Source organism: Nicotiana tabacum, chromosome 1 (genome assembly GCF_000715075.1).
Source record: "Nicotiana tabacum cultivar K326 chromosome 1, ASM71507v2, whole genome shotgun sequence".
Classification (NCBI taxonomy): Eukaryota; Viridiplantae; Streptophyta; class Magnoliopsida; order Solanales; family Solanaceae; genus Nicotiana; species Nicotiana tabacum.
In genome coordinates this window covers 122,423,984-122,496,072 of record NC_134080.1, presented here as the reverse complement: position 1 = coordinate 122,496,072, position 72,089 = coordinate 122,423,984, and the positions used below count along the sequence as shown (strand labels likewise).

At 40.0% G+C, this 72,089-nt stretch overlaps 1 protein-coding gene and 1 long non-coding RNA gene across 3 annotated transcripts; both read left to right on the top strand.

Annotated features, from left to right (window-relative positions):
• The first annotated feature begins 28,027 nt into the window (after window positions 1-28,027).
• Window positions 28,028-43,296, top strand: LOC107801549 (protein ACTIVITY OF BC1 COMPLEX KINASE 1, chloroplastic). Of its 2 annotated transcripts, XM_075253184.1 has the most exons (14): window positions 28,028-28,564; window positions 29,281-29,487; window positions 35,250-35,339; window positions 35,438-35,584; window positions 36,048-36,212; window positions 36,335-36,475; window positions 36,558-36,737; window positions 37,001-37,196; window positions 40,668-40,795; window positions 41,340-41,411; window positions 42,317-42,429; window positions 42,513-42,660; window positions 42,735-42,804; window positions 42,898-43,296. In XM_075253184.1, the coding sequence occupies exons 1-14, from the start codon at window positions 28,322-28,324 to the stop codon at window positions 42,960-42,962; spliced, it is 1,965 nt and encodes a 654-aa protein (XP_075109285.1). In that variant the 5' UTR covers window positions 28,028-28,321; the 3' UTR covers window positions 42,963-43,296. The 2 variants fall into 2 exon arrangements, with proteins under 2 accessions (XP_075109285.1, XP_075109288.1); XM_075253187.1 differs by lacking the exons at window positions 28,028-28,564; window positions 29,281-29,487 and adding an exon at window positions 30,254-31,036.
• Window positions 43,297-52,306: 9,010 nt separating this feature from the next.
• LOC142181888 (uncharacterized) lies at window positions 52,307-54,210 on the top strand. Its single transcript, XR_012710795.1, has 2 exons — window positions 52,307-52,584; window positions 53,928-54,210. It is a non-coding gene; the product is annotated as an uncharacterized LOC142181888 (long non-coding RNA).
• Window positions 54,211-72,089: the final 17,879 nt, after the last annotated feature.

Genomic DNA, 72,089 nt, shown 5'->3' with positions numbered 1-72,089 from the left:
AAATATGGGACTTGGGCGTATGTCCGGAATCGAATTCCGAGATCCCAAGCTCGAGAAATAAATTTTTTAAAGAAAATTATTTTCTGAAAAATATAAAGGCTTTTAGAAGTGAATTGATGTAAATTCTTGATGTTATCGGGCTTGTATCTTGATTCCGGAGCCTGGTACAAGTTTGAAATAATAATTAAGTTGAATCTGTGAAGTTTGGTAAGAATCGGGGTTCGTTTAGTATAAGTCGGACCTTTATTTGAGATATTGGAAATTTTGACATTCTTGAGTGATTTCATGAATTTGAGGTTTAATTCATATTTATTGATATTATTTTGATGATTTGATCGCACGAGCAAGTCCGTATGATATTTTTAGACTTGCGTGCATGTTTGGTTTGGAGCCCCAGAGCTCGGGTGTGTTTTGAATAGGCCACGGAGTGAAATTTGACTTAGGAAAACTGCTGTTGTGTTGCAGGTCTGCAGCTCGCATTTGTGAAGAAACATCGCAATTGCGATGATGGACTGGGGCCTCTTGTGATGACCTTTTCATCACTCGTTTTGGAAGAAAATTCTGTGTTTCGAGGCCTTAAAAACCTCCTTTTATCTCACCTCGATTTGCGTGTGCAGTCCGGGCGCATTTCCAAAAAGCTTTTATGTGAAAACTAAGTAAAATAAGGAAATTGACTTTTAAAATTAAATAAAGTTGACTTTGGTCAATATTCTTGGTAAACGGACCCAGACCCGTGATCTGACGGTCTCGTAGGGTCCGTAGTAAAATATGGGACTTGGGCGTATGTCCGGAATCGAATTCCAAGATCCCAAGCCCGAGAAATAAATTTTTTAAAGAAAATTGTTTTCTGAAAAATATAAAGGCTTTTATTAATGTAAATTCTTGATGTTATCGGGCTTGTATCTTGATTTCGGAGCCCGGTACAAGTTTGAAATAATAATTAAGTTGAATCTGTGAAGTTTGGTAAGAATCGGAGTTCGTTTAGTATAAATCGGACCTTTATTTGAGAAATTGGAAATTTTGATGTTCTTGAGTGATTTCATGAATTTGAGGTACAACTCATATTTATTGATGTTATTTTGATGATTTGATCGTACGAGCAAGTTCGTATGATATTTTTAGACTTGCGTGCATAGTTGGTTTGCAGCCCCGAGGGCTCGGGTGAGTTTTGGATAGGCCACTGAGTGAAATTTGACTTTGGAAAACTGATGTTGTGTTGCAGGTCTGCAGGCTTCGCAATTGCGAAGCCTGGCTCACAAATGCGAGCTCGCATTTGCGAAGAAACATCGCAATTGCGATGATGGGCTGGGGAAAGGAACCTTCGCATTTGCGAGGCTTATGTCGCAAATGCGACCTTAGCAGGCACCGTAATTGCGAATAGTTGTTCGCATTTGCGAAGAAAGCAGAGGCATGTCTTCCTTCGCAATTGCGAAGGTTTGGACACAATTGCAAGTTCGCATTTGTGAACATGACATCGCAAATGCGATATCTGCGCCTGTGTAAAATCAAACTTAGACGAAAATTCTTCATTTTTCAAAGTCCCTCAAACCCCAAGCTCTCTTGGGCGATTTTCCAAAGAAAAGTTCTTCTCCAAATCGATTGTAAGTCATTTCTAAGTCATTTTCTTTAATCTATAACATATTTTCACATGATTTCAATTCAAAAGCAAGGGTTTTCATGGAGGAAATTGGGTGTTTTGGGTAGAACTTAGAATTTTCAAATTTTGGGAATTTGGACCTCGATTTGAGGTCCGATTTCAAAACAAATTATATATTTGAGTTTGTGGGTGAATGGGTAATCGAGTTTTGGTTCGAACCTCGAATTTTGACCACATGGGCCCGGAGTCGATTTTTGACTTTTTGGGGAAAACATTAGAAAACCTATTTTCATGCATTAGAATTGATTCATTTAGCATTTATTGATATCGTTAAGTAAATTGTGGCTAGATACATGCAAATTGGTGGTGGAAACAAGAGGTAAAATGGTAGTTGAGGCTTGAATTGTGTTCGTGGCTTGAGGTAAGTGTTTGGTCTAACCTTATCTTGAGGGATTAGGAGTTGTGTCTTATTTTCTATATGTTAACTGTTGAGTACGACATATACGTGTGGTGACGAGTATCTATACGTCGGTGTCAAGCATGGCCGTGAGTCTTATACTATGATTAATGCGACTCCATTTCGTATTGTTCATGCTTTATATGATGATTTCTATTGTTGAACAAGGCTTGTGGAAGTATTATTGGTAATTGAACATTGTAGAGCGTTGGCTCAAGTTGATAATTGAGTTAGGAAGTAATTGTGGAAGAGAGAAGAGGTTTATGATATTGTCTCCCTTGCCGAGATGTTATTGCTTTTGATATTATCTCCCTTGCCGGGATGTTATTACTCATGATCTTATTTCTCTTGTCGGGATTTTGTTGTTATGCTATTGTTCCCTTGCCAGGATTTTATTGTGATATTATTGATTCATTTGCCCAAATTGTTTTGTGATTGTTGCTTGAGTGAGGAAGAGTGTAAAGTATGAAGGGTGATGTCGTGCATGATTTTGAGAGTGTTAATGCACTAAGGGTGATGTCGTGCCGATATTGTGAGGTAAAAGCACGAAGGATGATGCCGTGCCGCACGATGTAAAATGTCGTGCCATGATATGAGTGACAATGCACGAAGGATAATTCCGTGTCATGATTATGTAAGGTAAAAACACGAAGGGTGATGCCGTGCACTTGTCTTTGATTTCCTTAATCTTGCTTATAGTTGAATTTTCGTGTTCCTTTCACTTTTTTACTGAGATTTGTTTGTACATGATATTCCCCGCAGCATGTTTCCCCTTCCCATCTTTAACTGCTAGTTTCTATCATTATTACTTGCTGTATATGATATAACTACACATGTTTATTTGGTAGTTTTGTCCTAGCCTTGTCACTAGTTCGCCGAGGTTAGGCTAGGCACTTCCCAGCACATGGGATCGGTTATACTGATACTACGCTCTACACTGTATGCAAATCCCGGTGCTGCAGCTTTTGGACCATAGTGAGGTTGCTGACTTTAGTCCATCAGGCGAACCAAGGTAGTCCTGCAGGCGTCCGCAAGCCTTGGCGTCTCCTTCTATCTTTCCCTTCTTTTTCTTTTATGTATTTCAGAAACAGCTTTGTAATTACCTTTCAGACCCCTATTTGTAGTATTCTTAGATAGTCTGTGAGATTGTGACACCAGTTCTAGGTAGCTCGTGCTCTATGAATTTGTATTGGTATTATTTTAAATTGTTACATTTCATTCTCCCGCTTTATTATTTCCGCTGTTTATAAAATGTTAACTCAAAATTGTTAAGGGAAAAAAATAAAAAGGGTTAAATAATTAGAATAATTGGCTTGCCTAGCTTTCACTAGTAGGCGCCATCACGACTCCCGAGGGTGGGAAATCCGAGTCGTGACAAGTTGGTATTAGAGCTCTAGGTTACTTAGTTCTCATAATTCACGGACAAGCTTAGTAGAGTTTGAGGTATCGGTACAGAAATGTCTGTATTTATTCCCCAGAGGCTACAGAGTTAGAAAAAACTTCACATCTATTCTTTTCTGCCGTGCGACTTGATTTCTCAATGCTAATTGAACTTCCACTCTGTTCTTTTGCAGATGGTGAGAACACGTACCGCTTCATCAGCTGACTAGCAGCCCGAGCCCCCAGTAGTAGCTCCTGCGAGGGGCAGAGGTCGAGGCCGTGCTAGGGCTTGAGGCAGAGGCAGGGCTAAGCCTAGAGTTCAAGCAGCAGCACCAGTGGTGGAGCCTCATGTTGAGTTTGACGATGAGGTTCCAGCCCAGACAGTTCCAGCAGGATCAGCTCAGGTCCCAGAGGGGTTCATCGCCATCCCGGTACTTTAGGATGCTCTAATCCGTCTATGGGCCTTATGGAGAGTGTCACTCAGGCAGACTTGCTTCCTGTAGCACCAGCCGTCTCTCAGGCTCGAGGAGGAGCCCAGACTCCTGCTACTCGCACTCCAGAGACGATGGCTCCCAATTTGAGACTCCAGCAGCTCAGCTAGTTGGGGTAGTTCAGCTTGGTGTTATAGCATAGACCGGTGAGAGGCCAGCTATGTCTGTTGATGCCTTGTGGAGATTGGACAGGTTCACCAAGCTCTTCACTATTACTTTTGGTGGTACATCTTCTGAGGATCCCCAGGTTTATATGGACAACTGTCATGAGGTTCTACGGAACATGGGGATAATGGAGACCAATGGGGTCGACTTTGCTGCTTTTCGTTTGTTTGGATCCGCTAAGACTTGGTAGAGAGATTATTGTTTGGCTAGACCAACTGGGTCACCAACTTTGACTTGGGATTAGTTCTCTCAGCTATTTCTGGAGAAGTTTCTTCCTATCACTCAGAGGGAGACCTATCGGAGGCAGTTTGAGCGTCTCCAGCAGGGTTCTATGACCGTCACTTAGTACGAGACCAGATTCATTGACTTGGCCCGTCATGCTCTTCTTATACTTCCCACTGAGAGATAGGGAGTGTGTGTGAGGAGGTTCATTGAGGGACTCGTTTAGCCTATTTGATTGTAGATGTGTAAGGAGACGGGGAACGAGATTTCTCTTCAGGATGCGACTAATGTGGCTAGGAGAGTTGAGATGGTTCTATCGCAGGGGAGTGGTCAGGGGTCTGACAAGAGGCCTCGTCATCTGGGAAGGTTCAGTGGTGCCTCATCTGGTGGTAGAAATTCTTTCGGTAGGGGCCATCCCCCCAGGCCGTTTCATTCAGCACTTTAGGCTTCTCACGGTGCGCCGGGTGGTCGTGGTTCTCATATGCAGTATTCTGATCAGCTGCCCTACAGTGCACCGCCAGCTCCTATTAGTACACCTTCGCTCCAGAGTTTTTAGAGTGGTTATTCAGGCCGTCCGGGTCAGTAGTCTCAGCAGTCGAGGGCTTGTTACACTTGTGGCAATACGAGGCATATTGCTAGATTTTGTCCTCGAGCACCGAGTAGCTCTCAGCATCAGGGTTACCTTGCCATGGTTTAGGCACCAAGGGTTACCCCGCCCATTCAGCCAGCTAGAGGTGGAGGTAGAGGTGCTATAGGTGGAAGTAGAGGTATTAGAAGTGGAGGTCAGGCCACTAGAGGTGGAGGCCAGCCAGTAGGAGGCCATCCTAGAGACGTAGTTCAGAGTGGTGGGAGCCTCGATGTTATGCTCTTCCAGCCAGGCCTAAGGCTGAGACTTTTGATGCAGTTATCACAGGTACTGTTCTGGTTTGTAGTAGAGATGCTTCAGTTCTATTTGATCCAGGATCTACGTACTCCTATGTGTAATCTTATTTTGCACCGTATCTGGTCATGCCTAGTGATTCTTTGAGTGCTCCTGTATATGTGTATACACCGATGATTGATTCTATTGTGGTAGATCGTGTCCATTGTTCATGTATAGTTGTAATTGGGGGTCTTGAGACTCGGGTAGATTTGTTGCTTTTGGACATGGTTGATTTTAATGTCATATTGGGGATGGACTGGTTATAACCTTACCATGCTATCTTGGACTGTCATGCCAAGACGGTAACCTTAGCCTTGCTGGGTTTACCTCGTTTAGAGTGGAGAGGGACTCCTGGACATTCTACCCGTAGGGTTATCTCATATATGAAGGCTCGGCGTATGGTCAAGAAGGGGTGTTTGGCCTATTTGACATATGTTCGTGATTCTAGTGCTGAGGTTTCTTCTATGGATTCTATGCCTATTGTTCGTGAGTTTCCTGAGGTATTTTCTTCAGACTTGCCGGGTATGCCACCCGACAAGGATATTAACTTCTGCATTGATTTGGCTCCGGACACTCAGCCTATTTCTATTCCGCCGTATCGTATGACCCCGCCTGAGTTGAAAGAATTGAAGGAGCAGTTGCAATACTTGCTTGATAAAGGCTTTATTAGACCTAGTATCTCGCCGTGAGGTGCGTCGGTGTTGTTTGTTAAGAAGAAGGATGGATCGATGAAGATGTGTATAGATTATCGGTAGTTGAACAAGGTGACAATCAAGAATAAGTATCCACTGCCGAGGATTGATGATTTGTTTGATCAGCTTCAGGGTGCTAAAGTATTTTTGAAGATTGACTTGAGGTCGGGCTACCATCAGTTGAGGATTAGGGCATCCGATGTCCCTAAGACAACTTTCTGCACTCGATACGGGCATTATGAGTTCTTGGTGATGTCATTCGAGTTGACAAATGCCCCAACAGCTTTTATGGATTTGATGAACCGAGTGTTCAAGCCTTACTTGGATTTGTTCGTGATAGTCTTCATTGATGATATTTTTATCTATTCCCGCAACCGGGAGGAGCATGAGTAACATCTGAGAGTTGTTCTTTAGACTTTGAGAGATAGTCAGTTGTATGCTAAGTTTTCGAAGTGTGAGTTCTGTTTGAGTTAGGTTGCATTCTTGGGTCACGTTGTATCAGCAGAGGGTATTCACGTGGATCCAAAGAAGATAGAGGCAGTCAAGAACTGGCCTAGACTCGCGTTAGCTACAGAGATCCGGAGTTTCTTGGGTTTGGCAGGATATTACCGTTGGTTTGTGGAGGGGTTTTCATCTATTGCAGCCCCGATGACCAGGTTGACCCAGAAGGGTGCCCAGTTCAGGTGGTCGGACGAGTGTGAGGCGAGCTTTCAGAAGCTCAAGACAGCTTTGACTATGACGATGGTGTTGGTTTTGCCCACAGGTTCAGGGCCATATATAGTTTATTGTGATGCATCTCGTATTGGACTTGGTGCGGTGTTGATGCAGAATGACAAGGTCATTGTGTATGCTTCGCGACAGTTGAAGATTCATGAGAAGAAATATCTAGTTTATGATTTGGTGTCACGACCCAAACTGAAGGGGCCGCGACGGGCACCCGGAGCCTTACTCAACCGAGTACCAATGTAACATATCTTTCTGATCATACTATCATGGATAAATGAGCCAGAAAACCCGTCATGAGATAACAAGAATGAAACATTAGGGAATACTCAACATATGACGACCCAACATGATATGCAAACTTATACATGTGACTTATGGGCCTATAAGGCCGGCATGACCCTTTGTAAACTCAAAACATAAGACGACAAGGCCATACAAGTATCCATACACCTGACATTTGTCTACAAGCCTCTAAGAGTACATAATATCTTAAAGTTCGGGACAGGGCCCCGCCATACCAATCAATACATATCCAAAGCATACTGACCAAATAGGCAACTCCGGAGAAAGTGGAGTGCACCAACACCTTCTGCTGAGCTGATAGCCTACTTGTTGGACTATCCACCTATCAATCGGGACGTGCAGGCATGAAACACAACGTCCCCATGCAAAAGGGATGTTAGTACGAATAAAGTACCTAGTATGTAAGGCAGAAAAACATAAACAAGAACAGTATTGTAAAGAGAGATAGAAAAGATACAACCTGTAACATCTGAGTGCCTCCGGGGGCTACTGGCATGAAATGCATAATACATATATATATATGCAAACTTTTAAAAAGCATACACCTCTGTGGACATCATCATCATCATATCGTACCCGACCTCAAAGAGGACTCGGTAAAAACGTACACGGCCATCATAAGGCTCGGTAGAATCGTACCCGGCCACGTGGAGCTCAGTAATCCCAACTGATCAGTAGTTGCACAATAAGTGTCGTACCCGGCCGACTATAGCGTGGCTCGGTAGAGTAAAATAGATACATATATATAATGCATGTATGACTCATTGGAATCATATTCTGAACCTTTCGGAGTGACGTAAGGTCGATATTCTCCGTACACCTTGATAGGAATAACTCTTCATCAAGAATCTTATAAGAATCAGGAAGTACCAACAACATTGATAACATAAGGATAAGAGAAGCAACCTCAACATCAATTGTTCCACAAGAAGGGAAACAATGTAAGTACTGGTAGCTTCTAAGAGTAGAGTACCTTTGGAAGCTCGTTCATTGCATTATGTACAATCGAAGTCATGCAAAAGAAGGAAAGGGATAGCCTCACATACCTTGTATATGTACTGCCCAACCTCAAGCTATGCAAATGTCACGACTCCTTAGTCTACAGTAAGAGAAATGACACTATCATTATCGTTTAAGCGTCGTAACTATTATGTATCAACCACAACCTATTTTACGATGAAACGGACAACACCTCCCCTATATATATGACTTCACACAAGTCAAAACAATCACCAAAAAGCCCAACATACTATCACTTCATACATAACATGACCACAATAATAGTGTCAAACAATCCGAAAATGTTACGACGAACGACCAACAAACAATCCTGCCATTATGTGGTGTTTATCCACATCCTTCATCCTCTCAACTCCATAAAAATAGTAGCAAAATAGACAACCCAATAGCAATACGAAACAACCCACAAAACAGTCCCACAAGTTCAGCAACTCAAAATTAATTTTTTTCAGTTTACTTAAACGCGTTTCGACTTGTCTTTTCTTTCAAATTGAGAAGCAAAACCAAAAGTACATAATTATACCTCTTATCCAATAAACCAGCCATGAATTCAACTTAAAAATAAGTTCACAACCAGCCAACCATGACATAAGAACAAACAATATACCATTCTTTCAAAACTCGATAAGTCTTTTCTTTACGATCGAATTACAACTCGCAAACGCATAGATAATGGAAGGAGAAGCATAACCTTACCTTGTACTGAGTATAACCCACAAAACCTGGTCCTTCTTCATCAAAAATCAGTTCCTCAATGCGGCTACAAGAAGGAGAAAGAGAAACTAGCATGCTGTCCGGACTTTTCAACACTAGATTCACGTCGTAACACCCGAAATACCCTAGGGTTTGTGTGGGATTTTTGGGGAGGAGTTGCAGGGGTTCAATTAGGTTTTCATGGTCTGAAATATGGGTGAAATAAATGAGTTTATAATCCCTTAAAAGTCCCCTCTTGTCCGACTTTGGGGCTTTTAATTTCATTTTGGCAAGTAGGTGATGCACCTACTTGTCACCTACCAATCTGCGTAGTCTCGCAAAAATGTGAATATCTCTATACTCCAAGATCGTATTGACAAACGGTTTAATGTATTGGAAACTAGACTTATAGATATTCAATTTGATATGTAGATCATCCCTAGATTCCAAGCATATTGGGAGAAAAGTGCAGCTATATTTGACCTAAATTTCAGCACATTATGAATGCAACTTGTGATGACCTTTGCCAACTTTTTGTTCCACAACTCGCTTGATGTAAAAACATAACACACGAATATCATAAGACTAAAATAACTCATAACATAACATCCTCATCATGTTAATCACCTTAATTTCACACCAAAAGTATATGTTATAACATTCCAAACTTGTCAATTTTCGACTAAACTTATTTTCTTCAATTCGTTTAGCGTCTAAGCTTTTCAAGCCTTTTGGTACTTGTTATTCATGATTTTAAAGATTTGTAACCTCCAAGATAAAATGATGAACTTACATTATGTACCTTCAAAAATGATCTCATTTCCGAACTTACATCAATTGGCTTACGACGTATTCTCACGTACGAAAATATGGGATGTAACATCATTCCCTCCTTTGGAACATTCGTCCTTGAATGTTGACTGATGCATTTATCAGTCTCATAACTTGTAGCTTTTATGAATACTTTAATATTGTCCTTGACATCTAGGAAACTATTCTATAAATAAATCCATGGGCATGGGTATTCCCCCTTTTAGGCCTCTTTCTCATACCATGACTTGTGGAAAGAATTCTTCCAATCTCGTAACTGTTGTTACCTTCTGTCATGCATCATGTACAACCATGTACTTGTATGTGTGACTACGCGACTCTTCTCTCCTTTTCCCTCCAGCTTTTAGCCAATCTCTAGGCCTCACTTTGTGAATGTATACAGGACTATGACAAGATGTCCCTCTAGGCATCTATAGGTGTACTAAAGTTTTTCGCTTGGTACTTTTTCGAACTTACGACTATTGATATACCTTGCTTCATAGCCTCAATTATCTATGCTTATGGTTTTACAACATCTAGGTAGTTCATACTATATCCTAACTCTTACTTTAGTTTATTATTACCAAGTTTTGCCACCCAACTCTGGGTTACTCTTTCGATGCTTGTCCTATATGTATAAATCTAAGTCCTTTAATGCTTCCTCATTACTATTCATCTTAATAATGACGGCCCAATCTCATCTCATACTTTACAACTTTTATCCATCCATTAGTGATTCACCTTAATGTTGATCCATAATCTACTATTGATAACTTGAAACCTCTTATGTAATACATTGTCACTATGACTCACGTCTCATCGGGGAACATCTGAAGTGATTTGCCTGCCTTCACAGTTATCCTTAAATGTAACCAATTACTTTTCCTGGTCGTTCTATCACTTGTTGCATGAATACTTGGCTTGTCTTATTGCCCACGAATACTATAATTTCTTGTACTTCGTATGATCTCAAACATCACCTTTGATGACTTTTTTTTCCATTCATTAGCCATGATAGGTGCCACTTTCTTATGCAGTGTAACAATATCGTAGTGAGACTGTTGTTACAAGAACATTTACTCTTTATCTCACTATGCTTAGATGGAAACCTTCTTCCTTATTTCCTCAGTTAGTCTTTCATTGTAGTATTTAGGGAGACCTTCTGGCTTTTGTAAAGTTGCGAGCTTGTTATATCGTACACCCGAAGGAAATTTTCGTTGTTCTTACTCGCCTATAATAATCCTTAGTTACATAACTTCGTGCCCTTGTGCTCGTAGGGTTACTTCTAAGCTCAAATTTTGATTGTCTCCTTAGTGAAACTTTCTCTTATTTTCATAAAACTTAAACGGTACCTTTAACTACCTCAACTCCTATCTAAATTTTTTTTAGATGATTGCGATCTCGTATCTGTGAGACTGAATTCCCTATGCTGCGGTTTACTACATTTATCTTGCATGATCTATTGATTTATCTGTGACCTCTTGTCTAGCCATAACCGCGCTCTTCTTGAATCAACTACTAATTACTCGTTGGTCCATTCTTTATATATATATATATATATATATATATATATATATATATATATATATATATATATATATATATATATATATATATATATTTTGCAACAAATAATAAATCTTTTGGCTTAACTTACCTCTCGGCACTAGCTCCTGATATATCAAGTGTCCATTCACACTTATTTATCAATAACATCCTGGCCGGAAACTTTTACTGCCTCTCCCCGGTGTCGTGCTTGCATAATGTTCTAGAGTCGCAACATATCTGTAGGAACTGAATAAATGCAACATCATCCATTTCTCCTTTTTACCACATTCTTCCTTTACCATTCCATAGTTACCTGAACCGCTTAACTCCGACTTAATACCATATCACACCATATTCCCCCCTTTAGGGGAGTACTAAGATTTAGTACTACAACGATCTACTTATAGATGTTTTACCTCTTCATCTTTGGCGTCTTTTCACATTATCAATGAACCTTAATCGTCTTATGGTAACCTTCTGTACCAGGGATAACTAAATTTCTTAGGCACAAAGGTGACACCTAGTGTAACTGGCACACTTAGTCTCTTAAGATTAACTCTGCTCAGAGTGCTTGCTTTAGGTAAGCGACTTCCTAAATGACCTTTAAAGTTTATTCGTCTGTTGTCTATTATATTATTGTTGGAGCACGATCTCTGTCATTCTCACGATGTCGACCATTATCAAATCCTCCGATCCCTAACTCATGTTCGGTTTTATCTTGTTTACTAGACCATACTAATTTCTATTACTACAGGGAGTCTAACTTAGCCTTCTGGTAATCGCGTTGGACTCACCAACTCATTTCTCAAAATAAGGATATGACCTTTAGCCTATACTCTATTATTGTCTCAAGGCCTGTCACCTCTTGTGTTTTCCTTCACTTGACTATAGACTCTGTCATTCTATCATATTTTGATTTACCATTATCATCTATTTATCACATCTTACTCATAATGCTTCAATTACTCTCTTTACGATCGAGTTACAACTCGCAAACGCATAGATAATGGAAGGAGAAGCATAACCTTACCTTGTACTGAGTATAACCCACGAAACCTGGTCCTTCTTCATCAAAAATCAGTTCCTCAATACGACTACAAGAAGGAGAAAGAGAAACTAGCAAGCTGTCCAGACTTTTCAGCACTAGAATCATGTCGTAACACCCGAAATACCCTAGGGTTTGTTTGCGATTTTTAGGGAGGAGTTGTATGGGTTTAATTAGGTTTTCAAGGTCTGAAAGATGGGTGAAATAAATGAGTTTATAATCCCTTAAAAGTCCCAACTTGGCTGACTTTGGGGCTTTAAATTGAGTCCTCTCATTTTGGCAAGTAGGTGATGCACCTACTTGTCACCTACCAATCTGCGCAGTCTCGCAAAAATGTGAATATGTCTATACTCTAAGATCGTATTGATAAACGGTTTAATGCATTGGAAACTAGACTCATGTATCTTCAATTTGATATATATGTCATCCCTTGATTCTAAGCATATTGGGAGAAAAGTGCAGCTACATTTGACCTAAATTTCAGCACATTATGAATGCAACTTGTGATGACCTTTGCCAACTTTTTGTTCCACAACTCGCTTGACGTAAAAACATAACACACGAATATCATACGAATAAAATAACTCATAACTTAACCTCCTCATCATGTTAATCACCCTAGTTTCACACCAAAAATATACGTTATAACATTCCAAACTTGTCGACTTTCGACGAAACTTATTTTCTTCAATTCGTTTAGCATTTAAGCTTTCCAACCCTTTTGGTACTTGTTATTCATGATATTAAAGATTTGAACCTTCAATATAAAATGATGAACTTACATTATGTACCTTCAAAAATGATCTCATTTTCGAGCTTACATCAATTGGCTTACGACGTATTCTCACGTACGAAAATATGGGATGTAACATTTGGAGTTAGCAGCCATTATTCATGCGTTGAAGATTTGGAGGCACTATTTATAAGGCGTGTCATGTGAGATGTTCATGGATCATAAGAGTCTACAGTATTTGTTCAAGCAGAAGGAGCCAAATTTGAGGCAGAGAAGGTGGTTGGAGTTGTTGAAGGACTATGATATTACCATTTTATATCATCCGGGGAAGGCCAATGTGGTGGTCGATGCTTTGTGTAGAAAGTCAGCCAGTATGGGTAGTCTTACGTATATTTCGGTCGGTGAGAGACCGCTTGCTTTGGATGTTCAGGCTTTGGCTAATCAGTTTGTGAGGTTGGATGTTTTCGAGCCCAGCCGTGTGTTAGCTTGCACAGTCGCCTATTCTTCATTATTTGAGCGTATTAGAGATCGGTAGTATGGTGATCCTCATTTGTGTGTCCTTAGGGACACAGTGTGGCACGATGGTGCCAAGCAGGTTACATTGGGAGATGATGGAGTTTTGAGGCTGCAGGGTCGAGTTTGTGTGCCTAATTTGGATGGACTTCGAGAGTTGATATTAGAGGAGGCCCATAGTTCCTGGTATTCCATTCATCTGGGCGTTGCTAAGATGTATCAGGACTTGCGGCAGCATTATTGGTGGAGGAGGATGAAGAAATATATTGTTGCACATGTGGCTCGGTGTTTAAATTGTTAGTAGGTAAAGTACGAGCATCAGAGACGTGGTGGTTTGTTCCAGAAGATTGAGATTCTTGAGAGGAAGTAGGAGCGTATCACTATGAATTTCGTTGTTAGACTCCCACAGACTCAAAGGAAGTTTGACGCAGTGTGGGTTATTGTTGATAGGCTGACCAAGTTAGCGCATTTCATTCCGATGGAAGTCTCCTATTCTTCTGAGTGGTTGGCAGAGATCTATATCCGGGAGATTGTTCGTCTTCATGGTGTGCCCATGTCTATCATTTCTGATCGAGGTACGCAGTTTACCTCATGTTTCTAGAGGGAAGTTCAGCGTGAGTTGGGCACATGGGTCGAGTTGAGCACAACATTTCACCCTCTGATGGACGGGCAATCCAAGCGTACTATTCAGATTTTAGAGGATATGCTCCTAGCTTGTGTTATGGACTTTGGAGGCTTGTGGGACCAGTTCTTGCCTTTAGCGGAGTTTGCCTACAACAACAACTACCAGTCAAGCATCCAGATGGCTCCTTATGAGGCTTTATATGGTAGGCAGTGTCGGTCGCCGGTTGGGTGGTTTGAGTCTGGAGAGGCTCAGTTGTTGGGTACGGATCTAGTATAGGATGCCTTGTACAAGGTCAAGATCATTCAGGATAAGCTTCATACAGCTCAGTCCAGGCAAAAGAGTTATGCCGACCATAAGGTTTGTGATGCGGCATCCGTGGTCGGCGAGCGAGTGTTGCTTCGGGTGTCACCTATGAAGGGCGTGATGAGATTTGGAAAGAAGCGCAAGCTAAGCCCTAGATTCATTGGTCCTTTTGAGGTTCTTGATTGAGTGGGAGAGGTGGCTTACAAACTTGCGTTGCCGCCGAGTTTATCAGCCGTGCATCCAGTGTTTCATGTGTCCATGCTTCGAAAGTATTACGTTGATCCATCCCACGTGTTAGATTTCAGCACTGCCCAGTTGTACAAGGACTTGTCCTATGAGGAGGAGCCGGTAGCTATTCAAGACGGGTAGGTTTGTCAGTTGAGATCGAAGAGTTTCCCTTCTGTTCGTGTTCAGTGGAGAGGTCAGCCTGTTGAGGCAACGACCTAGGAGTCTGAATCTGATATTCGGAGTCGATATCCCCATATTTCTCCTACTCAGGTGCTTTCTTATGTCCGTTCGAGGACGAACAATTTTTTTAGAGGTGGAGAATGTGATGACCCAAAAGGTCATCACTCCTTTTGGAAGAAAATTCTGTGTTCCGAGGCCTTAAAAACCTCTTTTTGTCTCACCTCGATTTGCATGCGCAGTCCGGGCGCGTTTCCAGAAAGCGTTTATGTGAAAACTAAGAAAAAAACGGAAATTGACTTTTAAAATTGAATAAAGTTGACTTTGATCAATATTCTTGGTAAACAGACTCGGACTCGTGGTCCGACAGTCTCGTAGGGTTCGTAGTAAAATATGGGACTTGGGCGTATACCTTGAATCGAATTCCGAGGTCCCAAGCCCAAGAAATGAATTTTTTAAAGAAAATTATTTTCTGGAAAATATAAAGGCTTTTAGAATTGAATTGATGTAAATTCCTGATGTTATCGGGCCTGTATCTTGGTTCCGGAGTCCGGTACAAGTTTGAAATAATAATTAAGCTGAATCTGTGAAGTTTGGTAAGAATCAGAGTTCGTTTAATATAAATCGGACCTTTATTTGAGAAATTGGAAATTTTGACATTCTTGAGTGATTTCATGAATTGAGGTTTAATTCATATTTATTGATGTTATTTTGATGATTTGATTGCACGAGCCCGAGGGCTCGGGTGAGTTTTGGATATGCCACGGAGTGAAATTTAACTTAGGAAAACTGCTGTTGTGTTGAAGGTCTACATTGCGAAGCTTGGCTCTCAAATGCGAGCTCGCATTTGCGAAAAAACATCACAATTGCGATGATGGGCTAGGGCAGGGAACCTTCGCATTTGCGAGGCTTATGTCGTAAATGTGACCTTAGCGGGCATTGCAATTGTGAATAGTTGTTCGCATTTGCAAAGAAAGCAGAGGCAGGTCTTATTCGCAATTGTGAAGCTTTGGATGCAATTGCGAGTTCGCATTTGCCAACATGACATCGCAAATGTGATATCTGCGCCTGTGTAAAATCAAACTTAGACGAAAATTTTTCATTTTTCAAAGTCCCTCAAACCCCAAGCTCTCTTGGGCGATTTTCCAAAGAAAAGTTCTTCTCCAAATCGATTGTAAGTCATTTCTATGTCATTTTCTTTAATCTATAACATCTTTTCACATGATTTCAATTCAAAATCAAGGGTTTTCATGGAGGAAATTGGGTGTTTTGGGTAGAACTTAGAATTTTCAAATTTTGGGGATTTGGACCTCGATTTGAGGTCCGATTTCAAAACAAATTATATATTTGAGTTTGTGGGTTAATGGGTAATCGGGTTTTGGTTTGAACCTCGTGTTTTGACCATGTGGGTCCGGGGTCGATTTTTGACTTTTTGGGGAAAACATTAGAAAACCTATTTTCATGCATTAGAATTGATTCATTTAGCATTTATTGATATCATTAAGTAAATTGTGGCTAGATACAAGCAAATTGATGGTGGAAACAAGAGGTAAAATGGTATTTGAGGCTTGAATTGTGTTCGTGACATTGAGGTAAGTGTTTGGTCTAACCTTAGCTTAAGGGATTAAGAGTTGTGTCTTATTTGCTATGTGTTAACTGTTGAGTACGATGTATAGGTGTGGTGACGAGTATCTATACGTCAGTGTCAAGCATGGCCGTGAGTCTTATACTATGATTAATGCGACTCCGTTTCATATTGTTCATGCTTTATATGATGATTTCTATTGTTGAACAAGACTTGTGGAAGTATTATTGGTAATTGAAAATTGTAGATCATTGACTCAAGTTGAGAATTGAGTTGGGAAGTAATTGTGGAAGAGAGAAGAGGTTTATGATATTGTCTCCCTTGTCGGGATGTTGTTGCTTTTGATATTACTCCCTTGCCGGGATGTTATTACTCATGATATTGTTTCCCTTGCCGGGATTTTGTTGTTATGCTATTGTTCCCTTCTCGGAATTTTTTTGTGATATTATTGATTCCCTTGCCCAAATTGCTTTGTGATTGTTGCTTAGGTGAGGAAGAGTGTAAAGTACGAAGGGTGATGTCGTGCATGATTTTGAGAGTGTTAATGCACGAAGGGTGATGCCGTGCCGATATTGTAAGGTAAAAGCACGAAGGGTGATGCCGTACCGCACGATGTAAAATACCGTGCCATAATATGAGTGATAATACACGAAGGATAATTCCGTGTCATGATTATGTGAGGTAAAAGCACGAAAGGTGATGTCGTGCCGATTATATTGATTCTTATGGTGAGGACGAGAGTAAAAGCACGAAGGGTGATGCCGTGGACTTGTCTTTGATTTCCTTAATCTTGATTACAGTTGAATTTTTGTGTTCCTTTCACTTCTTTACTGAGATTTGTTTGTACATGATATTCCCCGCAGCATGTTTCCCCTTCCCATATTTAACTACTAGTTTCTGTCATTATTACTTGTTGTATATGATATAACTGCACAGGTTTATTTGGTAGTTTTTTCCTAGCCTTATCACTACTTCGCCGAGGTTAGGCTAGGCACTTACCAGCACATGGGGTCGGTTGTGCTGATACTACATTCTGCACTGTGTGCAGATCCCGGTGCTGCAGCTTTTGGACCATAGTGAGGTTGCTGCCTTCAGTCCATCAGGTGACCCGAATTAGTCCTACATGCATTCGCAGGCCTTGGCGTCTCCTTCTATATTTCCCTTCTTTTTCTTTTATGTATTTCAGAAACAGCTTTGTAATTACCTTTCAGACCCCTATTTGTAGTATTCTTAGATAGTCTGTGAGATTGTGACACCAGTTCTGGGTAGCTCGTGCTCTATGGATTTGTATCGGTATTATTTTAAATTATTACATTTTATTCTTTCGCTTTATTATTTCCGATGTTTATAAATGTTACTCACAATTGCTAAGGGAAAAAAATAAAAAAGATTAAGTAATTGGAATAATGAACTTGCCTAGCTTTCACTAGTAGGCGCCATCACGATTCCCGAGGGTGGAAAATCCGGGTCGTGACATCTCTATACAATTTTTCATTCTCTAATAAAGCCCAATGATGATCCTCCGTTACTTGGAGGTAGTTAAGATCATCCAGTGCATGATGAACGGCTAGTGCCTTTTCCATCTCTAAAATCTCCTTCATCAAATGCCGAATAACTTCTAGTTCATTTTTTGTGTGTGTTAGTTTGGAACATTGCAGACAATGCTTGTGGTACAACTAGCCCATTCCAATGACATAATACTTTATAATCACACCTTTTTGAGTATAGGGGAACCCATTGTAGGTTTTCACCCCAAATTTACATACCTTCGGGCTTTGTAGAATACACTTCCCCCTCAATAATGTGCCCTGCAATTTTGAGATCTAGATGTATATTGATGGGCTTATTTTTCAAGGGACGTAAAACACCATATCACTTGTCATCTACCAAATCAGTATAGCAACCTAGCATGTTTTTTCAAGGAAGGGATCGATTATGTTTTGACGTGTTCCATGTAGATCTTTTGAACTACCTTCGCCCTTTTGCCTCTTCTTAAACCATTTATTAAATTTAAGTTGCATTTTTGAAACTGTTGTTTAAATGAATAACTATAAAATAAAATTTGGTTCAACTTAAGAAGAACCAAATAAGAGGTAGTTCAACAGGACGCATGTGCAATATGCGCTATCTTATCTTGTCGACCTGGAAAAGCTTGTACGCACTAGTACCGTAAGGATTCCAGTGTAAGTGAACACATGGCACATGAACAATATGTGATATGTAGTAGCTTAGTAAACAATACAAATTTAACGTGTGTCTTGTCTTATCGACCTGAAAAGGCATGCACGCACTTGTACCGTAAAGAATTCATTGTAAATGAAACATAGCACATTAACAATTTACGTTATACACCAGCTAAGAAATAGTATAAATTTAATGCACGTCTTGTCTTGTTGAACTGAAAAAATCTTGTTTGCACATGTACCATAATTATTCCATTCTTAGTGAAACATGACTCATGAACAATATGCGTTATGCAACCTAAAATCACTCATTCTAACCTATAAAAACCCCGCGCATTTTGCGTTATTCTTTGCAGATCATCACAACTTAATCAAACAAAGAATACTGTTTTCCATAAATTTTCAGGTTCACGTAATACGATATGTTTGGACGCGATGAGGTTCCTAGGTGTTACTGCGCAAAACGTGCGATTTTGAATCCATGTTGGTCAACTTGCAATCTAGGGCGCAGACGTTGGATGTGTAAATAAGTTGTGAGTTAATAATATTAAAATTTATGTTGAGTAATAGATTATTTATAACATCTTCATTAATAGTTCGTTTCTTATCATCACCATTTGTAGGACGAAAATCAATGTGATTCTCAAGAATAGTACGATGAACCCATTAACCAGGAACACTACAAATCATGTTTGCTAAACCTTTGGAATCGTAGCGGGGAGTACAAAATACAGATTTAGAAGCTCGAAAACTAACCTGCGGCAGTGAAGGAGCAACTGAAAGAGGCAGAAGAATAAAATAATCGGTTGCAAGAAAAATTTCAGAGGTTGAAGAAGAGAATAATGGGCGATAGGGACTAAACGAACATATGACTGTTTTAAGTGTATTGTTTATTTTATGTTTTATATTTCATGTATTACGTGTTTTGTTTATCATATTTTAATGTATGTTAATCTGACGTATTTTTTGTGTTCTAGTGTTAACCTAATCAATAAGACTAAAACTAAAAACACAAAGCTTATAATGTAAAAACATCAATAATATTAAAAATAATATTTAATGTGATATATACAAATTAAACTAAATATCAATGTGTCCCACAGCCTATATGCTTTAGTGCATTGGCTGGCCTAAGGGGCATACCTTCTCAACCGGCTACACTATCCAGATCATCCTCGTCTTGTCGCCTCTTTAGCTGAGGATGCGTTGCAGCATGATCATTTGGAAGGCTAGCAGGATCAATAGAGGCGTCCGTTGGGCCAGCAGTAAGCTACAAAATATTAGCAGATTTTAGTATATGATATATAGAATATTAATATAATAGCTTAACAAAATTTCTAGTCAAACCAGTGTCTCCGCTGGCTCCTGAATAAGATCCTATGTCTCCAAAAATGGAGTATCACACGATGTCGTCTCCATAATAGGTGATGGCGAAATCTTAAAAAAAAGAAATTAGATATTACTGACTAATAATGAAGGTCAAATAAATTTAAAATAATGGTAATACAAACAAACCTACGTCTGAGTAAAAACACAATGCTCCGAGGTGAGCTGGACTAGATGAAGGTTGTGCCGTCTCCATCGGATATGATGTCTCATTCTCCGTGCCTAGAGGATCCTCAGTATCCCTCGATGCATAGCAATAAATCAAACGTCTGCCACTATGCACATCTCACACTGGACGATCCTCTGCAACCCTCGATGAGCCTGGAATATCAGGATAATACTCATCCCAATCAAACGACGTAATGCCAGTGCCCCGTGATCAGTAATGGAGATTTTGGGGTAAATTGTGAAGTCTCCGATGACAACATTCTGAATGTAGGAATATCATTGCCATCGTCCTGTGCCGCACCAAAGTCATACGACAAATCCTTACCAATATCTTTCAAGGGTGACTCAGCACCCCCTTGCTGGGGAACCCATCTTCGCCGAGCACCACGACCATGAGGGTCACTCCTTCCTCTCTGGCCACGCCTGGCCCATGAAGTTAATCCTCAAGCAGTATATATACATGATCAAAACCTAATCATGCATCTGCTCGTACAGCTACCAATGTGGCAGTAGCAAGCTGAGAAACCTAACGACCCTAATGGTGCACAAATGACGCCTCGTCGCCTACATGCTACTGCATCTTCAAATCTATCTGGTAAAAATGGTGTAAGCCAATAGCCTACATAGCATATAACATATTAATTAAGGAAGATAAGAAAACCTAACATGAAACGTAAGCATATCAAATAATATATCAATGCCTTATGCCACACGGCGTATGGAATGTACTGATCACCCTCCCAATGATCGGGATTACCGATCAGAGTGCGAGTAACACGACGATACCAAGCCATGTACTCATGATCACCGTCAATACGGTCATGTGGAGGATTTGATGGAATCATGACTAGTCCCAGATTGCAGTCCTCTATTTAGGCCTCTAGCTAGGCCAAGTGTGTTTGGTCAATTCTGTTGTGATCATCCCGCTCGTAACATATAGCATGCCAACTAGGAGGAGCAAGTATAAGTTGTCGGCGACCAAACTGTCACAGGACTCTTCCAGTCGGATGATTCTTGACTATATCAAGACATATCAGTGGGACCTTAGACATCTATATAGCTCGACCGCGTGAGCAATACTCTGTCAAACTGGTGATGATCTCGTCGCTATATGTCCTCCATATGAACTATTAATTAAAATCAAGAATAGTAAGTAAACGCAACACAAATCAAGTATTTCCAAACCAACTTAGTCAAATATTTACCTGAGAAGCTTCTAGTAGATCCAACAGATCCCTGTAAGAAGAGAGATGATGCCGAGCCTCGACGTTGTGGGCGCGGCCTCGCCTATCTACCCACCTCCTAGCACGTGGTAGAAACAGCGGAGGTGGTGCATCTGGAGCTAACAGTCGAGGAGGGGGTTGCATCTGCAAGAATCCCTCCCAAGCCCAAACCTAATTTTGATTGTGGACGTAAATTTGAGTATTTTTTTTTACCATACCAATGATAATCATGAAAAGAACTGATAATGTTATCACCTGCAGTAGCGGAATAAATCCAGCGACTTCTCTCACTCTACCCATCGATGCCCTACACAGCTACCTATAAAGGTATGCTAGAACGGCTCCACCCCAGCTGTACATGGGTAAGTGATCTAAGCGCTCAAGAATATGCAAGAACCATAGGCTCAATTTATAGGAATTTCTTCCCAACTTTGTATTAAACTCGTGCTACAAAGAACACATATAAACAACCTTACAAAAAGGAATCAAAGACAACCAACACTCTGCCTTGACAGTTTGCCTATCTTAACATAAATAGGCAATGTTTTTGGCTCAGAGCCCTATCCAAAACCTAGCAGTTGACATCCCCAACTGCAAGAGATTTTAAATTTTAAATTTCAAACAGACAACTGCCAACAACCCCACATAGCCACTCAATGCTGAAAAATAGGAAACTGCCCAAACTGGACAACTGCCTTGCATGTGCATGGCACATGGGCGCAACCTTTGAATTTTGGCGCCAACAAGCCAACTCTGTCATGTCTTCGTGCTAATCCCTCATGCATCATGCCTTGCGCGCATGTTTGTCGCTGCCGCATGCCCAACTCGCCTATGACACTGCCTTGCCCGCGCCCATCTACCTTGCCACGCCCTGCCTTAGCTTGCCTTAGTTTTTCCAGCCTTTACTATGCTTTTGCTATCCATTTTCTTTGCCTTGCCATGGACTTGTCATGCCTTGGCACCTTAGCAGCATGTCATCGTGCCACAATCCATGCCCATAAACACCTGCCCATGTCAGACAACCTTGTCAACATGATGCCACAATAATCATAGGGCCAAGCTGAGGTTCATCATGTAAATCCCTCATCACACTTATGCCATGTTCGATCAATCAAGACGAGGGGCTAACAAACTTCCCCCAGCCAGATGAGCTTGTCGCCCCCAATGAGGCAGAATCCAGATATGCCTTGATTTGATCCTGAAATTTCCATAGAGACGGTCCTTTCTCCTGAGTTGTATCACACTCATGCTGTCCCATCCATTGAACCAGGAACTCTATTCGCCTGTTCTTTTTGCTTTGACCCAGTATACAGTGATCCAAAATCTTCTCAATAGTCTCCGCAAATTGCTTGCGCTCTATTGGAGTAGCACACTTTGGCACCACCTATGTCGGATCTTCAACATTTTTATGGACCGTTTCAGGAAACTCACATGGAAAATTGGGTGAATTTTAAGACGTTCCGACAATTCAGTCGGTAGGAAACTTCACCCACGTTCTTTACAACTTCAAACGGGCCGTCATATTTTGGAATCATCCCACGATGATACATCTTGCTACTAATTTTGTTCCATATCTGTGGAGTAAGCTTCAGCAACACCTTATCACCAATATTGAACTCCAAAGGCCGCCTATTTCTGTCAGCATTCCTTTTCATTCTTTTAGCCGTTGTTCTTAAGTTGTCTCGCACCTCAGCCAACAACTCATGCTTGTCGTGAGCATATCTATAAGCAGTAGGACACTTGCCCCCTAGTTTCAACTGAGCAACTTCCAGCGGTGTGTCAGACTGTCTTCCTAACACTATCTTAAAAGGACTCATTTCAGTTGTCGAGGACCTGTGCAAGTTGAAATAAAACTGCGCACTGTCTTGTAACTCAACCCAATTCCTCTGACTAGAAGTGATATACTGCGTCAAGTACTATTTAAGTAGATGATTGATACGCTCGGTCTTCCCATCGGTTTGTGGGTGATTTGCAGTCGAGAATTTCAAATCAGTCCCCAAGAATTTAAACACAGCAGTCCAAAATCGGCCTGTAATCTTGCATCCCAATCACTCACAATATCCCTTGGAACCCTAAAGTGATTCACAACAACTTATAGAATAATTCAGCAGCTACTTAGGAAGAACACACAGTTGGAGTAGCAACAAAAATTTCATACTTTGAGAATATGTCTACCACCACCATAATTGATGCTTTGCCATCAACTTTTGGAAGCCTGCTGAGAAAGTCCATAGTAACAGAAGCCTATGGACACTTCGGAATCGGTAGAGGTTTTAGTAAACCATCTTCCTTCTTTCGTTCAGTCTTGTCAAGTTGACAAACTAGACAAATTTTCCCATAGGCCTCAACATCGTCTTCCATTTTCGGCCAAAAGTAATTCCGAGAAAGCAACACCAACATCCTTTCAACACCCCGATGACTAGCTTAAGGAGTATCATATGTCTCCTTTAGAAGAGAACGGCGCAATCCAGCAACTTGAGGAACCACAATTCTCCCCCCTTTAAACTACAGCAGATCGTCCTCGATCCAATACCGCTTAACTGTCTCGTCTTTCATTTGATCCATCAATTTCATATACAATAGATCATTCACAACGCATAACTTGATTGTATCTAGAAAATCAGATTCAATTCAAGTAAGTGCATAAATTGCAGCAAATACCTCTTTGTGACTAAGTGCATCGGGAACCTGATTTTGTTTTCCAGGTTTGTGCACCCAAACAAAGTCATACTCAACCAAGAATTCTTGCCACTGGGCATGCTTCAGACTCAATTTCTATTGAGTTTTGAAGTAGGTAGTCCGTCTGCACCACAAACTTTGTTCCCAGCAAGTAGACTCTCCAAACTTGAAGGTAATGAATTACTGCAACCATCTCTTTTTCATGTGCAGAATAACGTTGCTCCGCACGTTTAGCTTTCTGCTTTCAAATGCAACCGGATGATCCTCCTGGACCAGCACACTACCAACAACATAATCTGAAGCATCTGTATATACTTCAAATGTCAAATCAAAATCTGGCAGCTTCAAGATTGGTTCGGCTGCAATTGCCTACTTCAATGCATTGAAAGTCTTGTCACACGAATCCAACCAAACCCATTTGACATTCTTTTTCAGCAAATCCATCAAAGGATCAACCCTTATTGAATAGCATACAATGAACTTCCGGTAATAATTTTCCAAGCCTAAAAATGATCTAAGTTCCTTTATCCCGCTTGGTGCTTGCCAATCAACTCCGCACTTGGTTTTCACTAACCAAATGGCCTAGAAACTTTATCTCGTGACTTGAAAATTAACACTTCTCCATCTTGACATAGAGTTGATAGGCTCTAAGTCTTTCCAACACTTTCCTTAAGTGAGAAAAATGATCGTCAACGGTCCGTCTATAGATGACTATGTCGTCTAAGTAAACAACTACAAAGTCATCAAGATACTCGTAAAGAACATTGTTCATTGAATTACAGAAAGTTGCCAGGGCATTGGTTAGCCCAAACGACATTACAAGAAATTCAAAGCTACCATATCTAGTTACACAAGTGGTCTTAGGGGCATCCCCCTCGGCTATCCTAACCTGCCAATAGCCTGACCTTAGGTCTAACTTAGTAAAATAACTAGCATTCGAAAGCCTGTCCAGTAGATCTTGAATCAAAGGGACCGGATACTTATTTTTGGTAGTCACCTTGTTCAACGCCTTATAGTAAACACACATCCGTAATGTACCATCCTGCTTTTTATGGAACAAAACAGGAGCACCGTATGGAACATTCGATGGTTGAATTAACCCAGCATCAAGCAACTCAGACAATTGCTTCTTTAGTTTAGTTAGTTCCATTGACGACATGCGGTAAGGAGGCCGCGCATGCGGCAGTGATCCAGGAATAAGTTCAATCTTCTGATCAATCTCCCTCCTTGGTGGTAACTCCCTTGGCAATTCTGGAGGCATAACATCTTTGAATTCTTTCATCAAATCAACAACACAACCTGGGACCTCAATCTACACATCTGGCTTGACTTCAACGAGTGCAACGAGGTAAGTCTCCTCACCCCTCTTCAAGCCTTTCTCAAATGTAGTGGCAGAAATCAAAGCAGCAATCCCAACATTCTTTCTTTCATCCCCGTAAGGCCAAATACCTTTCACAAAGCTGGAGTTTATCTCCCCCATGAACATAAGTTCATCCAAATGGGGAATTGGAGCGACTTTGTTCTTCTTCAGAAAATCAATTCCCAATAGCACATTGAAGTCATCCAATGGCACAACAGTCATATTGAACTTTCCAGACCAATGGCCCAATAGCATTGAGACATCCAGTGCCACCCCATAACCAGAATACGCCTCTGAATTCACAGCCTTCATCTTCGGTGGACACTTTGTCACATGCAGCCCATACTCTTGAACAATTCTGGAGGCAACAAAGGTGTGCGTGGCTCTGGTATCAACCATTGTCACGACACTCTTGTTTCCGATTTTCAGATCCACATACATTAGTGTGGAATAAGCATCGGCCAAATCATCCCCCGTAGCATTCATATATGCAACTTCTTCCTTGGCAGCATTTTATTCATTATCCGCCACATTACACAAGGCAAAGTGTTCAACAGCAGCAACAGATTCACATAGACAACAACTTCCTATCACTTTCCTTGTTTCTCCTATTCGGCAAGAAGAGAATTTATCTTTCCTTGATTTGGACAGTTTCATGCATAATGTCTAGTTTTTGATATGTCCATCAAACCTTTTCACCACCCATTGGCCTATTTGTTTTTGACGAAGAAGCATCCATCTTGCCTTTGCCTTTGTCATTTCCATCTTGCTTCTGGTTGTCCTTCTTCCGGTCCTTACTATTCTCCTTTTTCTTTGACATAGAAAAAGAGGCAGGATCAGAAGTTAGACCAGTTGAGCAAAAATCCACCAGTGCGTCCGCTGCCACAATTGCACTAGGCGGGTCTTTAACTTTCTGCCTATGAATTTCGTTTTGTGCCCAACCCTGCATTCCGGAAATGAAATTGTGTAGTTTATCCTCATCCGACATGTTTTGGATGTCCAGAAACAAGGATGAAAAATCCTTGACATAGTCCTGAATAGAACCAGTCTATATTAACTACTTCAAACGATCCCTAGCAACCGAAGACGAGTTGCTAGGCAGGAACTTTTCCCTCAGCGCATCACGAAGTTTCTCCCAAGTATCAACCTTGGGTCTTCCAGCACTTACATCGTCTGTATTTTTCGTACGCCACCACAACCATGCATCTCCTCTGAAATAACGAACTGACATAGTCAGTTTGTCCTTCTCCAGGACGTGAGCAGTAGAGAAGTAATGCTCCAACTCCCATAAGAAGTTTTCCAGTTCCTTGGCGCCTCTCACGCCATCAAATGCCTTTGGCTCTGGAATCTTAATTTTGGTATGTTCTTCACCTCCTTGGGCACATTTGCAACAGTTCGTCGGAGGATCTGAATTTCCATTTTAAGATCCCCGTTCTCCTTTTGTAATCTTTCCAATTGTTCTGCAGCAGTTTCCTAGAAAGCCTGCAATTCCACCAGTTGGGTATCAACACTCTCACGAACGTGTTGAAGTTCTGTGTTAATGCCATTGATCTGCATCAGAATATCCACCAGATCTACTACGTCACCAGTAATTCCCACTAGTGCCTCCAATTTCTGAAGTCTTTCACGAAGTTCTGCATTTCCAGCCTATAATAATTCCAAGATCTTGTCGACATTGCTCTGATACCAGTTGTTACAAGGTCATTTTTTTGTATTGACACTGCACGACAGTCACATAACAATGACTCAACCCTCTTTCTTTTTCCTTCACATTTTGTCTTAACACTTAGATTATGACAGCATATAGAAATCAGACAAGGCACACAGTTTATACGAATTTCTTCCCAACTTTGTATTAAACTCGTGCTACAAAGAACACATACAATCAACCTTACAAAAAGGAGTCAAAAACAGTTAACACTCTGCCTTGACAAGTTTGCCTATCCTAACATATATAGGCAACGTTGACATCCCTATCCAAAACCTGGCAGTTGACATCCCCAACTGCAAGAGATTTTAAATTTCGAATTTCAAACAAACAACTGCCCACAGCCCCAGATAGCCACTCAATGCTCAAAATAGGAAACTGCCCAACTGCCTTGCATGTGCGTGGCACATGACCGCAACCTGTGAATTTTGGCGCCAACAGGCCAACTCTGTCATGTCTTCACGCCAAGACCTCGTGCAGCATGCCTTGCCCGCATGTCTGCCACTGCCACTCGCCCATGACACTGCCTTGCCCGCGCCTATCTGTTTTGCCACGCCTGCCTTAGCTTGCCTTAGTTTTTCCAGCCTTTGCTATGCTTCTGCTGCCCGTTGTCTTTACCTTGCCATGACCACGCAAATGTCATAGTCTTGTCATGCCTTGGTACCTTAGCCACATGCCGTCATGCTATAGTCCATGCCCATCAACACCTGCCCATATCAGATAGCCTTGTCAACATGATGCCATAGTAATCATAGGGCCGTGCCGAGGTCCATCCTGTAAATCTCTCGTCACGCCTATGTTATATTCGATCAATTAAGCCGAGGGGCTAACATCAAGCATAGCACATGTATTACATGCGCTATACCTTAACGGGGTAGCTGGCCGTTAATGTACAGTGCATTCAACACATGCGCTATAAATAAAAAAGTCATCAATATTTTTTTTGTGCCTTGACTCCAAATTTGCATCATTTTGGTTCCAGCCTCCAAAGTTTGTCGTAATATGGAACCAACTTATTATGTCTTATTTAATTAGAGAAACCCTCTTACTGAAATTTACTTGCTGCCACAGAAAAGTGAAAAACTAACCCAGAAATAACTGGGTTCAACGCTCCAAGCATACCGTACAACTTCTTGGAAAGCTAGTTAGTTACTTGAGTTTCCATCTTTCTGATCACCAACGCAATATGTGGTCATCACTTTTTGCCGGAACTTTCCAACTTGCATGACTTCTTGTAACTTAAAACCACATACATACATATATACATACAACTCTCTCTCAATCAATTTCTTCCTAATAATTATATATGTAAAATCCCAATACCCTCTTCAATTTCACCATATTATCTTATTGATTTTGAGCTCCAAAATTAAAAGAAAATGGAGGGAATTTGCACTAGTTGCTTGTACTCTTCAATAACCCCATCAATTGAGTACAAAAGCAGAAGAAAACTGTTGAATTCCATTAAAAAAAACCGAAGAATTTGTGCAGTGAGTAGTGTTTCTCCTACAGAGAAAAGTGATGCTTTACAAGTGAAGAACATATCTAGGATTAGCGCTTTGGAGCAACTTGATTTTGAACGTGGTGTTTGCGTTCCCTTTCGCAAATATTCCCCTGAATCTGTATGTCAATGTCACTCTTTCCTTTTTAGTTCGTCATGTCAGGTTCTATATTTAGAAACAGCTTAATCTTAAACACATTTTGCCCATCTTTTCTATAGCCACACAACTGTCCTTGTTAGACTTTTTTAGTCTGTCCAACAAAAGGATGACATTTTCTGTATTTAGAAACAGTTTTATTTTAAAATTATTCCTAGTTGATTGTTTGCTGGAAAATTGATTTTACGTATGTGAATAGAATTCTGGTAATTATTTGCTAGTTTTCTTTTGTGTATTTGTGGGGTTGTCCGGAAAAATTAAGCTTGTATTATGAGAAATTGGTTTTGCTTAAAAACCTTGGAACCCCCTGATTAGTTGAGTTTTTATTTTGATAATTTTTGTTAGTTTATTGGAAAAATATGGAGTATGTGAATAACCTCCCGAAAGTTATTTGCTCTTTCTTGGTTAATTTTTTGGGTATATTGGAGAATTAAATTTGTATATCTGATTAAGATCATTGTGATTATTTGATTTTTTTTTTGTTTTACTTTTGTTGATTTATTGATTAGTAATGTATGAATTACCTCTCAATAATTATTTACTCTAATTTTTGTAACATTTTAGCAGATATATTGGAAAATTAAGTATGAGTTGGTGTGCTAGTCCTATGCATTCATTTTCTTGATAAGGGCTTGTCTTATGTTCAATTTTGTGTGTTTATTGGAAATTTGTGTTTTTAGGTGAGAAACAAGGTGTTAGAGTCAAGGGGACAGATTTTATCTTTGGTTGGTAGAGGAATAGAGATTGTTTGGAATTTGGGGCTCTATTGGACTACATTGGTGTATGATTATTTGGTGGGCCGTGACGAAGAAGTTGTTCCTTTCCGTGCTCGGCAGCTGAGGACTCTGTTGTGTGATTTGGGACCTTCTTTCATCAAAGCAGGACAGGTTTGGTGCTTTTAAATTTCTAAAGTTCAAGAACAGTTGGTTATTATACTTGTGGACGAGTTTCTTATACTTGGAAATTGTAAAATTTAGAGTCAAATCTAAAGAAACTTTAAAATGATTCTGTACAAGTATGTATAGCCGAAGAAGAATTAAATGACAGTTAACGATGAAACAAACTGCTAGCAGAAGAATATGCATTGTGCAAATATCTAGTGGATGACTGAAGAAATGCTAGAAAGTAGAAATTGCTGTACAATTGCTGAATTGTGTAACAAAGAAGCATTTCATACCCCATTGGCTGGAAACTCCAATAGGCAGTGAAAGTTATCGTTGATGCTCGAACTCTCCGAAAATGTTTGTGAAGGTGTTGGTTTATGTTTAGTCAACAATGGCATGCCAATTGGAAGAGTTGGTGGAAAGAGTTGGTGTGGATGCTAAGAGGAAGCTTCCTCCTTTGATGTCACTCATGACATCAAGAGGAGGTAGTTTGATGTCACCAATGACATCAAGAGGAGGTCTTTACCTCTATAAATAGATGCACTGCTTCATTTGTAGAAACCATCCCAAAAATAATACAACACATTGTAGTGAGTAGAGAGTTAAGAGAGAAATTCTCTTAAGTGTAATTGGGAACTCTCCCCTTCCTTTGTTAATATTAAAAAGGCAACTGTTCTCTGGTGGACGTAGGATTATTTTGATCCGAACCACGTTAAATCTTGTGTTCTTTCTTTTACGTTTCCGCTAACAATTGGTATCAGAGCAACAGGATTCTTTAACGATCCAAGGAGGAAGAACAAGCAAAGATGAGTTCCATGAAGTTTGAAATTGATAGATTCAGTGGACGCAACAACTTCAATATCTGGAAGATCCAGATTTCAATCCATGCTATTGACGGAAAGTATCCTAAGGATATATCAGCTCCCGACAAGGAGAAGATTGAAGGGGATGCATTGAGTGCAATCTAACTATCCCTTGCACCTAACGTGCTTTGTGAAGTGAGTACGGGTACCGAAGAGACGGCCAAACAGTTATGGGAAAAGCTAGAAGGGTTATACTAAGACCGATCAGTGACAACAAGGATGTTGTTACAACGACGTCTTCACACATTTAAGATGGGGTCAGGTACTTCGTTACAAGATCATTTAGATGCGTTCAATAAACTTGTCATGGACTTACAGATTGCAGGAATTAAAAGGAGGAGGAGACGCTTGCATGTGCTTTGCTATTTTCATTGACTTCAGGATATCGTGATATTGAGAATTCAATGATGTATAGCAAAGAGCCTATCAAGCTTGAGCAAGTGCGGCAGGCACTTAACTCTAGTGATGTGCGGAGGCACATTGAAGGAGATAGAGATGACCAGGCAAGTGGGCTCTTTGTGAGAGGCCGGACTAGCCAACAGGAAAAGAGCAAATCAAAGCACAGATCAAAGTCTCGTGTGAACAAGAAGAATACAGAGTGTTGGGGTTGTGGCAAGAAGGGGCACTTTGAACGAGACTGCCCAATGTCAAAGTCCAAGGAAAAGGCGAGTGCATCCACAGTTGAACAGGTACATGATTTTGATAATGATTATGTACTAACAACATCGTGTAATAATAATAGTAGTTATGGAAACAAATGGGTGTTAGACTCTGCTTGCACTCTGCATATGACGTTCCGAAAAGACTGGTTTAGCAGCTATGAGAAAAGTGGAGGAACCGTAGTAATGGGCAATAATGCAACTTGTGCAATAGTTGGCATTGGCTCAGTTCGGGTTCGCTGCCATGATGGAGTCGTGAGGACTATTACACAAGTCCGTCATGTTCCTGATCTGAAGAAGAATTTGATCTCCCTGAGTACTCTGGATGAACAAGGCTACAAGTACATGAGCGAAGCAGGAACTATAAAGGTGACTAAAGGTTCTTTAGTCATGCTGAAAGGCAAGCTGGAGAACGGCTTTTACACATTGGCCGGAAGCACCATTGTTGGCTCTGCAAATGCATCTACAGTGCAGTTATCTAATGATGACAAGGCAAGACTATGGCACATGAGACTGGGTCATATGAGCGCAAGTGGACTGGAGATGTTGAGCAATCGTAACCTTTTGGAAGGTGAGAAGATCATCACACTTGACTTCTGTGAACACTGCGTTCTAGGGAAGCAAAAGAAGGTCAGCTTCAGCACTGGCAAACACAAGACAAGAGGAGTGCTAGACTACATCCATTCAGATTTATGGGGTCCCTCTAAACTTCCATCGAAGGGCAAAAAGAGGTATCTTCTCACTTTTATTGATGATTTCTCACGAAAGGTTTGGGTGCATTTTTTGAAGGCAAAAAGTGATGCTTTTGAAGCATTTAAAGAGTGGAAGATTTCGGTTGAAAATCAAATGGAGCGGAAAATCAAGTATCTTCGCACAGACAATGGCTTGGAGTTTTGCAATGAAGAGTTTAATGAATTCTGCAAGGTTCATGGGATCTCAAGACATAGGACTGTCAGGCATACCCCACAGCAGAATGGAGTTGCCGAGAGAATGAACAGAATTCTTCTTAAAAAGGCTCGTTGTATGCTCCTACAAGCCAAAATATCCAAAGTATTTTGGGCTGAAGCAGTTCACACTGCTGCTCATATTGTCAATCGATCTCCAGCATCGGCAATTGACTTTAAGACTCCGAATGAGGTATGGTCAGGTGAACCCTCTAACTATTCATACTTACGAGTATTTGGGTGTCCAGCTTATTATCACGTTAATGAAGGAAAGCTTGAACCGAGGGCTAAGAAGGCCATATTCGTAGGGTATGTGGATGAAGTAAAAGGGTACAAACTTTGGTGTTTGTCTTTACTCAAATTTATAGTTAGTAGAGATGTCACCTTTGATGAATCCTCTATACTTGATCCCCGTAAAGTTTCCGTGGAGTTTTCAGGAAACAAGAACGACGAGCAGGTGGAGCTTCCGGTGGAGCTTGCCAAGGAAAAGGATCAAGAGACTCAGGTTAAAGATGAGTCAGAAGATGTAGACCTTGAAGAACTTGCTGTCAATGAACCATACACAATTGCAAAGGGGAGGGAGAAGAGGCAGACACGAGAACCGGAACGCCTTATAGATCAAGCAAACTTGATTGCATATGTGTTCGTAGCTGCACAAGAAGAGATTAAGGATCTGGAGCCCTCCTCGTATATTGAAGCAACTTCTTGCAAGGATGCTGTACAATGGCGGTTAGCCATGACTGAAGAGATGGAGTCTCTTCACAAGAATCAGACATGGGTCTTAGTGAAAAGACAAAAGGGAAGAGGACAGTTGGATGCAAGTGGGTCTACCGAAAGAAAGAGGGAATTCCTGAAGTGGAAGATGGTAGGTTCAAGGCGAGATTGGTTGCAAAAGGATTCAGTCAGAAGGAGGGAATTGACTACAATGAGATTTTCTCTCCAGTCGTGAAGCATAGCTCAATTCGCGTGCTACTAGCATTGGTTGCCCAATTTGACTTGGAGCTTCAACAGCTTGATGTCAAAACTGCTTTCTTACACGGTGATCTAGAAGAGACAATCTATATGGATCAGCCTGAAGGTTTCCTAGCTGAGGGAAAAGAAGATCACGTATGCCAACTAAAGAAGTCTTTGTATGGTTTGAAGCAATCCCCTAGACAGTGGTACAAGAGGTTTGATGCATTCATGACTACACATGAATTCTCAAGGAGTGCATTTGATAGCTGTGTGTATCACAAGAAGATGTCTGGTAACTCAATGATTTATTTACTGTTGTATGTTGATGATATGCTTATTGCTGCTAACAACATTACAAAGATAAATGCTTTGAAGAAATTGTTGAGTAAGGAATTTGACATGAAGTATTTAGGAGCTGCAAAGAAAATCCTTGGTATGGAGATTTCAAGAGAAGACGGTGTTGTACATCTTTCCTAGAAGAGGTATATTGAAAGGGTTCTCAAGAGATTCAATATGCATACGTGCAAACCTGTAAGTACACCATTAGCTCCTCATTTTAAACTTTCAGAGTTACAAATGCCTCAGTCCGAGGATGAGGTGGAGCATATGTCAAAGATTCCTTATGCCAGTGCAGTTGGTAGCATTATGTATGCTATGGTATGCACACGTCCAGATATTGCTCAATCTGTAAGTGTGGTAAGTAGATACATGTCCAGCCCAGGAAAGAGGCATTGGGAAGCTGTCAAGTGGATATTGAGATATCTCAAAGGAGCTTCTGGTGTTGGTCTGACCTTTCGAAAAAGTGGTGGAGGTATTTCAATTCTCGGTTATGTGGATTCTAACTATGCAGGAGATCTTGACAGAAGAAGGTCCACAACTGGATACATCTTTACCCTCGTTGGCAGTGCCGTTAGTTGGAAGTCGACTCGGCAGTCGATTGCCGCTTTGTCTACGACAGAAGCAGAATACATGGCAGCAGCGGAGGCGGTGAAGGAAGCTATCTGGTTGAAAGGTTTAGTAGCGGAATTGAGTTTGGTTCAACTGGAATCAACTCTTAGATGTGATAGTCAGAGTACTATTCATCTAATGAAAAATCAGAGATTTCATGAACGCACTAAACACATTGATGTCAGATTTCATTTTATTCGAGATGTTGAAGAGGGAACTATCAAGGTCGTGAAGGTTATCACAGACGATAATGCTGCAGATATGTTGACCAAGATAGTCCCACTCGCTAAGTTTGCACACTGCAAGGACTTGGCGGGGGTGGGCATCAACTGATGCAACTCCGAAGAGAACAATTGTTAGGTGGAGGTGGTATGTTCAACAATGGTTTGATTCTTCTTGTTTCTTACAACGGGGTTGCCCAGTAAGCTTAGAAGTTTTGGCCAGAGTTGTTCACACGCACGCTCGAAACGCAAACCAAGGTGGAGATTGAAGGTGTTGGTTTATGTTTAGTCAACAATGGCATGCCAATTGGAAGAGTTGGTGGAAAGAGTTGGTGTGGATGCTAGGAGGAAGCTTCCTCCTTTGATGTCACCCATGACATCAAGAGGAGGTAGTTTGATGTCACCAATGACATCAAGAGGAGGTCTTTACCTCTATAAATAGGTGCACTGCTTCATTTGTAGAAACCATCCCAAAAATAATACAACACATTGTAGTGAGTAGAGAGTTAAGAGAGAAATTCTCTTAAGTGTAATTGGGAACTCTCCCCTTCCTTTGTTAATATTAAAAAGACAACTGTTCTCTGGTGGACGTAGGATTATTTTGATCCGAACCACGTTAAATCTTGTGTTCTTTCTTTTACGTTTCCGCTAACAGTTTGTTGTGTGTGTGTCAGATCCTCCAAAAGCATCCATTTTTGGAGGATCCGACACGCACATTTCGGAGAGCCCGTGCAACATATTAGTGACTCAGCAACATGACTATAAGCAAGGTGTCCGGTTTGCTAGTGTTCATCGTTCTTTTTGGCATGAGTAGGAGTCTCACATTGGGTCAATCAGTGGCTTATTACTATACCACCAACATATTTAGAACTTCTAAGGGTCATTGCAGAAACAAATATTGCATGGTGAATACACGTCAATCCAAACTTTTAAAGGAACAAATGAACATTTGTGTTTTACACTATATAGTCAATACTAGTGACACTTGAGCTTTTCTTTTTTTCCTGATATATAGTCAGTATTAGTGCAATATGCTGGACTTGTGCTCTGAATTTACTTCACTTGTTTAAGCATCATGATTTTTGCCAAGAATGTGCACTTAAGCTTAGATGTTATTTCCTATTGTTTTGCTGTTCTTCAGCAACTATAGTCATTTATTTATTGTATTTATTACAGGTGCTTGCAAATAGGCCTGATATCATAAGAGAAGATTACATGAATGAACTTTGCATTCTTCAAGATGACGTTCCTGCATTTCCTAATCAGGTAATGAGATGACAACTGAGGTGCAGTTGATGCATGCTTTGTTACATAGACCACTTTTCCTTTGAACAGAAATCATTGACAATGATGTAGAAATGTAGGTTGCTTTTAACATCATAGAAGAGGAATTGGGCCAGCCTCTTGAAGCTGTTTTCAGCAAAATTTCTTCAGAAACTATTGCAGCTGCAAGTTTGGGTCAAGTATACCGTGCTACTTTACGTGCTTCAGGGGAAGATGTTGCCATAAAGGTTTGGCCTTTTCCTGTTGGTCTTGCAATCTTTCTTTTCTCTCGCCTGGTTTTACTGCTAAACCATTGAAGCCTGTTCTCGTCTTGTCGCCTGTGTCAACCGGACTTTCAACGATCTCCTTTTATAGTCATTTGGAGAAATACCTGTTGCAGAACGAGTAACAGTAAAAAGATGATTGTCCATTACATAAATAGCTGAAAAATATCTGGATAGCCATTGGAAATAGTCAAGTAGTAAAAGCTCTATAGATTTGTTAAGGTCCGGTATTTGAAACTTGGCAGAAATGAGTCTAGAGAATCCTTTGTGTTATCTAATCATTCCTTTTCTTTATGCTAGTTTCACCTTTAACATATATGCATCTCATTTGAAGCTTCTGGCTGTTTTGGAGAAGCTTCAATGAATTGAATTAACAATATGATGCAGTGGTATTCATAATTGGGGTTTACTCTTTTTGTTTTTTTAGGTTCAAAGGCCTCAGATAGAGCCTATCATCTACAGAGATCTTTTTCTCTTCCGCACTCTGGCTTCATTCTTGAATGGCATCAGTCTACAGAAACTGGGGTGCAACGCGGAGCTTATAGTTGATGAATTTGGTGAGAAGCTATTGGAGGAGTTGGATTATACCTTGGTAATGCTGCACATTCCTCTTTTTGCAAACTGAATGGTGAAAGAAGTTTTGCTTATATTGGAAGGCTTTCACGTCTGTATTTTCTAATATCCCTCCTACCTTCTCTTTTTTTTCCCCTTTAGGAAGCTCGTAATATCGAAGACTTCTTGGAGAATTTCAAAGATGATCCTACTGTTAAAATACCTCGGGTTTACAGACAGCTTTCTGGTCCACGTGTTTTGGTAATGGAGTGGATCGATGGAATCCGGTGCACTGATCCACAGGTGTGGATCTTTAGAGTTTTCCTCAAATGCATGCTTTGGGATGTCTTCTTTATATTAATACGTTATGATCCCTGTGACTTAGGCAATCAGAGAGGCAGGAATTGATATAGGTGGATTTTTGACTGTTGGAGTTAGTGCAGCCTTACGGCAGCTACTTGAATTTGGCCTATTCCACGGCGACCCTCACCCTGGGAATGTCTTTGCCATGCGTGACGGACGCATTGCCTATGTGGATTTTGGCAATGTTGCTGTGCTTAGTCAGGTAAATAATATGATGTGATTTGACTGTACTTCTCAGTGAAATTAGTTGAGTAACAATTTACAAGAGCAGCTCCTCATTTAGAAGTCTTAGGTTATGTACAATATGTTAGAAATTATTCTCTTTAACGAACAGGGTAAGTAAATACAAAATACTCTATCGTCTCCTTGTGAATATAATGAAATACTCTCCAAATTTATCCTAGTTAAGTTCACTGAATTAAGTTAACTTAATTTGATTCTATCTGCGTGTCTTCTCTTTTTCAGCAAAATAAACAGATTCTGATTGATGCTGTTGTGCATGCGGTGAATGAGGACTATGGCGAGATGGCAAATGATTTTACCAGGCTTGGATTCCTAGCTAGTGGAACTGATGTTGCCCCCATTGTTCCAGCATTAGAAGCAATATGGCAAAACTCCCTTGAAAAAGGACTTGCTGATTTTAATTTTAGAAGTGTTACAGGTACCTTGAATCACACGCTTTGTTTCCTGTTAATTGCACTCTGCTTCCAACATCTACAATTTTTTTGTTTTTTCCTGGGAAGCACATTACTTGGTAATTATGCTATTTGAAGTTGGCGCTAGGAGATATGCTAAGAATGAGAGACATTGTGATGCACTGAACAACAAGCTCTCATAGTTCAGATCCTTATGACACCTAAAATTTGCATGCCAGCACACTTGGTTGCACCAAGAGAAAGATTAAGCCATTTTTTTTGTTGGTTTTAATGTTTCCCTTCGTTCGATACTGTGTATTTTAGAAATTGATAACCTACTAATTTGAGCTTAGTATGTCTAAAGTATGACATTTCATGCTTTGACTGGTGCACGCTTGCCTCGGTTTATCAATTTGTTTTATTTGATTAGCATCCTTGGCCTGGGAAGAGATTAGATACTATACAGTATTGGCCTGTGGTATGGCCCGAAATATTGTATTTGTAGCTTCACCTAGAACACTTTAGTTTTTTAGAGATGAGAAAATCTTTTGACTGGAAATTTGTGCTGCAACCTACCCCAGTGCCCTAACTCGTGTGATGCAAGGATATATACTTTATTGTCTTCGTCTGTTTTTGATGAAGTAATGAGTTTTATAGAAAAAGGCATCAAGAAAATGTAAGAAGTACAAGAGGGGGAAAGAGTCAGCTTTGATACAAAAAAGAAAAGAAATACTAGGCTAAAGCAAAAGAGCTGACAAAATCCAAAAAGTTGATATGGCAATCTACAGGGGCTAAATACTGCCAACTAAATAACCAAAGGAGACATCTAGCTTTAAGTTTGTGTGTTGGAGTTGATATCCCATCAAAACATCTGCGATTCCTTTCTGTCCAGACACACCAAAAGATACAAGCAGGGATCATCTACCAGACTTTCCTGATGACTCTATCAACTTTCCAACCAGACCAGCATTCATAGACCTCTCTGATGCTTTGTGGCATGACTCAACTGAGACCAAAGATAGAAAGAAACATGCACCACATGTCTGAGGCAACTGAGCAATGTAGCAAAAGGTGTCTGTTGGACTCTGAATGTTGCCGGCACATAAAACATCTGTTAACAATTGGCATACCTCTTCTGTTAAGGTTGTCCTATGTTAAACAAGATCCATTAAGGGCTATCCAGCTGAAGCAAATGATCTTTGGGGGAAGACTTGTCTTCCAGATGTACTTCCAAGGCCATCTATCAATGATTTCATTAGTTGAGCATAAATGAGAGTACCCTGCTTTCACTGAGTAGAGGCCATTCATCCACTTAATATTGTCAGCAATGTTGTGGTTGACTGAGTATCCCTCTAATTTAGCCAGGAGACTCAACAACTGTGGAATTTCCCAGTCTTGGAAGTCCCTTCTGAATTGGATTTGCCAGCAATTGTCTTGCCAATTCTGAGAGATAGAGGAATCTTGATCATTAGCTATCTGGTAGAGGTCTGAGAATTCATTCATTAGGACAGTCCCCTGTAACCATCTATCCTTCCAAAATCTGATGTTGATGCCATTTCCTAACTTGAAAGAGGTATTCGTAGAGAATTCATTCCAAAGTTTCCTGATAAATTTCCAAGGCCCTACTCCATATGGTCTTCTTGACAGATTGGTGCACCAGTGGCTTTGAGATCCATGAATTGCAGTTACCACCTGTTTCCATAGCGTATTCCCTTCTTGACAATATCTCCATAGCCACTTCATAAGCATGCACTTATTATGTATGTTGAGGTCCCTGATACCTAGTCCACCAAGTTGCTTTGGCATGGTAACTTTTGACCATTTGACTAAGTGAAGTTTGTGACCCTTGCTGCCTCCTTCCCAGAGGAAGGTTCTTCTGATTTTATCCAACTGCTTGATTACCTTGTTCGGAATTGGAATCAGAGACATGAGATAAGTAGGAATACTATCCAATACACTATTAATGAGTGTCAATCTCCCCCCATAGAAAGATATTGTCTCCGCCAAGAGGCTAACTTTGTTTCAAACTTCTCAATCACACCACTCCAAACTTCAGTTGATTTAAATTTAGCACCAAGTGGGAGTCCCAAATATGTAGTTGGTAGTGCAGCTATATCACAAGATAGGATTCCGGCTAATTCATCAAGGTTGGGGACATTGTTGACTGAATATACCTTGCTTTTCAACATATTGATATGCAAGCCTGAGATAGCCTCAAAAAGTTGTAATGTGAGATTGAGATATAATACTTGAGATCTCTCTGCCCCACAGAAAATGAGTGTATCATCTGCGTATAAAAGATGGGAGACAGAGAGAGAAATCTCAGGATACAGGCTTACATGAAAACCATTGAGCCACTGTAGTTGTTTGGCTTTGTCAAGCATCTTGCTCAGACCCTCCATGGCCAAAATAAAGAGGAAAGGTGAGAGGGGATCACCTTGTCTCAAACCCTTCTGTGGAGAGAAAAAACCCACTGGTCCCCTGTTAACAAGAACTGAATATTTTACTATAGTGATGCAAAACTTAATCCACTTTAGCCACCTATTCCCAAAGCCCATCTTCTTGAGAACTGCTAAGAGATAAGACCAGTTTAGCTTATCAAAGGCCTTCTCCACATCCAGTTTGCATAGAATACCCGGCTGACCACTCTTAAGTTGGCAATCCAGAACCTCAAGAAAACCAGTTTATTGTATTCGTCTGTTTTGCTGATCAAGATGTTAAAAGGAGTTAGGTGCATTTGGTAATTGGAAAATTCCATGACGAAGTCATTTTTAGTGTTTGTTCCGGAAAATATTTTTACCAGGAGGAAAGTAACTTCCTTCACTTATAGGCGGAAGTCATTTTCCTTTACGATAATCCCAATTCTTACTCCATATCACTTGCTCCAACCAACACTTAAATATAATTATCAACATTTAATACTCGATGAAACACTATCCAACTGACATTAGTATCAATCCTTAATGAATATTGTTTTACGAAAATTATCTAGTCACCAACCAAACACTGATAAATAAGTGAGGAAACCGCTTATTTCCCTAGAAAACATTTTCCTTCGTACCAAACGCTTTATAGGTTAAAAGAAATTAGATATAATGAAAATACAGCTCTAAATAGTTCCTATTTTTTTCATCTGTTGCGACAATGCTTTGTAGACTGTATGGTTACTAATCTGTTTTGCTTAGTCAAAAACAAGCATTATGAGACTTTTATAGAGATTGACTATCCTATTTGTCTAACTGCAAAGTGGCTACATGGAGGCCTATGTTGTTAACCTAATTTGAGTTCAGTAACTCCATGTGACCATTTGGAACATTTTATCTTCTAATGATTGGCATTTGTGACGATCAATTCGGCTAATTAAGATTGCACCAGTAATTTTTTATTCTTTGCTGTTTGAAGACTCCTGGATTTATCAATTGAAATATATGATGTAAGTGCTGCCAGAGATAAAGTTCAATCTGGTCTCTAACAATGTAAATAATACTCTCATGCAGGCAAATTCAATCAACTAGTTTACAACTATCCTATCCGGATACCAGAAAGGTTTTCTCTCGTTATTCGCTCCCTATTGACTCAAGAAGGCATTTGTTTGACCCTGGAACCAGATTTCAAGTTTCTGGAGGTGAAACATCTAGCTTCTTATCTCGCAACTTTTGGAAAAATGCATGTTTACTATTATTTTATCGTTTAATAAGCCATTTGGTAATGCTGTTGGTCGGAAAAGCAGAAAAATTTCTCCACTACTCATTTGAATAAAAATTGAACCTGTTGATCCGCTGACACTAAGTTTGATTTAAAAAAAGAAAAGAAAAAGACCTGCTTGGAAATAATTTTGAAGTTTGGTATCACTCTGGACTAAAGTAGACTTTAGCTCATACTCATGGCCCCTTGAAAATTCTACTGAAGCACATTCTGTAATCTCTACCCTGCTTTTTAGACAGTGTAGCAATTAAGGCTACAGGCAAATTTTATTAATCGATGAATCATAGGGCTGTTTTGATTTTTAAGCATTCGCCCATTTTTGTCATGACATGTTGTCAAATAATATGAGGAGGCCTTCTGCTGAAAATATTTGATTCTAGTAATCTTACTCTTTTATGCATGCTATTTTTTGCATACCTTTTTTCGTATGTTTATGCTATTAATAATCATGAACATCATTCCAGGTAGCCTATCCTTATGTGGCAAAGCGTCTCCTAACAGATCCTAACCCAGCTTTACGTGAACGCCTTATACAGGTTGGTTAATCTTCTCTCATTGTACCATGCTTTATGAAGAGCGTAGTATTTTCTATTTAACCTCTTAGTCAACCTTTCTGAAACTCTTTTGTCGAAGTTGGATGATTTGGTGTCAACATAAAAGATATTTTTATATGTTAATCTTTAACAAGTGTAAATTTAGACCTGAGATAGTTCTCGATAAGCTATTCAAAAATAACGACAGAATGAAGACAAGGAGTTGCATGAGTGAATGACATCATTCTGAGACATCCCTAAATAATGGTATTTCCAGTTCTATGGCTTATCTGACTTGACTTGTTGGGGACCATGGCTCGACAGTTATGATATACTTAACTTTTGATATTTATGGCTGACGCCTTAACGTTTTCTGGAAATCAGTGTCAAATTTAATTATATGGAACATGTACTCTATATTACCATTCATTTAGTATACGATGAATTGTATATCCAGAGGCAACCAATAGGAAGTATGGGTGGAAATGCAACCAATCCGGATGGACATAAAGTTTATCTTGTAGAAAATGGATCCAATCTGCTCCATATAATCCTTGCTTTTGCAACTAGCGTTGTGTTCTGATAGGTCGGATCAGATTGAAGTTCAACTGTTAATCTCGTGATAGCTAACTCGTGGATTATCCAGCTCAAGAGTCAAAATTATTTCTATAATGAGAGAGTGGTCAACTTCTTAAACCATACTGTGTCATCAGGTATCTGGTCAAAAAGTAAAGCATATTGTTGTATTCAATAGTAGTTGGATTGAAAGTAAAATCAAGAGGGAGGCTTTTCGAAAGAGTGTCTTGATTGAGTCCGGTCTGATCTTCCGCATCAATTAGCGCATAGGTATTTCCTACGCAAGCTATTGACAGTATCTGTTTTCCTTCCGGATATTGTTCTCTTGTTAGGTTCTGTTCAAGGATGGTCTCTTCCAGTGGAAACAACTGGAGAACCTGATAACTCTAGCAAAGGAAAATGTCACAAAACTGAGCGAAAACCCTGCATTTCGAGGGAATAATAGGTAACTTCTTGGCAAACCTTGTTTGGCGAAGTATAGTTATCGTGTTCCACTGTTATCACACTTTTCTGGTATGTTTTCGTCAGAGGAACCAGCAAACATTTGAAGATTGAACAGAAACTAGACCTCACTGACACAATCAAGGATGGAGCTCGACTTTTCATACTTGATGAAGGAATTCGCAGGCAGCTTCTTCTTGCTTTGACCGAAGACTCCAAGCTTCACATTGAAGAAGTATGTAATATCTGATTGATACATAGTTGTCTATGACGGAATATACTCAACTCTGATGCGGTTGTATCTTGCAGGTAGTTGATGTATATAGACTGCTTGAAGACCAGGTAGATGTACCTTCAATGGCTTTAGGACTAGCACAAGGTATAAGTCCATTAGCCTTTCCTCCAGTTACATACTAGTAAATCATACATTTCATGACTTCATCGCGAACTTTACGCGTCTTAACTTTTGCAGACTTACCATCTGTTGCTCGAGATATATTGCTTTCATGGAGTGCCTCTGTATTATCAGACCGATAGTTCCCTTCTGAGTGTATTCCTCGACGCTGATAATATTTAAATTTGTTATCCTTATGTAAAGTTGAGTTCTCCCTCTCCGCCCTTCCCTTCTTTCTCTTATTTCTTCTCCTCTTGGTCGCATTTTTCCTGTGTGATCCAGGTGGAATCTCCAAAGTTTTGGGTAAATATATTTGTATAGTTACAGGGGAAGCAGTAAAGATATGAAAGTCGTGTAATATGAGAAATTCGTGTTGATAACACCAAAATTTCACAGGTATGATGCAACGTGCAAACGTATCGAAAAGAGAGCATCATGTATAGTAGTGATTCTTATGCAGTTCTTGTTTGCTGAAAACCGGGCACCTATTTTTCTTGATTTTATTTTGTTTGAAATGCTCATTGCAAGTCCATATCCCCTTCTCACTACTGTTCTGCATATAATAAGCCTTTTGGCATGTATAAACTTGGTGCCTGCATATATTTGTGCTTATAATGTTACCAAGATGCAAGCTACATCTAAAGACTAATTCATGCAACGTAGCCATCACTTCATTAATTCCTGAGAACTTTAAGTAATTTTAACTTACTCGTTCTTAACCATTAATTACTCTCGCCTCTTGGTTCGTCTAGTGCGTGTAATGTTATCAAGATGCAAACCATATTTAAAAGGGTATGCAAATAAAGTACGTACAAATGCTAAGTAATTATATGTGAAAATTATTCTATAGTTTTCGTACTCGTTTATTGAACATCTCTCAATGAATAATACTATAACCAATTCAGATACTTCTTTAACTTGTTAATGGACGCACACTGGTTTTTCAACTTTTCATCTCTTGTCGCTCTGAAGGAACTCGAGTTAGGTAGGAAGAAACCAAAGGATAATATGTAGTCATAATGTTGCGGCCAAATACACACGCAAGTATACGTAGTTGTCAAATAATAAAGTGACTAAAGTCAGATGTCGAACCCACAAAGACTTATAATTTAAATTAACTAGATTAAACTATCCTAATTATCTAAATAAGAATTAGATCCAAGAGTATTTGACTCTAACTAACTAAAATAAAAAAGACAAATACCGAACTTTAAATAGATGAAATGCAGATTTTTATGTTATCGATGTGATGAACTCGATCTAAGGTTATGTGCTATCTAACAATTCTATTGTATTCTCAACTAATTCAACTTCTTTATCTATCTAGTTTACTAGTTGACCGAATCGTTTATATACATAACATGTTACCACAATACTACCTGCTTATCCACAATATATCAACTCTATATTGCTACGGTATTGAATTTATCAATGAATAAAGAACACGACATTCAACTAAGCAAGATTGTTAGGTATATCCCTGTCCTAACCGCGAAATCATTTCCCGAGCTACGTGTTTAGAAACAAGCTCTATTCAATCCTATTTGCAATCTAGAATTCTTTCTCCTGAATTCAACTCTAGATTCGTAGTATTCAATTGGTGATCAAGCAATCAAATATTTAAGGGCATGAGTGAATAAATAAACCATTATAATAAATCAAGAAATTAAAATCAGTTTTCAAACAACAATGGTCATGATAGAACCATAACCCTAGGGTTGTTTTATCCGATTTGATAGAAACTTCGGATGAATTTCTTGACATGCTTTTGAAAATATTCTTGAATTTGAAACAAGACTCGTGCACTTTGATTAAGTTATCATTTCTTTTTTCGAAATAAACTTGGTATTCAAGATTGTATAGCATCAGCCTTTACTTAGAACTCGAACTTCGATAATTAACTTCAATCACGAGTAAACCATTTGTTAAGAATTGATATTGGCACCAAGGGAGCAAAAAAATTGATCATAGCTCAATGGAAAAAATAAGAATTTTTTTCTCTCTTTAATAAAAAAAATTAGGAAACCCAAATGTATATGTGAGTGCCTATAATGACCGACGGATCTTTTTGAGCTTTAGCATTCCGTTTGGTGGTTCGAAACTTGTAGCTTCATTTGAGGCAATAAGACTTGTGTGTTTGGTTAGTTTTGATGTTCGAGAAGTTCGGGATTTTATTTAGCAGAGAAATTCACAATTTAGAAGCTTTAAGTTAAAGAGATGGCCAAGGTTTGACTTTTACGTAAACGGTCTCGGATTCGTATTTTGATGATTTCAATAGGTTCGCATGGTGATTTTAGACTTGGGAGTATGTCCAGATCTGAATTTGGAGGTTTCTTGGTTGAATTGGCTATTTTTGGCGAAAGTTGGCAATTTGAAGGTGTAGAAATTTCCTAAGTTTGATCATAGGTTGACTTTATGATTATCCGGTTCGGATTTTAGTTCGGGACTTGTAATAGATCTGCTCTATCTTTTGAAACTTTTGTGCAAAGTTTGGTGTCATTCCGAGTTGGTTTGGTAGGAATCAAAAGCTTGTTATAGTTTTTGCGATTCTTGAGTTTCATTGTGAATTCCATGTGTTTTGGTATTTGAATCGTAGTTCCAAATGTTATTTTGATATTTGAGCTTGCGAGCGAGTTCGTATGATTTTTTAGACTTGTGTGAATGTTTAGTGTGGAACCCGGGAGCCCGGGTGAGTTTCAGACGTGTTTCAGGTCATTTTTTGTTATGGTCAGGTGTTGCTAGTTCTGCAGGTCTCGCATTTGCGAGGCTAGGCTCGCAATTTCAATGTCCGCAATTGCAGACAACCCATCGCATTTGCGATGTAGGGCCAGGGGACCAATTTTGCATTTGCGGAGCTGGGTTAGAATTTTCGACATGCTCTGAGTTCGCATATGTGGACCATTGATCGCATTTGCGATGGCTTGTCCCTGGAGGATTTTCACATTTGCAAAAATTACAGTCGCATTTGTGATATTTTGCTGGGCAGGGGAGGTTCACATTTGTGAATATATTATCGCATTTGCGATAGCTGCTGAGGCAGCCTGGCTTCGCATTTGATGACCTGAGGTCACTTTTGCGGTAGTCGCACTACCTCTGGTCGCGAATGCGACATATGCAACTCGTTTATAGCTGGTTCATTCGGGACTTTGTCACGATTCAATTCTCACTATAGGTCGTGATGGTGCCCAACGTCACTGCTAGGCAAGCCAATGGTGAATTATCCATGTAATTATTTATTTTAATATTTCTGAAGTAATGGATTTTTATTTAATAAGAGGACGATTAACAGGTGATTGTAGTAATGTAAAGCATAAAATAATGAAAGAGTAAAATAGCGAGTTTAATAACAAAACCATAAAATGTCTTCTAGAATATTCCCAAACCCCAGTGTCACAAGTGCATGAGCAAACTAGTAGAATATACAAAACCTCCTATACTGCTGTCTGATGTAAGATAGACAGAAAATAAGTACAATAAGAAGAGACTTCGGGCGCTGTAGAACGGACATAAAGAACAGCTCACCACTAAGCCTCTGGATAAGTGGGTTACGCGCCTGAATGGTCGCCAGATGCACATGCCTTAGATCCTGCACGATTAGTGCGGAAGTGTAGCGTGAGTACATAAACAACATGTACCTAGTAAGTATCTAGTCTAACCTCGAAGAAGTAGTGACAAGGGGTCGACATCGACACTTACTAAGGGTTAATAAATAAAGTGAAGAAATTATAAATAGGCATGGAATACATGAGTAATGACCTAATAATGAACAATAAATAAGTGGTTCTTTAACTAGATGTCAATTAGGATCTCCAACTATTACATACTAGCTTCAACAAATAAGAGCCAACAAGAATTATAATTTCTCAAGTCATGGAAGAAATATCAAGTATAATCGGACTCCGAGCTATATCACGCATGTTTTATGCCAAGGTCGACGGCCCGAGGTTTCAGCCCGATCCACAAGAAGAGAGAATACGCTACGAACTCCGATTAATGGCAACTACAAGAATAATACACAAGGAGGCATGGTTTCCACTAACGGTCAAGTAACCTGCCAAAACTCAAAGTAATGAAGTTTGGTCTTTACAAATCCCTTATCAAATATCAAACACAATTTAAGTAATTAAACTAACAAGTTGAGTACGAATAATACAAGTAATACATGGTAGAGTCCTAAAAATACCCGTACATAAGCATGAGTTTTAGCAGCATGTGGACTCTCGGCACATTGTGCGCACGTAGCACCCGCAATTATTAGCAAAACAATTATTTATAATACCTACAAGGAGAATTCCCTCTTACAAGGTTAGGCAAGAGACTTACCCCATTGTCAAGTTCTTTTTTCTGTCCACAATTCACACTAAAGCCTCAAATCGGTGTCATGTAATCCGAAACTAGCCAAATATTGTATGAATTAATATATGCTCAAAAGTTCATAATTTAACTATTAGATTAATTACCCAACCCAAATTGGAAGATTTCTAAAATACACCCTCGGGCCCACATGTCCAGATTCCAAAATGTTTTGTAAATAAAAGTTACCCATAACCTCACGAACCCAAATATTAATTTCCACTCAATTCCATAATCATTTTCGTTGTCTACTCCCATTTTTATCAAAATCTAAGTTTTTCAAATTTTCACATTTTATATGTTACAATTTACCTATAATCTACGTATTAAACTCACATTGGGTAGGAATTACTTACCTTCAATAGCTAGATGAAAACCCCTCTGCAAGAAGCTCCAAAATCAGCCGAGGGAAATGAAAAATGAGAGAAAATTGCCTAAGTCCCGTTTTTAAAACATCACTGCCTAGGCATTCCTTCTTCGCGATCACAGAAGAGGACTCGCGAACGTGAAGGCTTGACTCGCCTGAGGGTCGACTGGCGCGAACCATAGATGCATTTATTATGTTGTCGAGGTGTTCAGCCCGATCCACAAGAAGAGAGAATAATCTACAAACTTCAATTAACGGCTACTGCAAAAATAATACACAAGGAGGCATGGTTTCCATTAACAGTCAAATAACTCGCCAAAACTCAAATTAATGAAGTTAGGTCTTTACAAAACCCTTATCAAATATCAAATACAATTTAAGTAATTAAACTAACAATTTGAGTATGAATAATACAAGTAATACACGGTAGAGTCCTAAAACTACCTGGACATAAGCATGATTCTTAGCTACATGCAGACTCTCGTCACTTCGTGCGCACGTAGCACCCACAATTATTAGCAAAACAATAATTTATAGTACCTACGGGGAGAATTCCCTCTTAAAAGGTTAGGTAAGAGACTTACCTCGTTGTCAAAGTCTCTTCCCGGTCCACAGTTCACACTAAAGCATCAAATCGGTGCCACGAAATCCGAAACTAGCAAAATATTGTATAGCTTATTCAATATATGCTCAAAAGTTCATAATTTAACTATTAGAGTAATTACCCAACCCTAATTGGAAGATTCCTAAAATTTACCCTCGGGCCCACGTATCCGGATTCCAGAAATTTTCATAAATAAAAGTTATCCATAACTCACGAACCGAAATATATAATTTCCACACAATTCCATAATCATTTTCATGGTCTAATCCCATTTTTATCAGAACCTAGGTTTTTCAACAATCTCCTAAACTTTCCACATTTTACATGTTAAAATCTACAAATAATCTATGTATTAGACTCACATAGGGAAGGAATTACTTATCTTCAATAGATAGGTGAAAATCCCTCTCCAAGAAGCTCCAAAATCGGCCAAGGGAAATGAAAAATAAGAGAAAATGGCCTAAGTCTCGTTTTTAAAACATCACTACCCAGGCATTCCTTCTTCGCGATCGTGGAAGAGGCCTCGCGATCATGAAGGCAAGTTGCCCAAGACCCCAGAAATTGAACATTGTGAACGTGGGCTCCCTCTCGCGAACGTGAAGGCTTGACTGCCTGAGCTTTGTGAACGCAGGGCCCCCTTCACGAACGCGAAGAGTAACGAGGCTGACCCCCCCTCCCAGACCCATTTCCCCTATGCGAACGCGGGCCCTTTCACGCAAACGCGAAGGCCACAGGTCCCAGACCTCTGTGAACGCGTACTGGGTGTCGCAAACGCCAAGAGCACCCACCCAGTCCTCCAATTTCCTTCTCCTGGAATGCGACACAACCCTCGCGATCGCGAAAATGAAACAAGAACCAGCAATTGCAGATTTTTGGACTTAGATCCGGGTGGTCCGAAACTCACCGTAGCCACCCGGGACCCCATCCAAATGCACAAATAAGTCCATAAACATAACATGGACCTGCTCGAACTCCCAGAACACGTAAAACAACATCAAAACCAAGAATCACACCCCAAAACCAAATTGAATCAAATTATGAACTTCAAGATTTTCAACTTACTCCGAACGCGCCGAATTGTACTTAGACTACTCGGAATGACGCTAAATTTTGCGTACAAGTTATAAATCACCGTACGGAACTATTACCATACTTTAAATCTCAAACGGACCTTGATAACACCAAAGTCTGCTCCAAACCAAATTTAAAGAGCTTGAAAATCTTCAATGCGCCAACTTTCAACATTAAGCGCCGAAATGCTCCCGAATCATCCGAATCCCGATTCGAACACACTCTCATGTCCAAAATCATCATACGAACCTATCTAAACCATCAAATCCATGTTCCGAGGTTGTTTACTAAAAATATTGACTCAAGTAAAACTTGGCCATCTTAAGCCACTATTAAGGAACCAAATGTTCCGGTTTCAACCTGAACCCTTCCAAACCCAAGTCAACCATCCTCGCAAGTCATTAAACAGTAAAAAACATACGAGAAGTTTTAATTAGGGTAACAAGGACTTAGAAAGCAAAATGACCGGTTGGGTTATTACGGACTTTCTCTCATTTTATCACAATTTTGAGCTCTAGACTTGGTATGAGGCAATTTTTGAAGGGAATTTTCATATCTAGCTATTGGGTTAGTGATTTTTGACTCAATTTTAATATTTTAACTTGATTTCTTATAGAGTTTAACATCAAAATCATGGGATTTGAAAGGAATTTTTTGGAATTTTTGACTATGTTTTAAAAGTATGAAAATTTAAGGTTTGAGAGTCGAATTGGACTCGAATTTGAAAATTAATCACATATTTGGACTCGTGAGGTTATGGGTAGCTCTTGAATACCCCTCGAATCGGGTATTGACCGGTAGACCCAGGGTTAACTTTTGTTGACTTTTTGGAAATTGGACAAAGATAACAACTTTATTAATTTAACTTGAATTCTATTGCATTGTTTGATGTTATTAAGTCATTTTTGCTAGATTTGAGTTGGACATAGGTAAATTTCAATGACATAGCTATTTTTGATTATTGATTTGGTAAGTATCTTGCCTAACCTTGTGTGGGGGAATTCTCTTTAGGATTTGGCTTAATTACTTATTTGTGGTATGTGTAAACGGCGTGCACACGAATGTATATGTGCCTTTATGATTGAATTTGACTCGTGGTTACTTTTATTGCCTTGTTGTGATTGAGAGGTCCCTGTATTACATGTTTTTTACTTTGGATAATTACTTGAGTCGATGTTCCATGTTAGAGATCATGTTTTAGGATCGTATTTCCTAAATTGTCCAAGTTGGACATTTGTAAGATTGTTACTGATTTGAGTTAGCTTTCATGCTTATATGTTGAACACCCATCCGCTTTTCCTTATTGAATTGTCCTAGTGCACTACATTGGTAGATTATAAAATTATGTCTTCGTGACAATTATTGGCATGTTATGTTGTTATAATTGTGACACATGTGGACTTATTGGGCGGAATATTCGGGTGTTTGCACCAAGTTTCGGTTGTGCTATTGTTACTGTTGATATTGCACATGTGGCGAGACAATGTGAGTTATATCGGGTTTGCACATGTGGCGAGACAAGGTGGGATGATTTGCTATTACGCGTGTGGTGATACAAGGCGAATATTTACTTTATTGTTACGCACATGGTGAGATAAGTGTGGCTATATGGGGATGATATGTGATAGCTTGGGCATTTTATTGATGATTTTTGTGTGATGGTGAAAAAGAGGTATTCTTTTTTGTGCTTATGACTTCTTTATGTGTGTCATGCATTTTTTACATGATTTGTTGTGTGATTTCTAACATGCCTCTGCTATGATGATTTGATTGCCAAGATGAATTTATCTACGTGGAGTTGTTATTTCATATTGGTTGAGTTTTCGGTAGTGTAACTGTTTGAAATAAAAAAAAAGTTGTTATCATGCATTACTATATTTGATTCTTGAAAAAATCTGTTGAACGCAATTTCAACAATTGGCATGGAATCAGATTATATGTGTGGCACGAGGTCTTTAACGTGTGGGTGTGATTCACATTATAGCATGAGTTTTCCATACGAGTGGTATATATACTGTGACACGAGGTCTTTGTCGTGCAAGTGTAATTTATATTGTGGCACGAGGTCTTTTCCATGCAATGGTGATTGAGTATGTGGGTAAGAGGTGCCTTATGTGTACGACTCTCATTAATGATTGTTGTTGAAACCGAGCCTTACTTGTATTAAATTGATACTACTGATTCTGATGAGATTACAATTATTGCCTTTTGTTATACTTCCAGTCGTCAACCTTTGATATCTTTCCTAGGTTATTTTTGACTAGTGAGTATTAGGACTTGAACCTCGTCACTACTCCATCGAGGTTAGTCTTAATACTTACTGGGTATCGACTGTGGTGTACTCATACTACATTTTTGCATATTTTTGTGCAGATCCATATATTTTAAATTGTGTTGGCTATTAGAGAGTTGTGCCCGTGCGGTTAGAGACTTCAAGGTATACCTGTTGTTCCGCTCGCAGGCCTCGGAGTCACCATCTTACTTCATTTTGCTACTGTTTAGTGTATCCCAAAATGTGATCTATGTACACTATGTAGAGCTTATGACTTAGTAGAATCGGATTTTGGGGAGTTGCTTATTGTATCTGTGTTTGGCAATTTTAATACATTTCCCAGCTTTTGTTTAATCTTTAAGTTGTTATATTCTGTTTGGCTTTATTGTATGATAGGCTTACCTAGTCTTAGGGGCTAGGTGCCATCACGACCCATTAACATGAGATTTGGATCGTGAAAGTACGATGACACATAAGAGAGCATCAACCGTACAACGAGGAATTGAACCGTCTGAACAATATGATAGCATTGCAATGGCAAAGAGCTTCAATATGATATGGCATACAAGTAACGTAAATAAGATTCAAACACCACATAAATAACATGAGGGCGGAGTCGAATATGGACAGGTCGAAAACGAATTAGGCATAAATGAATAAGATATTCAACTTGCCCATATTTAATACTTATAAAAAATGATCATTTTTGACGTTTTGTCAAAATGCATACGTACGCCATTTATGCTGCAATACCCTATATATTAATAAGAGCATATAAGTTTTTAAATAACGTTTTACAAAAAAAGAATTAACAATAAAAGGGAACCTAACCTAATTAAAAGATGGGCAAAGGCCCACTGGAACGGTAAAACAAAAAAAAGAAGAGGGGGAAAGGAAAAAGGGGAAAGGGGAATTGCAGCAAAGCTGCGGCAAAGAAGCAGCAGAAGCTAAAGCATAGAAAGAAAAAAAAAACATAGAGGAGAAAGCAATGAAGCTTAGAGTTCCAAAGTAGGAGAAAATCAAGCAGAGTTCCATAGCTGCTAGCAACCTGGTGCTTCAATATTATTATTCTCAACCATTGTTATTTCTAAATTCAAGGTAAATCTTATTATTCCATTGATATGAGTGTCCTTGATTTATCATGATTTCAGTTAAATAGTGATACTAGTAACTCAGTGAGTTCCAATTGATTTGGATGCAAGAATGTTCATGAACAAGAAATCAGATTATTTTTTTTATATATTTGATGGATTAGTTGGGGAAAAAAATCAAATGATTATTTAGAATAATATGGAGATAGCAACAAAGAACATAATTTATTGGTTATATTTTTAACAATTTATTAAGAGGATACAAGATGTAAACTTATTATTACTAATTCTGTAAATTCCTTCTATGATTTAGTAAAAGAGTAGTACAAAGATTTTAATTTTGGAAGAATAAATTAGCGATAGATAGTTATTTTTCATTTTTATATAAAGATGATACATAGTCTAATGAATGTGGTAAAGTGGAAACAAGATGTCGGTGATAAGCGATGAAAAAACATCTACTGAAAGTGAGATAGATTACAAAGTTCAAGAGTGATAACACTAGATTTATATTGATTTATAGATTGTACACAAATTGAGCATTTGGATCGATAAGACGTCAGAGTTCTGGCTAGTTGGTATGAAGGTGTGAGTATTAATATTATCGCAATTTGTATTTTCATAACTTGCATGATTTACACATGATTTTTGATATTAATATGTTACCAATTATTTTGAATTGCATGTGGGACAAGTCTTTTACTCGATATGATACCAAAATAGTTATTTGAGATGGTTACCGTGGTTTTAAATATTTCTGTTGTCACTAGATCTGTTTTACTGTTATCGAAATAAAATTTTATGATTTGATAAGAACCGAATTGCCATGTATTATTTTAAAATATTTTCTATGAATATATATATACGGATTACAGAGAGAAGTATAAATGGGAGTAGAAATTGAAGGATCCCGTAGCTAACAGCGGGTTGGTTAGACCGGGTGCACCTTGTAATTATCGATTACCGTTATAGCCCTCGCTAGTGGGAAGATAGAACTAGCATAACGTTACGGATTTCCCTCGAGTGGGGACTACCGTTATATTTGACTTCTTGCGAAGAAGTTCACAGTTATACCGATTACATGATCCGTTCATTGAAACCTCCCAAATATGAATATTGATATTATATAGTAGTTACCGAGTATATTACTAAATTATTGATTGTATTATACTACAAGAAAAACATGATGAGACTGAAAATTATTTATTATTTCGAAAAGGGCATTTTTATGTTATTTTCTGTTTGAGATACTAGCATGTTTTTGACTTGTCCCCAAATAAAAACGGTTGTGGTTAAGTGTTATTACTCACTGAGCTAGCGACTCATTCCCCGCTATTTTTTTTTTTACAGAGACAGCAGTTGACGCATGCGAGGATTTTGTTAATTAGAGCGCACATGTTGATAGTTCTTGGTGAGCCTCGCACTTGTTCGCGTGGGCGGAGATTTTATTTATTGTTATGGTCTTTTCTTTGAACTCTTAGAGTCGCTCCATAGTCAATATTTTAGTGTCTTGAGTATTCTTCGTTATTATAAATTTATGTTGAGTATCGCTCATTCTTATCAAATTTGGAGATAAAGTAGTATTCTAGTTGTTAGTGGATGATTATTAAAGGTAGATATTTATTTTGGTTAATTGATAAGGTCATTGTCATTTGAATTGCTATTAGGATGTTTGGTTGCTGATTGAAACATAGAAATTTTTGGGATAGTCCAAAAACAGGGAAAGTTTTGTCCGATTTTCTGTAAAATATCAATGAGGCGTACTTGGGGGTACTTGCTCCTAAGTGCCGGTGATTCCTAAATTGGATCGTGACATATGCAAAGGAGGAGATCTATATATTTACTCCATTTTCTTAGGTATTTTTCTAAAGAAAAAGGTAATCTCTGTCAAAGGTTGGATCACTCTTTATTTTGTATTATATAGGTGCTTTAATAACATTGTTAAATTGAATTGATATGATTATTTCATGATTAATATTTAGTTAGTGCACTTAACAATTAATTTTTTGTTTTGTATTAACATCCACATGTTTTTTCAATAATAATGATGTGTTTATTAATTTATTGACATTAATTTGGGGACTTTTAAACAAACACCCGTCTACCAGAATCTATTACCCGACCATGCTCATTTTTTTCATTTACTTTTAATACACATGCCAAGCTAAATAATTTCACCCTCTAGTGCTTTGGTTACTTATCTTCAACAAGTACGACATTATTTCATTACTGCTAAAAGAAAAATTGTATTTCTGTTATTCTAATTGTCTTGTTTTGACGTAACACAATTACTAAGGTGAACTTAAAATTGTTGTAGTTCAAGATATACTATTCATAAGTACTTGGTTCATTCTTTCTTTTTTTCTTCATCTTTTTTTTCCCTAATAGGAAAAAGAAATTATTTCTAACAAGTAGAAAACTATATAAATGTGACTTTACTTTCAATAGACGACCAAAACTGAAAAAACTACACTTCCCTCAAGTCATTGGTTGAACGAAGTAATGTTCATATTATTCTTGTGCTCTCCCCCTTGGAGAGATTAGTTTGTCCATTCATTTAATTTTTTGTACCTTCATTTACCACTTATGTCTTCCCTACGGTCATATGAAAGCTTTGTACCAAGTATAGTCATGGTTTAAGTTAGCGCAATGAGGTCCACGTGAATGTATCAGATCATTTATTCCACCACCGAAGAATATAACTTCAAAGCTTGAAGTTAAAGAAATTGAATTTGATAGAAATTTGAAAAATGTGTAGCAAATATTATAAGACATTGGTTAATTTTGGAAAGACAATCACTGAAATATTAATTATTCCACAATTGATGATTATAGTTTCACTGAAATAATAGTATGTAGTTGAAGTATATTGTTGTAATATATTGTATACAGTTATAGTATATTATTACAATATACAACATTGTAAAGTTGTATGCCTTTGAGGCTATTTACCGTGAAAATGGTAATAACAATTAAATTTGATTATGGGACTTTAAAAATATGTGATCTATTTTTATACTAGTTGTTATGCAGTTGATGCTATGTATGTGAGACTTAGAAACAAAGTGAGGGTTAAGGATGGGGTGATAATCAAACCGTTAGGTTAATTATCGGGGCCTCGAGCTTGTCGATTCGGGGGCCTCGAGGTCGATTCCGGAGCTCGGCTGGGAGCTATCGAGGGGGGTCAAAGTATGACTAACAGCTATATATAAATCAACGAGGCTCTTTATGGCCAATGATAAGCAATAAATGATGAACAATAATGAAGATAATAAATGGAAGCAATAATATCAATAGAGTATGTTAGAGAGCAAATGGAATGTTCTTGTATATTTTCGTGTGGAGCAACTGAAGCAACATGCCTTTACAAGATGACAAGGATCCCCTTTATATAGGAGGGGAATCCCAACATAGTTAAAAATACATTGATTACAAAGATAAAGGGATGGAACAGCTAGATGACACCATGATCCAGGGCTAGGGTAGTCTGCCAGGCTCTGTCAGTCCTAGTCGTGTACCTTGGGAACTCCCCACTCCTACCATAGCTGTGGTTGACATTGACGAACCTCGAAGTGGAAATTCGACCATAGCCTCGAAGCCTCGAGGCTTCGAGATGATCTTCTGAGGAGCCTCGATAACAAGGAATTAGACCCTACGATTTTATCGTATACAGATAGTCTCCGCGTTTCTTAGAGTAAAAGTGATAAGAAATGACCTCGAACCTTTGCCCCCTCTGATATTCTTGCAATTACGGTAGTCATAAGGTGCCAAAAGACGGTGCACACGCAGCCCTTGAAGGCCCCCACATTGATTACGGCAGTTAGCTTCCCTTTGGCCTCCTTCAATGCGCACGCGGGGCTTCTATAAATACTCTCTTACATGTTCTTCCCAACTCATCACATTTCAAAACCCAAAAAGGTTCCTTCTTCCTTTACCCTTGTTCTTTCATAAGAACGCGACTCCCCTTTCTCTTCCAGAAATTTCTAGCAATGGTGAAAACTTCCACCTCTGTTTCCCAAGAGAATGTGGCCTCATCCTCTTCTCTTTTTTCTCAAGGTGAATTGGCAATGCCTCCTCGTGCTGAGGAATGCATCCCAGGATCTTTCGCGATGGCTTCTGATTTCAAGGTCGAGAGGCCTTCTTCGAAGCCGAGGCGCAGTGAGCCCGTGACCCAGTATATTAGCTCGATAATAGACGTCGGAAGAGTGAAAGTTGATTGTCGCTAGGGAGACGCGGTGCTTATGGAGATCCTTTCTTGGGAGGAGTATATTACGACATACAAAATAGGTTTTCTCAGTATCTACACGTATCCGTTTAATCTAGGGCCAGTGGGGCCATCTTTGCCCCCGATCGACCCCGTGATTCTCGACTTCTACCAACGATGCTAAGTGACCCTTGGCCAAATTCATCCTTCATTCTGGCGTGTTGTTTACATGATCAGGTACTACGTGAACATGATCGGGGAGGTGCCCTTCACCCTTGATCATCTGATCAGGATGTACAGCCCCCGTCTCTTTCGTGGGGGTCTAATCAAACTCCGTTGCCGAGCCCTAAGGGCCCTCTTTACCTGCACCGATGAGCCCGGGAATAGGGGATGGATAAGCCGCTTTGCCCGAATAAGGACTTCTAACCTGATCCCGGCGGAAAAGATGTTATTTCCCGAGAGGTGGAACGTGGAATGTAAGTAGACACGTTATCTATCATTCCCTTGCTTCTCTTTGAATACATTATTCCACGCACTTAACTTTTCTTACTAATGCAGCCGCAGCAATTTACCCTGGTGCGGTTCCGGACCTCCCGGGTTGGGTCGGCCACCTGGACTCGATTTGCTCGTATGCTGAGCGAGTGTGGCGTGATTTATCCTAAGCCCGGTGGGAAGCTAAGGATCACGGTGAGCCTCTACCCTTGCTGTAGTCATCCTTTTCGACTTAAATCGCTATTGGCAGCGCTCTCGTTCCCTGTGTTTACCTCTTGCATTTGTGTAGGACTGGGGGAAGTCCCCTTGATAAAGGGAGCATTACCCGACAGGAAGGGTGATTTGGTACCCGACGAAGGGAAGAAAAGACAAAGGGATTCTTTGGATAGACCTTCTGAATCTAAGAAGATTAAGGCGGAAGAAGCTAAGGCCGACCCGGCAGCTCTAACCCCGGAAACGGAAGGAAACCCTCGAGTTGAGGGTGAGGGGGAAAGTAGCTTCTCGACAGCGCCCGAAGGAGGGATAAACCTGACCGATCCTGGGGCCGTAGAGATGGTGGCTTCCGAGCTGGAGTCTGATGTCGTTGCGATTCCACTTCATAGCGGAGAGACAACTGAGGGAGTATCGGGTTTTGCCCCTGAGCTAGTCGATGGTCAGAGTTCCCCTCGGTCTGGGGTGCCTTCATTAGGTGGTTCGGAGGGGCCTAGTCCTGGGGCCCCGAATGAACAAAGGATTATCCTGACTAACCTTGCTAGTGTCGTGGTCGTGATTGATTCCCTTCAGGGAACGACCCTTCCTTCCAAGGGAGTGCAAGATGCCTCGTACGAAGAATCTCCCGATGCGGGGATGCCTGTCAGAGGCGGAGATGTGCTTGAAAGGCTTCCAACCATTCCCGAGGGAGTCCCTGAGATCGATGCTTCCCTCGTTGGCGAGATGAGCAGGCTTTGTGAGCAGGTAATCTTTGCAAACCCTGCCAAATAAGAAAGACAACCCTTCCCAACCATCCACTGGGCCTTCAAAAATGAAATCACTCTATTGGGAACATAATCCGTCGAACCTCGCCACTCAATTCGTGGCACCCCCGGCATAGCCAACGTTACTGTCTTAGCATGACAGTCCAAAATAGCACAACACGGAGACAACCAGTCCATGCCTAATATCACATCAAAATCAACCATACAAAGCAACAAAAGGTCCACTCGGGTCTCCAAAACCCCAATAGTCACCACACACGACTGATATACACGGTCCACAATAATAGTATCGCCCACCAGAGTAGATACACGAACAGATGAAGGAGACTCACGGGGCATATTCAAATAACCAGCAAAATATGATGATATATATGAAAAAGTGGAACCAGGATCAAATAATATAGAGGCATCTCTGTGGAAAACTGAGACAATACATGTGATCACGGCATCTAAAGCAATAGCATCTGGTCTGGTGGGGAGTGCATAGAAACGGGCCTGACCACTACCTGATCGACCTCCCCCTTTGGGGCGACCCCTAGCTGGTTGTTCACCACCCCTAGCTGACTGGGTGGGTAGTAAAGTAATTGGTACTGAAGTCGATGGTTGACTCCTCTACTGAGGCAGACCCCCATGATGACAAGTACACTGCCTCCACATATGCCCCAACTCTCCACACTCATAACAACCCCTTGTGATGAAGACGGGGACTGAAGGGAACCCCTAGCACCGAGATGACTAGTAGAAGGACCTAGCATGGAAGAGCCCTGAACTGATGGAGCATGGGACGAACTCTGGGCTGGAAAGGCACTAAGTGATGAATGGCTTTGACGAGAACTATGAGAACTATGGCCCGATGATGCCCCATGATGAACTGGGCGAGCTGACTGACCATGTCTGAATGGACGGCCTCTGTCGTGCTAAAACTGACCCTCATGAGGAGCACCACTGAATCCACCCTGACCACGAGGCCTTTTGGCCTCCCTCTCAACCCTCCCCTGACCATGAACCATCTCAATATGTCGAGCAATGTCAACCACCTCTTTAAAAGTGGCACCAAACACCCTCTCTCTGGTCATAAGCAACCGAAGCTGAAAATTGAGGCCATCTATAAACCTCATGATCCTCTCTCAGTCTATGGGAACCAACCAGACCGCATGACGAGCCAACTCGGAGAACCGCATCTCATACTGTGTAATAGACCTATCACCCTGATGAAGCTGCTCGAACTGCCTGCACAACTCCTCTCAGCGAGACTCAGGTACAAACTTCTCTAGAAAGAGGACGAAGAACTGCTGCCAAGTAAGGGGCGCTGTGCCAATCGGCCTACGCCTCTCGTAAGCCTCCCACCAACTAAGTGCCGCCCCAGAGAACTGGAGTAGTGAATGAGACCCCACTAGTCTCCAGAATACCTGCGGTCCGAAGCATCTTCTGACACTTGTCCAAGAAAGCCTGTGCGTCCTCACCCTCAGCACCACTAAATGACAGAGGCTGGAGTTTTCCAAACCTCTCCAATCTGCACTGCTCGTCCTCTGGCATAACAGGAGCTACATAGTCCTGAGCAGCTGCAACCGGCTGGGCTGGAGGTGCCCCCGGTGTCTGAAGTCCCTGAACCTGCTAAGGTGTACGAGCGGTGGGAGTCTGAGTGCCTCCCCTAGCCTGAGAAGTAGTTGCGGTCGTGGTAACTGAGACTGCCTGAGCTAGGCCAGTGCACACTGATAGAATCTGATCTAGGGCCTCCTGAAGGCATGGGATAACAATAGGCACAACCGGTGTCTGAGCTGGTCCTGTTGGAGCATCCACAATTAGGACCTGATCATGAACTGGGTGGCTGGTGGATCTGCAAGTGCGGCCCTAGCTATTGTGCAGGTACACCCCTGCCCCTACCACGGCCTCGACCATGACCTCGACCTCTCACGGCCCCAACTGGTGGTACTGGTGGCCGTTCGTCCTGACTGGTAGCACGTGTCCTCACCATCTATAAGAGAATAGAATAACAGAAGTTTAGTTACCAAATTCAACAGATTCGCACGACAAGAGTTCAAGAATGTGAAGTTTTCCTAAACGTTCTGCAGCCTCTCGAAGATAAGTACAGACGTCTCTATACCGATCCGCAAGACTCTACTAAACCCGCTCATGACCTGTGAGACCTATGTAACATAGGCTCTGATACCAACTTGTCACGACCTCAAAACCAACCCAGTCGTGATGGCACCTATAATAGAACTAGGCCAGCCGACACAATCCCAAAACAATCCGACATTTCATAATAAAGATTTTTTTAAGGTATTAAATAATAAAACTTTATAGCATAAGTCCAAATAACCAAGTGCGGAAAGAAAACAAAAGCCTGACATTGGGGTGTCACAAGTCACGAGCATCTACTAAGGACTATCTGATAACATCTAAGACTATTACAGTTTGGAAAGCGCTATTACAGTCTAAGGAAGATAAGAGGGAGAAGAGCAAGGCTGCGATCGCCATGCAGCTACCTTGCCGACTCCGAATATCCACGACGGATGGAAGAATCAGCGCTCACTATCACGTCCAGCAACTCCTGGATCTGCACACAAGGTGCAGGGAGTAATGTGAGTACGCCAACTCAGTAAGTAATAAAGGTAAATAAAGACTGAGCAGTAAGAAACACATAAATCCATATCATGAAATCTTAGGAAGTACAACATGCTTTCAAATCAATGTATAAGTCAAATCGTCTCGTTTAAAATTCAATTCTGGTAAAAATTATTTGAAGATATTTTTCAAAACAGATTTAATAAAGGTTCAGTGAAATTTATAGTAATAGTGATGAAAATCATAAATAGCCCATCGGGCAAAGACATGTATCATAAACCGCCAATTGGGCATAACATCACTCAGAATCAGCCCATCGGGCAACCTCACAATCACTCGTAATTCACCCCTTGGGCACAACATGAATTAAGAACAACCCCTCGGCAACATCATATCACTCACTCAGGGTACCCGCGCTCACTGTGGGTGTACAGACTCCGGAGGGGCTCCTACAGCCCAAGCGCTATAACAAGCTATCTCGTGGCATAATCAATCAGGCCCTCGACCTCTCATATATCACAAATCAATAACAACATACTGCGGCGCGTAGCCCAATCCCATAATATCCTCACAATACAGGCCCTCGTCCTCACTCAGTCAAAAACCTCCCAAGCCACTCGGGCTATCAGTAAAACAGGGTGCTCAGCCCAAAATATCATTTTATGCATCAAAACAGAGTAATAAAGACTGGATTATGAAATTAGTAAAGCATAGCATGACTGAGTACATATCTTAAGTCAAAACAGTGAGGAAATAACAAAGGTCCCTAAGGGTTCAAACAGCTTGGCACGAGGCCCATATATGGCATTCAGCCCAATTCATAGAAATTCTTTCTAAAGCACATAAGTATCAAATAGTTTCAATCAAGTACGCAACTTTATAGTTGCTACGGGATGAACCAAATCACAATCCCCAACGGTGCACGCCTGCACGCTCGTCATCTAGCATGTGCGTCACCTCAAAATAGTGAAACGATGTGAAATCCGGGGTTTCATACCCTTAGGACAAGATTTACAATCATTACTTACCTCGAACCGGTCAAATCCTTACTCTATGATGCCCTTATCTCTAGAATCGGCCTCCAAATGTCCTGAATCTAACCAAAAGCAGTACAATACGATCAATATAGGCCAAGGGATCAATTCCAAATGAAAAACTATCAATTAATACCAAAATCCCAAAATTCACCCCAAACCCGGCCCCTAGGCACACATCTTGGAATCCGACAAAAATCACAAAACTAGAAACTCCTTTTACCCACGAGTCTATACATACCAAAACCATCAAAATCTGACCTCAAATGGTCCCTTAAATCCTCAAATTAAACTCTCTAATTTCAAGCCCTAACCCCTCAATTTCATCCCTAATTTCTACAAATTCCATGATTGATCAACGGGAAATTATCACATAAACAAGTATTAGTGCTCAAGCCACTCACCTCTAATAAATCCTTGAATTCCTCCTCAAAATCGCCCTCAAAAGCCCCAATGCCGACTAAAAATGGTGGAAAATGAACTGAAATTCGCAAAGTCCACCTTATATACCTTCTTCCCAGAACTTCCACATTTGCGGAAAATCCATCGCAGGTGCGGTTTTCACTTAACCTTCGAAAACAGCTTCTGCGGTCAAGATCACGCATTTGTGATCTCGCAGGTGCGGTCCCATGTGCGCACCTGTGGTTCCTGCCCTTCTTATCTTTGGCCGCTTTTGCGGCTGCTTATGCGCTTCTGCGGGCCTCGCACTTGTGGTCCCCACTCCGCAGGTGCGGTTATGACAGATGAAGGAAATCTTCAGCACTTCCTCAAATCCCATCCTTGATCCGATAACCTCCCGAAATCAACCCGAGGCCCTCGGGACCTCATCCAAATATATGAACAAGTCACATATCACCATTCAAACTTATTCCAACCTTCGGAATACTCAAAACAACATCAAAACACCAAATCACCCTCGGATTCAAGCCTAAGGATTTCCAAACTTCCGAATTTCGAAAATAATGCCAAAACCTATCAAACCTCATCCGAATGACCTAAAATTTTGTACACACGTCACAAATGACACAACAGACCTACTCCAATTTTTGGAATTCCATTCCGACCTCAATATCAAGATTTCAATTGCTAACCGAAAAACGCCAAATTTCCAATTTTGCCAATTCAAGTCTAATTCTACCACGGACCTCTAAATTACATTCTGAACACGCTCCTAAGTCGAAAATCACCTAACGGAGCTACCCGAACCATCAGAATCACATCCGAGATCTTCTACACATAAGTCAACATCCGGTTGATTTTTTTCCAACTTAAGCTACTAAATAAGAGATTAAATGTCTCATTCCCCTCCAAAACCACTACGGACCCGAATCAACCAACACAATACGATGAAATATAGTTGAACAACACATAGAGAAGCAGAAATGGGAAAAACGGGATTGTAACTCATGAAACGATTGGTCGGGTCGTTACATCACAAAAGTGAACCAAATGAGAGGAGTTTCCAACAAGCCTAATATATACAATCACAAAATAACAATGTTATGAATCCATCCACAAGGTAGAAACAAAACACACGGAGTACGCACAAAAAAATTATATCCAAATATAACACCGTTGCAGCGTGCATCTCATTCCAATCATCATACCTCTCCACACGGGAATACTTATTAAGTCAAAATCCTCATGCTAACCAAACATATGTATCAACAACAAGCACATATCGTGCATTAACATAACTATGGGAAGGCAGATAGCATAGAGCACTACAAAATCCAAGACAACTATGAATTAACATCTCAATAGTCATCTCGCTCCAATGTTACCCAGGGCCTAAACATGGCCACCACATAAGTGTGAATAAACAAGTCATCTCACAACAAATCATAGCATAAGGGATTCACACATGTGATAGATAATGGCAAGAATAATATCCATTTGGCACGATGACATACCCATACAAGAAGTTGCGATGAGTAAGCAAATCCGATCTAGTATAAAATACCCATTCTCATTAAGCCTGCCAATAGGTTCCGAACAGATTCAGATCATCCCAAAATGGGTAAATAACTTTCCAAAAATCCATAGTGATAATCAATAACACATACAATCGACCGTCTAAACCCTAATATACTTTTCATAGTCCGCAACTAATGGAATAATTTTGCCTCCACAAAGATCAAATTTCTAAACCTCGAGAATACAAAAATCTCCATGCCTGATCTCTATCTCTCCCACTTAAATGACTGATATGTCATGCATACACAAGCGCCTCATGAGAAATACTCCTATAAACCTTCCGCACCAAGTAGCAAAAATCTAAACATCCACAGATACCATCCACACGATCTCTATAGTACCAGCCCAACATCCGCAAATCAAAATACAATGCACCTTCCACAATGCCCACTCTACACAGGGCGATAAAGGATAGTGCTAGCATCATCTTAAACATATGAAATCACCCATATTGTTTAGAACTCAAGACATTACTTTCAAAACCAAAATAAAACCTTGTCTATTCAATCTCAATCCCACATGGCTCACCGCATCTATCATACCACAACACAAAAAGACAAGAGTCTTGTTATCAACTCTGAATAAATAGAATACACACTTGACTAGAAATCTTTCGCTTAACTCAGTTCGAGAGAAAAATCACAACATGCAACAACCTCTTAATACACGTAGAATACGTCAACCTCAAGTCGTGATCAAATTATCACCACTATTCGAAATCTATTTTCATAACCAAGCCATCAGAATTGAATTCCTCTAAATCAACCAAGTTGTGTAGATTGCCAAACACTAAGCGTATTATCACAAAACATCCGTAAAGCCCTATTATACAAAAAGAACTGATCATCTCTATTACTATGTTGATCTAAGTCACTACTAAATGGACCTAACTTCTTCAGGTTACTCATGATCCACCTTCATGACATCACTTCTCTTTCATAGTACACTATGGACCTCAATAAAAACTCATACCAAGTGATCCCAATATGAAATATCGTCGTCCTAAGACTCTTAAACCATTGTATTCCCTCTTATACACTCAATAGTAACTCAATCCCAAATACATGCTCTAAAGAGATCTTCTATGAGTCTGAAGCCGTTCCTTCCATCTCTCAAACATTGCCTCGCATAACCGAAAATGTTGCAAAATTATCTCTAGTCTCTTCCATAATCTAACGTCAATCTCAACTCCTCAACCACTCGACGAATTTGATAATCCTTAGGTACCATATCTTGAACCTTGAACTCACTAGAACTATCCTCGAGTGTCACCCACTCTGACCCAATCCCTAATACATAACCAATCCTGTTGAACGACTAGTGTAATGACAACATATGACTACTCCAAAAAGACATAACCGGGTCAAATCCCTTTCTTTTACATACTACATCCACAAAGGAGTACTATCCAACTTGAGCCATTCCACGACCTCTATATAATAATAAGGTGAATATAACACGCCCCCAGGAAATTCCTTGCCTGAATTAATCTCGAAGTCATTCTCCTCAAGCCATAACTAATCCATAAGTGCACCGAAGTTCAGAACTACAACCATACATGACCATGTGATCTAATCGTAAATGGTAGGCTCCCCCACCTGGATTTAAACCACAATCACATAACCCAAGAACTCACAATAACCCTTCTTCCTTAGTTACCATAACCTCACACTGTTACTCAGCCGAATTTCTCATAAGCTCATGTTGCGCTAACCATAACACATCCCATATTATCATCCCAAATGCTTACTCAACCTCGTGACATTCGTGCCATCTACCTCAAGCAATCTAGACTCACACTATAGTACTTATATCCCATTGTATAGAAGGTACAACTCTTCATAGCAACCTCATAACAAATCTTACTGTAATAACCCATTCCACTAGTGATATTGTCCGCTTTGGGCCTAGGTCTGTACGACTTTATCGATGTGGGATTCGCCTTGGGTATCACATACACCCCCTTAGGAACTCAGCGTCCTCACTGAGGTTTGACTCACAGTTGTTCAAGGTTACATGTGGAGTGGCTCTGATACCATATGTAACAGCCCATCCAACTAGTGATATTGTACGATTTGGGCCTAATACCGCACGGCTTCAAAATGCGTCACTAGAGTCTAAGGCGTGACTACTTATATACCCACCATCTCTCATGTATTTTGTTAATGTGGGATTCGCCTATGGTGTCACACGTACCTCTAACATTCTCATAGGAGATAGTATCACCTGTGTAGCCTCAAATCTTTCTATGACCTTTCCATGAGCACCACTACTATGTAATCAATTAATTCTCCCCAGTCTACACTCGTACACATTCCATAAGAATTTAATTTTTTCGTCAATGAAAAATCAAAAGATCCATCAACACATTCAAAACTCAAGATTGTATAGTACACAAAGATGATAATTAAGCATTCACATTCCCTTTGTAGCTCAAGCAAACCCTTCTTGTCAAATTCAAACTCCTCCAAATGTAAGAATTCATTACCAAAATGAAATGCACAGAATTAGTCATTTGTCCATACTGACCCAAATCGCACCAACCTACCTCAAAGCATGTGGTTACCCAACCACAAAGTCCATAACGATACACCCCCACTTCTACACGGGTATAGCTTACCTTCTGAAGTAATCCACTCAGTCTCTAATGCTCATTCTCGACATACTTATAATCAACACCATGAGACATACCTAATATTTCCCTTCTTCATCTTTCGCCACCCATAATGCTGCCTCAAAACACGATACATCTCTGTATTATCCGTATGAACAAAATACCCCAAACTACAAGCCTCCTCAAGGATCATCTCTATCGAACCATCAACACTGGAAATACAAATCCGACCTTGAAGTTACAACACACTGATTCATTAAGGACCACCTCCTTAGCACCACCCAACACACCATGTCTGTAAGGATAAGCAAATGTAAATCATCACACTAACAAGCTTTGATGCGCATAAACAAACAAAACTGCCCAACCACACAAGTAAGAACTCCAATATGCTCAGAGATGCCCAACTTCATAAATTTATAAACCAAGGTCGGAACTTCCATAGCCCAAAAACCTCTCATCTACTAGAACAAATGCCAAACTCCAAATCATGAACTAGATAGTTCTCCTCAAAGGGCTTCAACTGTCGTGATATGTCCAAACTAACACGTGAAGCATCATGATATGCTATGTAAGGTCCCAAACACGTGGGCGATACCAACACTAGGGCGGCTATTTATGAAAATCCCTCCACAAAGCAATGATAGTAGTCAACCCTTAACATAGGGAAAAAATATCGCACACCACATGCGCAACATCACCACAAATCTCCGGACCTCAACTGATTTCGCGTGCTCAACATTGCGTACGAACAAGTAGGAGGAAACTGAAGATATATGCTTCAAGCTGAGATAAAGTCGCACGATAAGGAATCAAGAAAGGGAAATTTCCTAACATCCCGTAGTCTCTCGGAGATAAGTACAGATGTTTTCGTATCATTCCACAAGACTCTGCTAGACCTGCTCATGACTTGTGAGACCCTTAGAACCTAGATCTCTGATACCAACTTATCACAATCCAAAGTCCTAGCCAGGTCGTGATGGCGCCTAGCCGTCCTTGCTAAGCAAGCCAACTCACAATCAACAGAATATACTCTAGATTTCTTTAATTAACAAAGTTCTATCATAAATTTAAACAATACAACATCTTATACAATCATAACATGGTCTGAACATGAGCAAAACAGTACAACCCTCCCCCCCAAAGCACTAGGTGATATAAATACACGAGCAACTACTGAATAAGTATAAGTTTGAATACATAATCAAAATTGTCTAAGAGGAAGAAAAATAGATAGAATATAAATAAGAATATGGACTCGGGCACTGCGGAACGAATCTGTGATGTGCAACTCGCCCTAAGTCTCTAAATAATTTCCTAGGCTCAATAAAAGGCTCCTAGCTAGAACCCACTTGAGGATCTGCACAAAACGATGTACAAAAGCTTGTATGAGTACACCACGGTCACTACCTAATAAGTATCAAGTCTAACCTCGAAAAAGTAATAGCGAGGATATAGCATCAAGATACTTACAACACAGATACAAATAACACAGCCTAAAACTGAAAATAGTAATTACTCTCAAGAATAACAAGTCTCAAAAATATCAACCGTTGAAAAGTATAAAGCATGCTTTTTTCAATTCAAGAGACAATCAAAACGCAACTCAGATATAGTATTTAAAGATGGCATGTCTTCAATTAACGGAGCCGAGGCTCCCAACTAGCATATACATGTGACATGCAACAATTATCATTTAAATAAATACTTCTAAATGAATCAAGGATGTCAATACATGCTCAAGACTCTATATTTTACCATGACTGGTACAAGATCCAAGTACCCAGATACAAAATCCTTGTATCACTAAAACTCGATACGAAATTCATATATCGGCCACACAATCCATATAACTACCATACTTACAAGGCCCAAAGTAATATGGGTAATAACTTGATTGTAGAGGGATGGTACAAAACCCAAGCGCAAAAAGAAGTTTGATAACTCGCATATAATTAAGTATTCGTTCATCATGTCATGTGCAGCCTCTCTACTCCTTCAGGTTAGGGGTAAGGTCTGCGTACACACTACCCTCCCCAGACCCCACTAGTGGGATTTTACTGGGTTGTTGTTGTTGTTTTTGTTCATCATTAGAAGAGATAGAGAGCGGCCTAAGAAGTATTGGGGAGAGGTGATCAGGCAGGATATGGCGAGGCTTCAGATTTTCGAGGATATGACACTTGATAGGAAGATGTGGAGGTCGATTATTAGGGTTATAGGTTAGGAGGTAGTTGATTCTTGCCTTTGTATCTTTGCGAGATTGGTCTGGTAAGTTTTTATTTATTTATTTATTATTTTATTTGCTATTTCGCTTTTCAGTGCAGGACATATTTACTAGCTATCGCTTATGCTTTGCATCTTTCTTCTGGATTTCATGTTGCTCCTATTCTTAATATGATTTCTGTAGTGATACTAATATTGTCTTCTTTTGTCTTTTTCATTTCTTGAGTCGAGGGCCTTTCGGAAACAGCCTCTCTACTCCTTCAGGATAGGGGTAAGGTCTGCGTACACACTACCCTCCACAAACCCCACTAGTGGGATTTTACTGGGTTGTTGTTGTTGTTGTTCATCATGTCCTATGCCATAACTGTATTTAAACCGCACAATCTTGCCTTTCATACCGCAATCTCAGTCCAAATCAAGTATCCAATTACAAAACATATGCATGTGCCCAAATATTTGTAACAACCTGACCGGTCGTTTTGAGCTTTTGCACTTCGCTCGCTAGTTCTCGGGCATGAATTGCCCTGTGTGATGTATTATGATTTATGTAAATCATTGGTTTTGGTTTTCAGGGTAATCGGAATAAATTTGGAAGAACAGTTCTCAAGTTGAAGCTTGAAATTTGAAGGGGTTTGACCAAGATTTGACTTGTTTGTATATGATCTCGGATTGGAATTTTTATGATTTGGTTAGCTCTGTTAGATTATTTGGGACTTAGGAGCATGATTGTAATGCATTTTGGAAGTCCGTGGAAGGTTTAGGCTTGAATTGGCGAAATTGAGATTTTGGCTTTTTCTAGTTGATAGGTGAGATTTTGGTATAGGGGTCGGAATGGAATTACAGAAGTTGCAGTAGCTCCGTTTGTACTATTTGTGATGTGTGTGAAAAATTTTAGGTCATTCGGATGTGGATTGGTTGGGATTTTGATCAAAAGCATAATTCGGAAGATTTTGGAATTCTTAGGCTTGAATTCGATGCAAATTTGGTGTTTTAATGTTGTTTTGAGTGTTCCGAAGGTTGGAACAAGTTTGAATGATGTTCTGGGATATGTTGGCATATTTGGTTGAGGTCCCGTGGGCCTCGAGTGAGTTTCAGGTGGTCAATCGGGCCATTTCATGTTTTGAAAAGTTGCAGAAAACTGCTGAAGGATTTCAGGAAAATTGACCTTCGCGTTTGCGAAGGGTAAGCTGGTGAGGATGAGGAATTAGCCTTCGCGTTCATGATGAAGGCTCTGCATTTGCGAAGGGCTGGAGTCTTGTGCATCGTGTTCGCGAGGTTCATGCCGCGTTCGCATAGAAGGAAGGTGAGCAGCTGGGTCCGGTGTGTTTGTTCTTCGCGTTCGCGGAGGTGGTATCGCGTTCGCAGTGAGTTAGAAAGTCAAGCTTTCGCGTTCGCGTGGTGATTGTCGTGATCGCGATGAAGGAATAATTGGTCAACTTGAGTTTCTGCTTTGCGAACGCGAGGCTTTGACCGCGTTCGCGAAGAAGGTCTTTGATGCATGATCAGAATGTTTAAATAGCCATTATCCGCGATTTTGAGGCTAACTTTCACCATTTTTGGGCGATTTTGGAGCTTTTTGAGAGGATTTGAAGAGGGATTCAAGAGATAACACCTGGAGGTAAGATTTTTGAACTCAATACTCGATTCTTGTGCGAATTCTACCTAATTAATCATGGAATTTAAGCCTAGTATTGAAGAACTAGAGCTTGTAATTGGAGACCTAAGATTTGGGATTTGAGGGGTCGTTTATGGTTGGATTTTGGTACTTTTGTTATGTATGAACTAGCGGGGAGATAAGGAACCCATTGTTGTAAATTTTATCGGAATCCAAGACATGGTCCTGGGGGCCGGGTTTGAGCAATTTCAGGATTTTTTATGTTAGTTAGACATTTTCGAGTGGGCTTTGTTCCCTTAGCATATTTTAATAGTTATATACTAATTGTGACTAGATTTGGAGCATTCGAAGATCGATTCGTGAGGGCAAAGGCATCGCGGGCTAGAGTTTGGTCCGGATCGAGGTAACTAAATGTCTCATTCCCCTCCAAAACCACTACATACCTGAATCAACCAACACGATACGATGAAATATAGCTGAATAACACATAGAGAAGCAGAAATGGGAAAAACGGAGTTGTAACTCATGAAACAATTGGTCGGGTCGTTACATCACAAAAGTGAACCAAATGAGAGGACTGTCCAACAAGCCTAATATATACAATCACAAAATAACAATGTTATGAATCCATCCACAAGGTAGAAACAAAACACACGGAGTATGCACAAAAAATTATATCCAAATATAATACCGTTGCAGCGTGCATCTCGATCCAATCATCATATCTCTCCACACGGGAATACTTATTAAGTCAAAATCCTCATGCTAATCAAACGTATGTGTATCAACAACAAGCACATATCGTGCATTAACATAACTATGGGAAGGCGGATAGCATAGAGCACTACAAAATCCAAGACAACTATGAATTAACATCTCAATAGTCATCTCGCTACAATGTTACCACAAGGCCTAAACATGGCCACCACATGCGTGTGAACAAACAAGTCATCTTAAAACCAATCATAGCATAAGGGATTCACACATGTGATAGATAATGGCAAGAATAATATCCATTTGGCTCGGTGACATACCCATGAAAGAAGTTGTGATGAGTAAGCAAATCCGATCTAGTATAAAATACCCATTCTCATTAAGCCTTCCAATAGGTCCCGAACAGATTCAGATCATCCCAAAATGGGTAAATAACTTTCCAAAAATCCATAGTGATAATCAATAACACATACAATCGGCCGTCTAGACCTTAATATACTTTTCATAGTCCGCAACTAATGGAATAATTTGCCTCCATAAAGATCAAATTTCTAAACCTCGAGAATACAAAAATCTCCATGCCTGATCTCTATCTCTCCCACTTAAATGACTGATATGTCATGCATACACAAGTGCCTCATGAGAAATACTCCCATAAACCTTCCGCACCAAGTAACGAAAATCTAAACATCCACAGATACCATCCACACGATCCCAACATCCGTAAATCAAAATACAATGCACCTTCCACAACGCCCGCTCTACACAGGCGATAAAGGATAGTGCTAGCATCATCTTAAACATATGAAATCACCCATATTGTCTAGAACTAAAGACATTACTTTCAAAACCAAAATGAAATCTTGTTTATTCAATCTCAATCCCACATGGCTCACCGCATCTATCAAACCACAACACAAAAAGACGAGAGTCTTGTTATCAACTCTGAATAAATAGAATACACACTTGACCAGAAATCTTCTGCCTAACTCAGTTCGGGAGAAAAATCACAACATGTAACAACCTCTTAATACACGTAGAATACATCAACCTCAAGTCGTGATCAAATCATCACCACTATTCGAAATCTATTTTCA

Coding starts and splice junctions, on each gene's coding strand:
- LOC107801549 (XM_075253184.1), top strand. CDS start 28,322: ATGGAGGGAATTTGCACTAGTTGCTTGTACTCTTCAATAACCCCATCA. Junction 28,565..29,280: donor GCAAATATTCCCCTGAATCT/GTATGTCAATGT, acceptor TTGTGTTTTTAG/GTGAGAAACAAGGTGTTAGA. Junction 42,805..42,897: donor GGCTTTAGGACTAGCACAAG/GTATAAGTCCAT, acceptor TAACTTTTGCAG/ACTTACCATCTGTTGCTCGA.